Source organism: Festucalex cinctus, chromosome 3 (assembly GCF_051991245.1).
Source record: "Festucalex cinctus isolate MCC-2025b chromosome 3, RoL_Fcin_1.0, whole genome shotgun sequence".
Lineage (NCBI taxonomy): Eukaryota > Metazoa > Chordata > Actinopteri > Syngnathiformes > Syngnathidae > Festucalex > Festucalex cinctus.
In genome coordinates, this window is record NC_135413.1 from 16,082,782 (window position 1) to 16,154,870 (window position 72,089).

General features: G+C 39.3%; 4 protein-coding genes across 6 annotated transcripts in view; 3 read left to right on the forward strand and 1 right to left on the reverse strand.

The window, feature by feature from the left end:
- The first annotated feature begins 2,971 nt into the window (after nt 1-2,971).
- On the forward strand, nt 2,972-40,680 carry ano3 (anoctamin 3). 3 transcript variants are annotated; one of them, XM_077516086.1, is made up of 25 exons: nt 2,972-3,185; nt 18,010-18,216; nt 19,938-20,068; nt 20,192-20,347; nt 20,426-20,526; nt 20,614-20,658; nt 22,634-22,768; nt 23,011-23,117; nt 24,788-24,843; nt 24,911-25,032; nt 26,303-26,437; nt 26,527-26,623; nt 28,589-28,649; nt 30,863-30,945; nt 31,096-31,236; nt 32,738-32,902; nt 33,092-33,128; nt 33,220-33,331; nt 34,823-34,880; nt 35,150-35,247; nt 35,317-35,474; nt 37,033-37,185; nt 38,490-38,640; nt 38,712-38,901; nt 40,146-40,680. In XM_077516086.1, the coding sequence occupies exons 1-25, from the start codon at nt 3,140-3,142 to the stop codon at nt 40,326-40,328; spliced, it is 2,928 nt and encodes a 975-aa protein (XP_077372212.1). In that variant the 5' UTR covers nt 2,972-3,139; the 3' UTR covers nt 40,329-40,680. The 3 variants fall into 3 exon arrangements, with proteins under 3 accessions (XP_077372212.1, XP_077372210.1, XP_077372213.1); XM_077516084.1 differs by having other exon boundaries at nt 20,426-20,525; nt 20,610-20,658; XM_077516087.1 differs by having other exon boundaries at nt 19,941-20,068.
- Nucleotides 40,681-57,482: 16,802 nt separating this feature from the next.
- Nucleotides 57,483-59,206, forward strand: fibina (fin bud initiation factor a). The gene has a single exon (XM_077518029.1). It carries the CDS (start codon nt 57,498-57,500, stop codon nt 58,119-58,121), a length of 624 nt encoding a protein of 207 aa, XP_077374155.1. The 5' UTR covers nt 57,483-57,497; the 3' UTR covers nt 58,122-59,206.
- A 3,709-nt stretch (nt 59,207-62,915) lies between these two features.
- On the reverse strand, nt 62,916-67,121 carry tmem276a (transmembrane protein 276a). The gene is made up of 4 exons (XM_077518030.1): nt 66,534-67,121; nt 66,149-66,262; nt 65,922-66,059; nt 62,916-64,632 (listed from the first exon to the last, which is right to left on the reverse strand). The coding sequence occupies exons 1-4, from the start codon at nt 66,919-66,921 to the stop codon at nt 64,382-64,384; spliced, it is 891 nt and encodes a 296-aa protein (XP_077374156.1). The 5' UTR covers nt 66,922-67,121; the 3' UTR covers nt 62,916-64,381.
- A 2,378-nt stretch (nt 67,122-69,499) lies between these two features.
- The window catches only part of spi1a (Spi-1 proto-oncogene a), a 3,292-nt gene continuing 702 nt past the window's right edge, over nt 69,500-72,089 (forward strand). Inside the window, exons 1-4 of the mRNA XM_077516099.1 lie at nt 69,500-69,590; nt 69,812-69,905; nt 69,972-70,141; nt 71,954-72,089. The exon at nt 71,954-72,089 is cut by the window's right edge and continues 30 nt beyond it. Of these exons, the coding sequence (XP_077372225.1) occupies nt 69,567-69,590; nt 69,812-69,905; nt 69,972-70,141; nt 71,954-72,089 (424 nt within the window). The 5' untranslated portion in view covers nt 69,500-69,566. The remainder of the gene's footprint in view (nt 69,591-69,811; nt 69,906-69,971; nt 70,142-71,953) is intronic.

Here is a 72,089-nt window from a genome sequence, read left to right on the forward strand (position 1 = left end):
ACTAACGGAACTGCAACCCTGCATTTGATATTGATTCAATTGCGTATTAGTGTGTAGTATATACTTGTATGTAGACGTTTTAATCCGTTGTACATGAAGGTTGCAGCGACCACATTGACCACAAGGTGGCAGTGTTAAGCCATCCTGAAGCCTCGCTCCCCCTGCAGTGCTGTCATCTGACCTACATCTGAACATGCCGGGAAGGAACAGATGAAATTTTTAAATGGGGCTGACCCTATAAGAGCTGCTTGATTATTTATTAAGCTGCCCGACACAAGGAGTACTGGTCGTTTCGAGTTTTAAATGGCGGGTTGCAATACTCGCCATCCGCCCCGCCACAAGTCGCCATCCCTACATCTTAACAGTGGGGGAGGAGGACAGCAGATGGTGTTTGCATCGGTATGGCACCTGTCCGCCTCTCCTCCAAAATGTACATGTTCTTATTATGTTCCGCTGACGAGGTCGCAGCGTCTGCGTCTGTGGAGCCAGCAGGGTTCGGGTCTTAATGGAGCTCTTTGTGCTTGACTTTGAGATTGTGCGACCTTGCCAGGCTGAAGATTCAGTTGCCACTGAGGACAAGTGATACGATTAGAAAAAATAATAAAAAGGGTATTTTTTTCTGTGATGTAGACTTGGGTGTGAGAGTAAATCATAATCGTCCTATTCTGCATACTGCGGCATATTAGCACAGAAATAAAGTACACTCTTGTGTCATCTGTCTTCCCTACAGAGAAATAAGACAAAATTGAAACATCGGCTTTAATATCCGGTTAGCAGCTGCACTACAGGACATAAGTAGTAGTTTTTGTGACTAATGTGTAACAATTAGCCCCCAAGAAGGCTTGCCCCGCAGCAGTGTGCCTATTGTTTTTTTTTTTTTTTTTTTTTTTTGCCATCATGGTCTAAGATGCCAAAGCTTGTTCAGGCCAGAAAAAGCTGAGCACATGTGGTGTTTACTTGTAACTGCTATGTCACTGCTGGCCAGTCAATCCTCTGAAAGACTTGATAACATGTTTATTGTTTTAACCTTAACACATTCATTGCCAGACCAGCAAAAAAAAATGCTTTTTCCGTCAATGGCAGTGAATGAGTTAAGTATCAGTGGCTTATTGACCTATACCTGGCATCGTACTCGCCCATCCCTTAAAGAAACCACTGCAATTATCAGTAAAATAACTCGAAACTGACACAAGCGATTATTCATTGAAACGTACTGAGAATTAACCAATGAAATCAGTTATTGTTTTGTTATTGTGGCCCAACTGTGTTGTCTTTGAAACCAAAACATTGAAAACAGCCTGGAGAAAAACTGTGGTACCATTAAATTTATATGTTTGATTTAACTATTCACAGATTAATTTTCAATATTAAAAAAAATAAAATAATTTTTTTTCATGCAAGAATTACTGCAAGAATTTTCAAGAAAATTCCATACAAGCAACTTATAGACAACGTGCCACATCTCGACAATTATGATACAAGTTGGCTGGAGGAAGCTGATTGGTTGTCGCAAGGAATAGGGCTGACGAGAACAGGTGAAACACTAATGAGTTGACAAGCGGAAGGATAGACAAAGGAAAACGACATAAGATGAAATGAAGCTCAATCTAGTAAAGCAATGCAAAATTAGACAAAACGCATTAAATAAAATTTGGAAAGTGTTACGTGTTTATGTATGTTTTGTTTATTTTTATAAATAAAATAACCAAATTTAAAAGAGTTACATTTACACTTAAAAAAAAATTCCAGTATTTTACTGGCAGCAGTGATGCATTAAGGTTTAAGTAATACTATATATTTATGTCCAGTAAATTGATGTATTTTGTGTTTCTGATTCCAGTATTTTACTGGATCACTACTGATTTATGATGATACAGTAAAATATGGTAATTTCTTATTTTTAAATAAAAATATCTGTATTTTGACAATATGTTTACTATTATTATTATTATTATTATTATTATTATTATTATTATTATTATTATTATTATTATTATTATTATTATTATTATATTTTTTTTAAATCCACAAATAATTTTATTCAGAATTTCAAAATAAAAGCGAAAATTCTAATTTAATTTGTTTTTCTCTTCAAATTTCTACTTTTTTTTTTTTTTACCCCAAATTTTTGTCAACATTTCATAATAATCTCAAACCCAAGGCCACCTCCCTGTTCATCTTATCCGTACTGCATTTTTAAATTTCAAAACAAAAGACAAAATGTTATTTTTGTTTGTTTGTTTGTTTTTGCTATTTAATTTCTACGTTTTTCGACCTATTCAATTTGATCCAACTTTAAACTGTTCAGTATCCCTACCGCATTTTTTTTTCAAACTTTCACAATAAAAGTCACAATTTTTTTATTACCTTATGTAAAAAAAGGATGGTGTTTTTTTTTTGTTTTTTTTTTTAACATTTTTACAACAAACTACATGATTATTTCATTAGATAAATAAAATTTACAAAACAACGGCTAAATTAATGCATTTAAATTCTCAATATAGATGGGATGGGATATATTTTGCATGTGGTCTTAAGTCAGTTTTTGCTACTTGGTTGATTTCAAGAGATTGTGCAGGTGTACCTAATGTTTTTTGTATAGTTTATAATAAACTATAGCTCCATGTCGTTTTACTTTTCCTGCAGTATTTGTTCATATTAGGCTTTGAGTTGCGTGTTGGGGGTCAAGCCGCCTTCAGTCAGTGTGGCTAAAAGTCAACGATGGATCGATACGCGGATCAATACGCATAATTGTCGCTTCATTTGAGAACCGCAGGTGACTTTCCTGCGTCTTATTCGGAGTCCTTTAATCAGGGAGCGGAGGGGGCGACGTGTCAATCCCTGGATGCCCCCCCTTCCTTTCCCCATCACTTATCCTCCTCCCCTCTGCACGTCACCATGACAACAGCAGCGGATGGTTCGCCACGAGTATAGCGGAGGAGGGAGGGAGGGAGGGGGGGCATGCGGAGCTTAGACAGGTGTTGTTGCGCTTTGCGGATCGTACGAGCAAGGGGCTCTGTAGGAAGGATGGAACACGGGAGGACACCTCCACAGCCCCGTTGTAATTTGACACGCGCGCGGCCAGTTTGCGGCTCGACTTAAGGAATTTGGTTCGGCGGGAAAAGGCGAGATCGCCGCAATGGTGCACCACTCAGGCTCCATCCAGTCCTTCAAGCAGCAGAAAGGTGGGTTGCAAGTGTGGCCAATGCTGTGCGTCCTTTGCTGCTGGATTCTTCAGCTTTTGGAGACTTTTTTCCTTCTTGTTTACTACTTTTTAAATTCATATCAACTGTCAGACTTAAAGCTCTGGTGCTTGGAAGTGTTGTAGTCTATGAGGAACCTTTCCCAGCCACACTATAGTTTTAGTTATGGTCTATTATTGCATGTATGAGATACTGCAGGACAAGCTATTGAGAACATTTTGAACGCTGTACTCAGAAAACGACGCATGACCTTTATGCACAATCCAATCAGTGCAAACAAAAGCCCACAGAACAGAATAATCCTGAGCTCATCGCTGGAAATTACATTGGTACAGATGAGTTTGGTTTTTTTTAAAGGTATGACTTTAATCCTGTAAAAAATAATTTCTACAGAATGCTGTTCAATATATTGACTCGAAATCATCCACAAAGGTTAATTTTGCTCATTATTTTTCAATTTTAACCTAAATTTAATCAAATTTCTGTCTTACTCTAAACACATCATGATTTTAAAGTCTTCTAAGAAGTCAGTTTGTTCCAAATATCACAAATGCTTCATTGTGATCACGTAAGGGAGGTTTTACAGCAATAATTCAGTCTAGAGTGACCTAATGGGCTCAATCGGAGAGCTCAGTGCTTTGTTTGGAGTGAAAGAGTATCCTGACCACCCAAGAAAAACAAGAGAAAAGTTTGAACTCAAGTGCATTCTAAGGCATAATGTGCTTAAAGGTCAGCCACTTTTTTTTTCTTTCTCTCATATAAAAGCAGCAGTGTACTTCCAGTCACTGACTGGTTTTGACATTTAAAAGCTTTCGCAACAGGCTGTTAAAAGTCATGCAGTCAAATGGAATGGAAACTGCATTATTTTGTATAGACTGACTATACTGTTTTGTTTTTTTACACATCTTCATAGATACTGCCTGACTTTTTGTCATTTGGAACAACATGAGGAATTAAGTGAAACAGGAAAAATATAAACAAAATGATAAACTGATTCACACAAAAATTTTATTTATATTATTTATTATAAACGCAAGTTGTATTACAAATCTTCCAAACAAACACCTCCACGTTTGATTTAAAAGCGTGTTGCACAAATTATTTAGCAATTTGTCATTCTCCATAAGCAGCAGGGGGTCTTGACATGAATAGAAATTTGTCAAATTAGAAAGGCAGCAGTTGATGAGGAAAGCTGACTTGAACTTTCGCGTCCCACTCAATAGTTGAGTGAGTGCTAAGTGCCCGATTAAAATCGATGACAAAATAATTTTAGCTCACATCTAAGTAGCCATCAAATGGCATACCGTACTCTCATAGAGGCATAAACAACATCACACGAGGGCATTAAAAGGCTTCCAGATGGAAATTATTTTTTGCAGAGATGCCTTCTATTAGATCCCTATCATTACTTGGTCATTAAAATCTGAAGCTATCCAAGGGTGGAAAAACATCCAGCGAGTGAGTTAAATCTCTCTAGCTTTCTGTGAAAAAGTGACAAAGGCAGTCACGAGGTCCAACATTAAATACGAATATCCTGAAGTGATTATCGTCACTCATTTATGAATTACCTCCATTTTGAACCCCAACATGACGCACAGCCGTCTGCTTATTGCCTCTACATATTTGAGTGGATTTCAAGCGTTTGGCAAATGAATCACAAACTCATATTTAGTATCAAAGTCAGCATATACGCAAATGTTTGGTATCCTCTTGTTTATGACGAGTGGTACCGGTAGCAACAAACCTACACAACACCTGCAAGGCTGGACCGAATATCCATCATCTTCAGATCGCTAATTGTCCTTCATCAGGGCTCTAATCTCTGCTTATTTTTCACCTATTTGCTCGGAAAGCATATCGTCCTACACATATGCAGTTTATTTGGAATGATATTATTATGTAAGTATGATTGGTTAGCACGTATGCTTCACAATTTTGAGATTTGGGATTGGAGTTTTGGCTCCGGCCTTCCCGTGTGGTGTTTATAAGTTAATTCTCATGTTGTGTGGGATTTTTGTTTCATTTAAGAGTCTGAATTTTCCTTAGGTGTGAATATGAGTGTGAATGGTTGTTTTTGTCGATATTTGGCTGGCTAATGAGAATGGATGGATGCATATCCAGTACAAGATGACTCAAGTGGCAGATTTTTAGGCATATGTTCCTACAGTACAGTGCAAGAATCCTGTCGATCTATAAGCTGCAATTTATAAATTAATTAATTAATTAATTAATTAATTTTCCCCATGCTTTTTTGGTTGATAAGCTGTATTTGTTTATATTACTATAATATCCTGTGAATAACAACAACAAAAAATGTTTAAAAAAAATCCCAAATCAAGAGGGAGGGGTAATATGACACTAATATTTGTCACATTGTTTACTTTAGATGTTTACCAAAGGGGTTGTAAAAAAAAAAATTAGATCACTAATTCATAGCGCATTTCATACACGTTACTCATTATGCTTCATGTACTGTGATTAAAGGTACAATATTTAAAAGCAGTTACAAACAGAGTTAAAGAGATTTAAAAACAAAGAAAAAAATCAAAAATAGCTAAAATTACTAAAAGAGCATGCAGTGAAAGAACAAGATGATTAAAATAATTCAAATATAAATTGTAAGGACTTAATCATAAGTATGGGGAAAAGGTGTACTTTTTTAACCTTGATTTAAAAGTATTTACATATTTATTTATATGTTTTAAATCTTGCTATATTTATATTATTCACTCTGTTAATAAATTATACCAGAAAATCGAGTGACAATTACAGAGAAGAGCTCAAACTGCATTTTAAAGGAGTTTTTTTTTTTTTACTCACAACTGCCACCTCTGGTCTAAAGCATAACTGCAGCCTCTGTGTAATGCTCGTGCACGGCGCCCCCCACCCTTAATATACTATAAAACACAATTATATTATTTTTACCATCATTCAGCCTTATCTGCAAATGACTTCCACAAGATGTGCAAAGTAGTGGAGGTGAAAGGTCAGTTCAAATCATTACACGGTGCTGCGATTTCATCTTGAATTCATGGACATTTGGTGTTCGACAAAAGAATGGTTTATTTTGTTTATTTTTAATTTACTAGCTATGCAAATTCTTCCCTCAAGAGAGTTGTCATAGCTTCAGTAGCTCCTCAAGTAAGATATCGTGCAGTCATCTATTAATATATAAACATTAGTGCATGTGTGGGTGTGTTCTTGTGTGTGTGTGTGTAAACTTTGTTTGCAGTCTGCAACAGGCCACCTGTGCTGTTACGCAAGTAGCAGATGCTTTTGTATATGTCCACATTGGTTTAAGGACAGATTTAGGCCGAGGATGTGAGCTACTATTGCACATCAGACTCATTTGTGTTCATGTTAAATGAGCGGGTCCGTTTTTTGCACATCGCCAGGTAGTGACTCAACAACGTGCCTCTTTTATTCAGGGTTGGAATGAGGCCGTTATAACACACTTTGCAGCTTTAAATAGCCACAACTCACAAATGCTAAAAGTGAATCCCCTTTTATTTACGTCAACAAGCCATGTGACATCATAAAAATCACAATCAGCATTGGTTATAAAACGCTGATATGATGCTGAAGAGGATGTTTAATCAGCTTAAATGATGCAATCCAGACGGTTTTGCCAGGAAATGTCTAATAGGTTGTAGACGGCAGCTAAAAAGTGACATCTGCTCTGAGGTGCGCTCACGGTCACCCTGCACGCGGACAGCAGACGACATCTGCCGTCAGGGACATGAGCAAATTGCTTCTGTCCTCCAGGGAGGCTCTTGACTATTTCCTTTGTGACCCATCAGACTTCACCTTTGAGTAAGGTCGCCCATTGTTGTTACATTTGGGCCAACGTTAAACCAAATTCCAAGCCTTCTTGTCTCCATGTGCGATTGTATCCATTTTGGAGACAAATGGCTCTGTGGGCAGTTTAGTCAGCGTGGATGTGGACATGCTGTCTTGTTGCCATGTTAAATGTCCGCTTCAGAGTGAAAGCTTTCCTGAAGTAGGCACTTGATAAAGACCGCAAATAAGACGAGACTCTCATGACAAAGACGAGCTTAATACCCAGATTATCAATTATAATCGCTATGGACCAAGGGTGACCAAGTTCAGTCCTCGAGAACCCTTACCCCGGGTTTTCACTGGATGCGGTTGCGGTGCGGTTGCGGTGCGGTCCGGCGACGCAAGCAATTAGATTCCATTCATTCGAATGGTGCAGTTTACACCGCTTGCGGGTGCGTTGCGTGTCGACTGCGGAAGGCCTGCGGCGTGCCGCAAGCCTTCCGCAAGGATAGCCTATTTTCTATTTTTGCCGGACCCCGCAGCGGTAGGCCTCCGGCAAATGGCAAGCTAGCACAAAACACATCGAGCGGGACAGGAAGACCGAGGCAGTTTCAAAATAAATTTCCGGTTACCTTTCAGAATAAAATACTCGCCAGCTCCTATTTCGCAAGTTTTTCAGCAAAACGTGACGTAGGCGTCGCCGGGCCATGTGCTCATTCACGGTTTAGACACCAGCGAACATGGACGAGGAGAGGTTTATATTGGAGGTGGAAAACCACAAAATAATATATGACACGGCACATCCTTTTTATAAGGACTGTAATGTATTGTGAGTTTGATGTTCGCGATTGCTTGTTGTGCCCGTCTCCCTTGCCGTACTGAGCGGCAGCCGGACGGGGAAGACAGAAATAAAGAGTGGACCCGCACTGACCCGACTCTCGTTATTAATATACTTTACAAGGACAACCAAAAAAAGGATGCTGCATGGAATCTCATATCTTTCTGCTTCTCTGTTGAGCAGACTTTCTGTATGTTTGTCGTTGTGAAATGCCACATGATCGCGCGCGCGCGGTCCCGCGAGACACGTTGGGAAGTGGGCGGCGACGGAGCTGCCGGACCGCAGCTGTGCGGAGCCGGTGTGGATTGACAAAAAAATTGACCCGTCCGGAGCACGCAGTCAAGACGCACCGCACCGCAACCGCACCGCAACCGCATCCAGTGAAAACCCGGGGTTATCCAGCCTGTTTTCCATGTTTCGCTCCACCAACACACCTGATTCATGATCAAGATTGTTATCAGGTTTCTGCAAAGGTTGCTGATGAGCTGATCATTAGATTCAGCTGCGTTGAAGGAGGGAGACATGGAAAACAGGCTGGATTGTTTTTACGACAGGCCGTCACGCACCATGTTTGTGACCTCCTGCTCTAGGGCTGATTCTGGGATGAGAGCACATCCGATTGAGGAGACATTCAGATGTTAAGAGTTTCACATTTATTTTACTGCCATCGCATGCTAATGACGAGACCGGAATAAGAATTAAGGATGTCGTGTGTAGCGAGGGTGCTCTCCTTTTGCTTAACAAGATGTCCATGTTGTTCATGGGAATGACATTAAACCGGCAAATTCGCATTTTGTGCTCAAGTTGTACCTGTTGAACACTTCGTACTTTACAGCCACAAATTAGCATGTTTTGCCCACGTTTTAGCTATATAATGGTGTTTATTTGTGGCATGTACAATGCGCATTGTAGTTAACTCATTCACTCCCAGACATCTTCACTGAAGCAACCCCCTTCTCTCCCGGCTGTTTTACTGGATTTTGACTGATTTTGCAAGACCCCCAGAATATTGTGTTCTATATAAAAACATGTGTTCGCTATAAAAACATGGAAAACTACCAAAAGAAAGATGAGAGTCTCTTCTTTCATCAGGAAAAAAGTATATTTCTATCTCTTTCCGTTTTGCAACCATTTGCATTATAATATAGCTAAGTTTCATCATTATTCACAAATCTGTTTAAAACAGTGGAGAAAAGAGCATTTTGCAACATGGCCCTGGTTGATCTCTTATACTCTGCTGCCACCTGCTGGCCGTTTTTGTAATAACTACCATTGCTTCAAGCATTTTTATCAGTACAGATGCTGCATCAAAGACTTCTGTATGCTCTAGCATTTAAAAAAACAAAAATATATCAATTCCATCTTTGGGAGCATGGTAATATTTAAAATAGAACTTATTTATACGTTTTTGGGAGCTAATGAGTTAAGCTAAAACAAGCTAAGGATAATCTTTTTAGAGTTCTATCATAGTGACATTCACAGTACAGCAACAAAGAGGAGTCAGGATACCAACGAAGTGTTTGCTTTTCGATTCCTAGCAAATTAACAGTAATGTCATCAGAATATTAGTCGTAGTTATTGTTGTTATGACTTTCAGCTTGTCCCCTCAAGTCGCATTAGATAATATTTACTGTCAGTCATGTCCCTGGTAAGCTCGTAAATTGTGTTATGCTGATTGATGAGTAGACTGGAACGTGTCCAACTGTATTTCATATTTAAATTTCTACATTACTGCCTATGTGTGTTAGAACTCCCAGAGGAAAATGATGCAATTTACAGTCATTTGGGTTCGACTCGTGTCTGAAATATTCATTGTTTGATCAGTTTTGGTTGCACCTGTGTATTGCAAATCAGCCATCTCTGCCCCTTTACATTGTTCGCAAAATGAAGTGATTTGTGCTGAATATTCAAGACTATTCTCGGCTTCCGTTCTATTGATCTTCATGAATTCTCTTTTATCTGTTCTTTGATATGGAAGCAGACAAGAGGATGAAGCACACTCGCTCTCATAGCTTCGAAAAACATTTCTACACAAGAGCCCGCCTGGTGGCCTCACTTGAGCCTCGCTTCCAAACACACTGCTGCAGCTTTGGTCCACCTTTTCTGAGAGTGTGTGTGTCTTTTATCTTTTATTACCTGCTGTTTACAGCTGGGACCATGTTTATTCTTGTTTGATGTATTTATGATGGCAATAAGATGGTAATCACCTTGCTTGGTAGGTCGCCTTGGGATGTTTTAGCTCATGGTTTAGTAGGCGTCCAGCTGCAGCTTTAGTGTTCTGCCTCAAACTTTTAGTGTTGTTTTGCACAAGTTTGCTGCTTTCGGGGTATGCAGTGGATTGAAAAAGTCTACACACCCTTGTTCAAATTCCAGGTTTTTGTGATATAAAAAAAAATGTGACCGATAATTACCTGTACAATTGAATTGGAGGGGGGGAAAAAATCTTTCCAAGAGGGGAAGCAACTGACGTGTTGCATAAGTGTGCACACCCTCTTATCATTAATCCCTCTGTGCAAGAAGATTTCAGTTGACCTCACTTATTTACAAATGAAATGAAAACATGCATCCAAAATCAAGCATCAGAAGAATCGGTGGTAATATCTAATGCATCCCTTTTTTGACCTTTCATGCTGCCTACCACTCTGAGTCTCAATAATTTCAGGCTGGCAGTTTTTGTCGGATTCTGTTGGACAACAGGCATGAGTAAAGGATCCTTTTGGGGGCCATCTGAAATGCACTCAGGCAGGCAGAGCTGTCCGTCTAATGTTATATGATGCAGGCTTAGTTGAAAGCTGAGACACTAAAAGTGCTTTGAGCTCAACACAGATGAATAATTAAAGACATAGACACCAAGGCATGATGGGAAGCATCCCACTGACCCGAATTCTCCGTTTCGACTTTATCTGTGCAGATAATATCTTGATGCTTAATGTTTCAAATGGGAATGGTAGACCAATACGACTCCGTTTCAGAACCCTTGGTAGCTTTATTTAATTTTTAACAACATTGTTGTGCTTCTTTTTGCTTTATGATTGCTTACAATTTGACGGTAAAGTAGAGAAATTACTCAAATGATTTATTTTATTTTTTTTATGGCATAAATGATCAACGAGAACATAAAACAGATATTGTCTTCTGTTTGTTTGGTTGAATGGCTCCTAACAAAAACACTCAGCCAAGCATTATTCACAATGCTTATTCCTATATACATTGTCATCCCCCTGCCTAAAAATTAATCCTTTTAATCTCACATCACAAGACTGACATGCGCAGGCTGCATAGAGAAGATCCAAATCCCGGATCACGACCTTCGTCCAGCCCACTCGGATGAGTGTGAGTGGATGTTTTTTTTTTTTTTTTGTTTTTTTTCTTTTCCTCCTCGCAGTGTATAAACTTGTGTTGCCATATGTGGTTGTGAGGTGTTTATTCCCACATTAACTCACTTCCCTCTAATCTCTTTATTTTTGTTTTGTTTGAGTATTCCTGCATTTTCAGCTTGTTCTCCTTCTGGTACGGAAAAATCACTAAACACACACAGTCAAAGCACACAGGATTAATTTAGCCATCACACAGTGAGATTACTGTGGGCACACTGGATTTCACATTTCATGATCGTTTTAAAAATATTTTTCTCAATGTAGAGTGGTACCTCTTCTTAGGACTGACTGAGTTATCAGATATTTTTTCAGATACAAGCTGTTTATTGCCATTTGTTGTTGAAGTTTGAACCAAATTGCATAATTTACAAATATCTGCTATCCTCATGCTAACGCAGAATGCACGATGCTATAGATCATAGGTGTCAAACTGCAATCCTCGAGGGCCGCAGCCCTGCAGGTTTTCAAGGCACAGCTTGAAAACCAAACACAGCTGATTTTATATTTAAGATCATCAGGATCATCATCTGCAGGAACCTGATAATTATCCTGATCATTGAATCAGGTGCTTTGGAGTAGAGAAGCCTCAAAAACATGCAGTACTCCGGCCCTCGAGGACCGGATCTCGACACATGTGCTATAGATGGTTTGCGGAAACTAGCATCAATGTTGAAGCAGTTATAAACAATGGCTATTTGAACACAAATGCAGCAACACATGGATGGATGGATGGATGGATGGATGGATGGATGGATGGATGGATGGATGGAATGAAAACAGGTATTTCAGTTCAGCCATGCTGAAGATTATTGAATGTCAAATCCTCCACGATCCTGCTTTTTATGCCTACAGAAAGCGGCAGCATTTCGTTCATTTTATGTACATATTTGGCCATGATTATTGATGTATATTATGAGATGATAAGTAAAGTTTGTTAATTGGAAGAAAAAAAATACCTAATTTGTCTAGAGCCTTCCCTACTTGTAGTTCAGCATCCATAGATTTGTATATTTGCAGATTTTTATTTTTATTTTTTTATTTTATATTTTTGGATGTTGAGGGATTTTCTATTATTCTTTTATCCCAACGCACTCCACCGGTTTTAATTTTAATTTAAATTAATTACTTTTTAATTTGTTTGTTTGTTTGTTTGTTTGTTTGTTTGTTTGTTTGTTTGTTTGTTTGTTTGTTTGTTTGTTTTGGTGGGACTAGAATAGATTAATAGCATTTCCATTCAGTTCAAATGTATCACAGAATAATTTAAAGTTGGTGCTAAAGGCAGTTAAGTAGGTTTATGTTTGTATTTCTCCATTTTTATAACCTCAATAGCTGATGATATTTTTGTTATTTCCACAAGTTGTAGAATTTCCATGGAGTCAATTTCACACAACAACAAACTTGTCCAATTTGTGGACCTATTTTAGACTTTGAGGATCCTTTTGGGATCACTGAGCCTCGCCTCTGCAGGTCCATTAACTGGGCTCAGCTCTGATGTGTCATCTCAGACATGGACAGCCTTGCAGAATATTCCGGCACCTGGAGCACATTTCACTGCAGCCTTCTGGGAATATGTATGTGTTTATTGTGTGGGAGTTGCATGGAAATGAAGTAAGCACAATCCTTTATTGCAGAATCGTTTGTCTTACATGAATTGCGTTCATCCTCAGATTCTGAAGCACTTCATTTACAAAATGCATCTTTTTGTCTTCCATTCGGAGACACCAGGTGGTCATAAAGCGAGCTATTGCTGCATCCGTTGCTTTCTCACCAGATCATTGAACATGTACAGTAATTGCCAATATAATTGGTACAATATGACTCTTTATCAAATGGCAGATTAACAACCCGATGCTCAGTAGTGGTTTTTAATATTGCAGAGAATGAAAATGAAGACCCAATTAAAGCATTTGGAGCTGAACTGTGTTAATAAGATGTAATCTTTCCTCACAACATTTTTTCCACTCAATTGTAGAGCATTTTTCAAAATCTGGTCTTTCTTTAAGGAGAGGCCTTTAGTTGTAGTCATATTTGTGAATGGCTGCAGCTCTGTTGCTTGGTCCTAATGGAAATGTAACTTCCTTTGTTTGACTTTTTATTTTTGGTTTCTATAATGCAATTCAGTTTGAAGCAGCACTAATTCTCAAGTGTTAGTCATTATATTACTGTTTGAATAGTGTGGTTAAAACAGACAAAGTCTACTGCACTACGCTACTGTTTTGTCTTTGTTGTATTCACTGACTAGTAGTTGCACACTGTCGTGCAATGTGAAAAATGTCTGTAGGAAAAATAATTGGAGCTACAAGTTTGCAAATTTTTTCAGCCACGCATTTTTTTAGACTGCTTAAATCCTCAATAGGGTCACAGGTGAACTGTCACCAATGGGTTTTTAACACTCAATCAATCAATCAATCAAACTTTATTTATATAGCACCTTTTATACACCACTTGGGGCCCAAGTGATGCCAGTACCACTTTAAATGAGAATTAAAAGATGTTGGTTATCTGGTCAATATTAAATATTAAATAATAAATATATATTTTTTAAATTAAATATAAATATTTACATTAATCCACTTGTTCTAAAATTCTACCATCCTAGAAATTGTGGTAAAGGCAATAAATCTGGTCAAGTGCAAAACAACTTTGTGATTTCTTGTTTAAAAGAAGCTTATTATTAGAGAACAGTTATTGAATGATTGTTTTTTTTGTGTGTGTTTTTTTTTTTTTAATATCTGATCTAGAACAGTATTACACTGTGTCATGAATCTGACAGTCAAAACAAACTTTTGGAGTTCATTAACGAAAATGGAGAATAGAAGAGGACCTAAACATGATCCTTGTTGTACCCCTTTGTTAATAATCTTCAAGTCTTATTGGCTACCTTGAAAGGAAACACACTGACTTCTCTGATAAAGAAAAGAGTTGAAAAATAATGACTCAGTAGAAAGACCCCCAGCATATAACCATGTTAAATAGTTTAGCAAGATCAATGAATATAGTACCTATAGGCATATTGTAATCGGCTGCTGAAAGTAATTCTCCATTTTTTTCTTTTTCTTTTATGTTCGTCATGAATCTTTTATCAGAAGCTCCCAGTTTTCCTCATTCCACATCAGCGCGCTGCAGAGAAAATAATCAGCATGATCAGTGGGCCCCTGGGTCCTTGTGCTCAACAAGCTCAACCGACTCCTTTCTCATGCAACAGCACTGGGGAATCCCACTGAGATCAGTACCATGAGAATGAGTTATCATTCAGCTTGTGGCTGTGCGGCAACAGCCCTGGGGATGCAGAGTGTATCAATGCAGCTGTGCAAGGTCACGGAACAAACTCCTCGCCGGGGGTGAAAGAACATCGTGTTCCCATTATCCGCCTCATGAATATGTCAGGTGCAGTACTGCCTTAGTGCAGATGTTTTGGTTACAGTGAGCCGCTTCCAGTGCTGGACCTCCATTATGCTTGTTAGCCTTTGTACATTCTTGCTATACATCGCTGACCTTCAATCTCGTTTAACAATCGTCTCATATCACACTTTTCTAGCCACACTGACTTGAAAATAACCTTCCTGGTATTAATGGTGTTAAATTTTTGTTAAGCTGCTCTCACCGATATTAACGTACAGTATATGTATGGAGTTCATTTTTGTGGGCCACCTTTTTTTACTTGACTTATCGAGCAGAGTGATTTAATGCCAGAGGAGTGCTGACGCTTTTAATGCAACTCCTCCATGAATGACATCATCATCATCATCATCATCATCATCATCATCATCATAATCATGACAGTAACTCATAAATGGAAGGAGGGCATCTATCCAATCCCCTTCACTTAATTCCATTTTATACTGAAGGATGTCTTCCATGATTTTACTCTTTTTATGCTATATTTTGACCACCTAGTATTTCAGCCTGACCCTCGTTTGTTTTTAGGTTTTAATGAGGTGCAATAATCAATATCTAAATGTAATTATTGTAATTCAATCGGCCACTGTGATTAAAAAAAAATTGTCCAAAATACAATTATTTGTATTTATTGATGTTTTGTTCAATACCACTTTTTTTCAAACTGATACAGTATGAGTATTCAACTCTTGAGTAGCCACCAATACCAAGTACCAATACCACTTTTACTTTTGAGACATAGCATTGACAGATCATTTTGAAGAATGAACTATATATCCTAATATAGCATTTTTGCTTAAAATTGAATGAAATTAATTTGAATTTTCTATTGTTTTTTTCATTTATTCATAAAATACATGTTTGTATAGAACACACAATAAAATGAATTTTAATTAATTCATTATTAGAAACAAAGAATCTGGTGGCCAGAAAATGTCCCTAAAATGTCCGTCATTGCACGACTGGTGCAGTTAAATGTAATGAGCTGCTTTGATTGGCCGTGTTTGGAGTTGCCTGTGATCACTCCCACAACGGCACAGACCTTCCTCTGTCAAATCCATCATACTGTGGTCTTAAAAAAACAACAACAAAAAACCTCCATTCCAAGGTCTTCTGGGATAGACTCCAGCTCAGCCATGACCCTAATGAGGGAAAAAAAATTCAAGTAGATGGATGGATATTCACAACCAAACTTTATTGTAGAAGCTGCAATGAGAATATCACCTCTTTGCAAATTGTTCTTTTGGATCAGAGACGCTGACAGGGTCAAAAAATCTTAAATTAGACAGAATGTACGCCTTCATAGCAACTGCCCTGCTGCATTATGCATACGCTTGAGAAGTTTTATTCGTTGAGTAAGGAAGAAAATGGTGAACTCTATCACACAATTGGTTTCCTTCTCTGGCCCATACTCGGCCTTCTCTTTTGTGATTTATTTTATAATCAAACTGTTTTGACAACATAACCACTTTCGTCTAAAAAGCATTTCAGTATGTACTGCATTTGTTTACAATTGCCTGCATACATATGTAAATGTGTATTTAAGTGTTTGTATACTTGTCTGTATGACTATGTGGCACATAAGTCATGTTTGCATTTGCCGTTTAGAAGCCCTTTCATTCCTTCATGCATCGGACTTCTCAGCCGCAGTGGCCATTAGACATGCAGCCTATGTGTAATGTAACACAACCTCATATATTGGGTCAGCCTGAAATTCTCTTTTTATCACCCTTTAATTTTCAGCGCTTGTTAACACTGTCAGAAAATCGTAATTCTTGTTTGTTTACTACTCGGGTTGTAGTAGCTCGACTGAAAATGAATTACGTTGAAGAGCATTTTTTTTCAAATATTCTGTCAGACTTGTCTAAGTTAGAAGAGCGCCAAATTTATTACATGTCTCCAATGTAATGCAGTCAAACATCATTTCAGCCTAAGACCAAAGCTGACATTATTATTTTTAATAGAAGAAACTATAGCAGGGCAGACGGTTTAGATTGTACAAGTGGCATGAACAAAAGGGGCAAAAGGGAAAGAATCAAATGCAACATTAAGAGCACTCGAGTCGTCAAGCTACACGTGGCTCTATCAAGTCTTCATACTGACGTTTGGGCATTCTCATTTTTGATTTAGCAAAGATTTGCAGCCCACATTTGTTCATTGAGATGGATGAGCGCTCTTTAACATAATCCCCACTGAAATTGTTTGAGCACTCTCAAAAACTAGAGCCGTTTTCTTGCCCCATTTGCTATAAGAAGACATGAAAAATACTTGTCATAATGTTAAGTGTTCATCCCTATTTCACATACTGTGCATTCACACCTATTGATAATTTTATCTTCTACCATAAATATTTTTGGAGTATGGGAGGAGTCAGTAGATGAAGAAAACTTGATGGGAACTAGTTGAAATTGTCTTGTATTGTTTACATTCTTGTTTCTTCCATTAAAGGGGAAGCCAACCTTAAACATTTATTGACAATAATATGTTATATGTGACCTCAGTAGTCGAAACATGACTTACTGATCAACTACCGTAATTTCCTCCCAAAAACTTATAAATACGTTCTATTTTAAATGTTTTACGTTTCCCAAAGACATATTTATACGTTTTTTTATGTTTGTTTGTTTGTTTGTTTGTTTGTTTGTTTTTATGCTGGAGCTCACAGAAGGCTTTGATGTAGTCTCTCAACTGTTGAGAACGGGTGAAGGAACTGCAGTAATTACAAAAACGGCCAGCAGGTGGCAGCAGAGTATAAGAGAGCAACCAGCGCCATGTTAAAAAAAAAAGCTGTTTCCCCACAATTCTAAGCAGATTTATGAATAATGATGAAACATAGCTGTATTGTAATGCTAATTGCTGCAAAACGGAAACACATAGAAATACACTTTTTTTTTTCCTGATGAAAGAAGAGACTTTAATCTTTCTTTTGGCAGGTTCCATGATCTTATAGCAATAGAACACAATATTCTGTGGGACTTGCAAAATCAGTCCAAATCCAAGTGAAAGGGGTTGCTTCAGTGAAAATAGCTGGGAGTGAATGAGTTAATATTACATTTGTGGAATATGAGTATGAAGCAAAAACCAGGGGGGTGGCCATTTTGCCACTTGCTGTCGACACTTGCTCAGGCAACGACCAATCAGCTCACCTATTTTCTGAAGCTGAGCTGTGATTGGTTGTTACCTGAGACCTAACCAACTGTGATGTCATTTTCACTCGACAGGAAGTGGCAAAATGGCCGGCTTCTGATATGGATAAATACTGCTGGATTTTACTGCTTAACTCATATTCCACTAACGCAATGTTAACCAGAATGCCGTATTTAGACTAGTGGGGCTGCATAGAACATATTATTGTCAAGAAATGTTTTTGGGGTTGACTTCCCCTTTAAATCTCCTCAATCCACTTCTCCAGGCATGCACACCAGCATCAGCGAGATCCTGAAGGAGAAAAGCTTGAAGCCGTCCCGCCGCAGTCTGCCCTGCCTGGCCCAGAGTCAGACCCATCCCATCAACCTCAACCACTTCCTGTCTGTACCTCTGAGCCCGGAGCCCAAAGCCCAAGTGGAGGTTCTGAGTCAGAGCATCAGCACCTCCTGCAGCCTCCTGCCGCCACAGACAGGTCAGTAGCATCGCAGACAGGAGTTACATCACTCGTCTGCATCATTATGTGTGTAAACGCTTGCCTTAAGGGGTTGTCATACTCATACCAAAAGATGATGTTTACAGGATTATAACGAGATTATGTCGCAAGCTATTTAGCAGAATTTCCACCATCTATGATAATGTTGGCTAATCACATTCCGCTCACGTATTTCCCAGCCACTGATGGTATCCAAACACTTCATCCTTGAAAATGGGCCCTTGTTATAAGCATCTGTGAAGTGCAATTTTACAATTGTTGACTTCTACTACCCGCAATTAACCGCTACTCAGCCGCATCAGGTCCGTGACAAATATAATTAAAAGTTACCTGTTTTTATGTCTGTTGCATTGTTACGCCATCATGGCCATCATTTTCTCTACCCTTATCTTATGCAGACTATGCAATTGACAGTGCTGCAGAGAGCACGAGGGGGAAAAAAGAAAAAGACAAAATGTTCCAATGTAATGTGCAGTTTCAGGCGGATGAAGTAGTAGGCATACTGTATAGAAATGTTCCTTGCAGAAGGAATCTTTCATTTATCTCAGTGTATTGTGAATTCAACACAGGGTTGTGATAGTTAAGTTAAAAAAAAATAACTAAATAAAAACATACTAGGAGAAGATACATGCTGGTGTGCGCAAGGTTCATCAACATAAAATGTCTGCATTGCGCATTATATTTTCCTGTGTATGCACTATTTCTCTCCTTTAAAAAAAACAACTTTCCTGACACTGTTGTGTCAAATACTTCAAAACAGTATACAGTACTGTATAGCATAACGTAAAGTAATGTATGTTTGTATGGTATCGGTACTTATAAAAATGCTCCGATACTGCACTGATACCACATCCAGTCTGGCAAATACTGTGTGCATGTCCTGAATATGTGAGGAGTAAGGGGTTAAGAAAATGGATGGATGGATGGATGGATGGATGGATGGATGGATGGATGGATGGATGGATGGATGGATGGATGGATGGATGGATGAAATATCCTGAATATGCTCGAGCCAATTCCTAATTTCAAGGTATATGATAGTTTTAAAAAGTCACAGTTTCAAAACTGCTAAAATTTTTACATCAGCGACTTGAGCTGTTTTTGTTTCTGGTTTGTTTTTCAAACTGGCATCCCTTCCAGTTTTCTTGTTTGTGTGAACAGTGAGTCAGACGACTTTCCCCCTTGTGTAAAATTTTTGAGACTTTGAGAATCCTTCAGGTACTCAAGTGGAAATGAACCAAATAACTAAATTGAAAAAACATTTAGAAATAAAATAGAAATGAGATGTTTTTGAAACTAACTGCAAAAAAGATGTCCTTCATTTTCATCTATCAGTTAATTCCATCCATGAGCTTTCAGAGTTGATTTTAAATTTTAAATTTATTTCTTAATGAATTTTAATTATTTCAATAATCAATATTACTCTATGGAGTATCGAAGAAGAACTCAACAAATACTCCATATATATATATATATATATATATATATATATATATATATATATATATATATATATATATATATATATTTAAAAACGAAAAAACTAATACTAAAACTAAAAACTCAGCTAGATCAAAGCATTTTTGAAGTAATAACAACTCATAAAAAGTAACAAACCCGCCATAAAAACAAATTAAAACTAACTATCTTGCAAATACATCAGATATGCTTTATTGCACTTTGTTCATGTGTGTGTCCAGCAGAGGATGGCAAGGATGACTACACAGAGGAGTCAGAAGCAACTGCATGTGAAACCAGAATAGACGGGTCCCTTCTACCCCGAAAACCCAGCACACGGGCTAAACTTGAGGCCCGCACAGATTCCCTCAAGGTAACGTACCCCTCACTAATCCACCTTCGCGCTGATAAACCTTTCAAGATGTTACGCCACTGTCGCATCACTTTTGGCATTCCAAGCTCGTGTTTATCATCTCGCCCTTCATTGCTGCTGCAGGGCAGGAATCCATCAGATCCATCTGGGCTCTTTTTTCGCGATGGGAAAAAGCGCATCGACTACATCCTGGTTTATAAGAAGTCCAGTCCGCTGGTGGAGAAGAGGTGCACCTTTGAGAAGAATTTACGTGCTCAGGGCTTAATGCTGGAGAAGGAGGTGACAAATATTCTCAAAGATAAAAATATGAAGAAAAAAAAAATAATGTAAAACTCTTAACTTTTCTGATTCTAAAAGCCTTCCTTGACGAACAATGACATCATGTTCGTCAAAATCCACACTCCCTGGGACACACTTTGCAAATACGCAGAGCAGATGAACATCCGGATGCCTTTCAGGTAACAAAACAAGGGATTTAATTGCATCGCCTATTTTCGTTCACTGGCTGGAAGCTTCTTTAATGTGTGTCTCTTTTCCTGCGGAAGGAAAAAATCCCACTTTACAGACTGGAAAAGCAAAACCTTGGGCAGGTAAGTCTTTTCGGATTGTAATATTTGTTTGACTGAAAGCTGGATTGTTAAATGGCAATGAAAAAAAATAGGCAGGCCTTGAGGACACACCATAGATTGGGTTTTCTTTTCAGTATTGTAATAAAAACGTAAGAATACACAATGTTGAATAAGCCTTTCCAAAATGCATTTGAGAATCAGGGATGAAATGCATTGTAGTCATTGTTATTTTGTCTCAACAATGATAGTGAATTAAACTGTCCAACCATGTCAAACACTGCAGGAATGAACATGTCAAGGACTCTTTTCACAGAACAATACTGTCACTCACCCACTATGACGAGGGTTTTCCATTAAACTATCTATAATCTTTCAGTCAAACACCAACGAGTGGCACAGGCTTGTTATTTGCATACTATTTTTAGAAGGATGCAGTCATGGCTTTGAAGCGATGTTCAAGTGATGTCCAAGCTCCGCGCAGGACTCCAAATTTTTGCGTCTTTTCTCTGCAAGCAGACAGAAGCATTGCGGTGACAAATAAACAATTACCAACAAAGCCGCTTTGTTTTGTTTGGTTGGGTAAAGCATTCCTGTATGAAAAAAATTACATAACTTGAATATTTTCATGATAGTATCTGATATTATGGTGGAATTTAATTTGTAGTAATTCATTATTTTGGCGGGCCCATGTTGCTGGTAAATAGTCCAATTTGTACATAACTTTTTGTATCATTTTCCAAATACTTGTGAATGACTTTATGGCATGAGGATTGATGACCATTAGCTTTGGCTTTTCCAAAGCTGTTGTACTGAAATAAAACTCAGACGTAAATATGTCTCTCAGTGTTTACTGATGGTCTGAACAAATGGACCATGTGCAAGCGATGGCAGCTTGCTGCATCCATATCAATATTTGTCACTGAGTATACCTGCTTTCTTCATAGCAGACATAAACTCTGTGTTCACAGAGTCCCCGTTTATATTTGTCTAATCAATACCGGGATGGCAGCATCGTTAAGTCATTTTCCAGCGCCTCAAGTAGAATGTGTGGTGGCTCACAAGATTGCAATATGAGTCTGGACCCCAAATGAAATCAGTTTGAGTTATGGAGGGATGAATTTCAAAGTGCCAAGAGGATGATATAGCAGCCCTGATAGCCGCATGTATTGATAAGGACTGCCACAAGCAGCATCATGAAAACAAATGGCTCTATCAAATATTGTTTACAAATTTTCTTCTCATCGTCAGCTATAATAGGCCTACGAAGATGGCCAACCTGGCGTATAAGCCTAACATCTGCTAATTCAATCTGACAGAAACTGTAATGTAAGCTAGCTGCCCCAAAATCAACTATAGTTAAAAAAGAATGTAAAGAATTAAACATTGACCATCATAGCTGCGAATATTCTTGTATTCTACCACTGTGTTAAAAAATAAGTTGTTTAAAAATGTATAACGACTGCGACATCAATGCTAGTTTCATTAGCCTGTTCATAGCATTTAGCGTTTTGTGTTAGCATTTGGCTAGCAGATTTTCATAAGGCAAAAAGTGGTTTGGGTAAATAAACAATGTGTAATTCTCTTTGTTTTATGTTCCCTCGGCTGAATACGGTGTTAAAACTTGTTATTGAGATTAAGTTTAGTTTAAAATGAGTAATACCACAATTTTATAGGTGTATTAATATGCTAGTTTCAAGGCGTCAAGGGTTTTGGGACTATCTTGAGAAAAACTGTCAAATTTTCCTGCTCTATTGGCAGATCATTTTGCGTAAATTAAGTAAAATATTCCTCATTTCACTACTCTCATCTCCGTTTTTTTTTGTTTTTGTTTTTTTGTTTTTTTTTAATACCAGTTTTAATTGCAGTGTACCTGTAGTCTGGATTGAGATGTCGGTGCTGGAGTAAAAGTTAATGATCTACTTTATAATGTCAAATTAGACAGTCTTCATGTTAATCTGTGCCGTTAATCCCGTCCTGCTGTGCTCCATCTGCGCAGCCGCTTTCATCTGAGATGTCGTCAGATCAAGAGCTGGCTTCCCAGAAATCCCATGAAGCTTGACAAAGAGGCGCTGCCTGACCTGGAGGAGACCGACTGCTACACTGCCCCTTTTAGTCGAGCACGCATGCATCAGTAAGACATCGAGTCACTCCTATGTTAAATATGCAGACACTCAAGTACATCTGAATTGCTGCCTGTTTGCTTCACTTGTTTGTAACGGGTCATGGTTTGGGGTGTTAGTCATTTAAGGGCCCCAGACAAATTAGTTAATCAAACATCTTAAGCGTGAAATTAGTTGCTAATGGTCTTGGATAATACTGATATCTTCTGAAATGGACGGTAGCTAACGGATTGTGCCATTCATTCCCACCCAGCTTCACTATCAACAACAGAGAGACCTTCTTCTCCAACTCGACCAGAAGCAGAATCGTCCACCATGTCCTGCAGCGCACTAAGTATGAGGATGGAAAGTTAAAAATGGGTATGAGGCCAACATCAACTTTAGTATTCAGCATCTTAGAATCATCACCAAGCATACGTTGCTATAATAAAAAGGGCATAATAAATCTTGTTTTATTCTGTCTTAATGTTTTCTGTTTTTATTCTGCCTGCGTGTCACCGAAACCACACGGCAGCAACTTAAGTGTTGTTAACACTTAATGAAACCATGATCGTGGCGCACCCTGGTGAATTTTGCTACAGCCTTATTTACAACACCACTGAGTGTTCCCTCCACTAATATTTATTAGCCATTATGTTTTCTCATAAGCATGCTGATGTCCGCTACGATAAGAATGTATTGTCAGTTTTACGAGCCCAGTCCAGACCAATCAGCATTAACCGCCTTTTGGCAGATTTTCAGGGTCACTCAGCACTTATTAGATGTACTCACTGGGCACATTAGGTGATGTTCAGCCTTTGGATATTTAATTAACAATGCTGTTCAATAGGGATGTAACGATATCCAAACATCACGATACGATCTTATCATGATATGAAGCTCAGGATACGATAATTATCATGATATTGTGGAGAGGTTGGTGATATTTAAAAAAGGTCACAATATTTAAAAAAAAAAAAAAAAAGAGCTCATACTAAGAAAAAAAAAGCACAATATTGTGCTTTTGTACATAACAGCAATGCATATAAACCACCAATGATCTCTAATAATAATATTGAGGCGCTTACTTGTTAATGCACGCACACATTGAGTTCCTCCACATATTGACTTGGTTCACAGGCATATTACGTTCCCCTTCATCTGACCAATAGCGTGGATTTTAAACAAAGAAGGGCCAAATCATCCCTAATGAAAATTTATTTGCACTAAAAAATAGCCACCAGAGGGTGCTATAACTGCACAAATGGAAATCAACCTGACTTTTTTAACAGATGTGTTGCTTTTAAATGTTGTGAACATGACAACGACGATATTTTGGCAGTTTTAATATCACGATATTGCCCTTATCGTTACATACCTACTGTTCAATAATGTGGACCTATATGTCTTTAAAAAAAATAAATAAATAAAAAAAAATAAAAAATTAAAACACACTCCGATATTATCCTGGATTGGCTGGCAACCAGTTCAGGGTGTACCCCGCCTACTGCCCGGAGCCACCTGGGATAGGCTCCAGCACCCGCGCGACCCTAGTGAGGCAAAGCGGTTAGGAAAATGGATGGATGGATGGATGGATGGATGGATGGATGGATGGACTCCTATGTTATTATTGTCCTGTCACAAGCTTCTGTAATGAATTGATTAGCATTAGCTTAGCATTAGCATTAGCTTTGCTAATCTAAGCTTCAGCTGATGCCACATGAATATTTGAATAAAGTCCGCTTCATTTTGCTTGCTTTCCATCTAGGGCGTGACACTCACTGCATAAATGTGATTCACACAGTACAGTACAGCGTCGTGTTCATTTCTGGATTTTACAACGTGCATAAATGATGGCACGGGTTCAAATAAAAGCAGTGGCTAGTGGGTTATTTTCAAGTGTGGGCAGCTATTGAAAATTCATATTATATTAACGCCTTTCATGAGCTTAAGACTTGCATATGCTGATAAATTGTTAATGTAGAGGAGTAGCTTTGTTTAAATACACCTCAGAAGCTCACTTCTTGACTGATTGAAACTGTAATCTGCAGGTATCAATCGGTTATTGGGAAACAACACATATGAGGCTGCCTTTCCTCCACATGAGGTAAGAAGTGTGAAATTTGTGCTGAAAAAAAAAAGTTCCTTCTTATGTGTTCTGTTTTTCTCACCAGGGTGGATACAAGAGCAGACATCCCATCAAGACGCATGGTGCCCAAAATCACAGGCACCTGCTTTATGAGCGCTGGGCTCGCTGGGGGATCTGGTACAAGTACCAGCCTCTGGACCTCATCAGGTACTCGGCTTTTGGATGAGGTGACTCGTTAGTTTCCCTCGCATGAGATTGTGTGTCCTAATTATGATCCACAGCTTGGCTTTAAATACATTGAAGAAGTGAGAGACAATGAGTAACCTAGTTTTCCTGTCTACACTGCCTCGTAGGGTTTAATCAGTTGTGTGAACAGATTCATTTATCAAACACTGCAGGTTTTGAAAGCGCCTCCGTAAACCCCTGCAAAGTGGAATGAGAATGAGACCAACATTCTCGCCATCTGCATTATCTACACTAAACAGGAGTAGTTTCCTCTTCGCTTTCCTCCTCCGCAAAGTACTTCATGACTTGGGTTAGAACCGTAAGAGGAACAGTTGCCAAAAACAGAACAGTACCTCTTGATAGGCACCAAATTTGATCACTTGAAAAGAAAATGTGCATTTTTTAAGTGAATTGAAACATTATACGTCATAATTAGAATATTACAAATTTGTAAACCTTACTCAAATGCCATTTTTTTAACAAACCCTATAGATGCAAATATTTGAATTTCAAAGTATTTTAATGAGGTTATTAAAGTTTATCAGACAAGTCTGTTGATTGAAGATAGCTAACTAGCTAGCTATGGTTGCACCCCAAAAATGCTTCTCCCCTTTGGATAGTCTACTGGTGTTGCCGCTTTAGAGTGCCTCATTGTTGACAGTGAGTGCACGCATGTCACAAAAAGAAGACAGAGAAAGCAAGGGGGAAAAAAAAAAAAAAGTCACGTGACAACCAGTATGCAGAAACTGCATAAGAGTGCCTCGTTGTCACACTGTTGAAAAGCCACATGACCACTGGATATATTGCAGCCCCTGGAGACTTTTAGGGAATTATATTTTAGGTATAAGAAAGATGATAGGACAACTAGCATCCATTTTTCTAGGTTGCAGAAGTGGAATTTGATTGACAGCCGAGTGGGCAAGGTTTTGATGCATTCACTGGACACTCCCACAATGTTTGAGGGCTGAGAAAATGTTTTTTCACCATTTTGAAGCCTCATTTTACTGTACTTTACCTCTTTTTGTTTTTGCAAATTGGCAGGATTATCAGCATTATTACTCTTCTCTGTAGTATATGCATATGTTGCCGACACACACACACACTTTTTAGTGGTTTGTACACATCTGAAAACCGAATTAAAGAGCTCTGGTTCTCATCACTGCATCATATTGCACAACACATCTCAATAAACCTGCTTAATGAGACTCATTTGTAATAGCAGGCGCTGTCTTTTCTTGTCTGTGGCTGTCAGGCGCTACTTTGGAGAGAAAATCGGTCTTTACTTTGCATGGTTGGGTTGGTACACCGGCATGTTGATTCCCGCTGCTCTGGTTGGCGTCTTTGTCTTCCTCTACGGCCTCTTCACCATGGACTCCAGCCAAGTCAGGTCAGGTGGCACAGCCTGGGGTTACAACAGTGAGTGTGCATACAGTTCACATTATGTTTTCTAACTGAACTATCTGTTTGTCCTTCTAGTAAAGAAATTTGCGAAGCAACCACAATCACGATGTGTCCAATGTGTGAGGAGACCTGTAAGCCGTGGAATCTGAGTGACAGCTGTGTCTTTGCAAAGGTCTACTACAGTATTTGTTCAAAAATTACAATTTATTCATTAAAATACAGTTTGGTGCCACTAGATCCAGTTAGCAGTTAATCTGCAAAATATTCACATTGCTTTTTTTCCCGTTTTATTGCGTTATGGGCTTATTTCTAAATGTATTACATTTCTTTCCCCCCTCAAAATTCTACACTAAAAACCATATCACAAGTTTTTTGAGGGTAGATTTTTCAAATGCAGTCAAACCAAAAAGCTAAAATGTAGCTATTGGCAACTTGGCCACTGAATTGGTGCCAGGAAACCTGAAAGAAAAAATAAAGAAAAAACCTCTTCAACGTAGATCCATCCATCCATTTGTCTATACTGATTTGTTCTAACGATATTACACTAATTATACTATTTAAAGGCACGGTCTTCCATTTTCACTCAGGAAAATGCACTATATAAATACAGGATGTATACACATGAACTCCTTCTCCGTCTACACCTCTGGGCTTCTGTTAATGTGTGGTGGTGATTTTTTTTCATAAACCCCCACCACCCCAGCCTGTATTTTGCCATTTTGTTTGTTTTGTTAACAGCGGGACGTTTCTGTGGACAGACAGTTGTTTACCCCTCCAGCCAATCGTAGGGGGGGGGTATTTGTCGGCTGCATGACGTCACTCCCGCGGCAACTTGACAGCACGCACGGATTTTTTTTTCACTCACTCACTCACTCACTCACTCACTCACTCACTCACTCACTCACTCACTCACTCACTCACTCACTCACTCACTCACTCACTCACTCACACAAGCTACATGTGTGACAGAAACGTCCCGCTGTTGACAAAACAAACACAAAATGTCAAAATACAGACTGGGGTGGTGGGGGTTTAGGAAAAAATCACCACCACACATTAACAGAAGCCCAGAGGTGTAGACTGAGAAGGAGTTCATGTGTATACATCCTGTATTTACATAGTGCATTTTCCTGAGTGAAAACGGAATACCGTGCCTTTAAGAAGTCAACTAAAGAAAATTCTTTACAATAACATGTTCTATGCATGCCAACTAGTCTAGACACAACATTCATATGAATATTGCGCTTGTGGAATATGGCATATTGCTAAAGTCACCCCTTTTTATCCTTGTCAGGCGGCGGCCATTTTGTTACTTGCTGTCCAAAGAATATTACATCACGGTTGCTTAGTACTCAGATAACGACCAATCATAGCTTAGCTTGAAAATGTCACATGACCAAACTCAGAAAACAGTTGAGTTGTGATTGGTCCTTACCTTACTTGAAAAATTGTGATGTCATCTTCAGTTGACAGCAAAATGGCCGCCCCTAGATGGCTAAAAACGTGGATTTTGCTGTTTAACTCATATTCCGCAAACACAATATTAATCAGAATGCTGTGTTTAACTAAAGGGTGTGCTTAGTACATATTATTATTGTCAAGAAAAGTTTTAGGTTGACTACCCTTTGTGAACTTTGTGGAAGCATGTAAATCTGCATGACTGACTTAAGGCATGCGCTGTAGGTGTTGGTATGTCTCCAATCACCCACTTGGACAGACCAATTGTCTATCTGGGGTCATAGTTAATTGCTTTTCACTTAGGTTGTGAGCGTACAATGCCCTGCAAGAACTGACCCTCTTATTTACCTTAATTGAGACAAGAGAAAGGCAAAATAAATCAATATGATGCAGTGCGGTTCCGCACCACTGCAAACCATCGCACCATTTGGATCATTGGCAGGCCATTGCTCACAAAGAAACAAATGAAAACTAATACTACAGCACTTCACCTTGGTTATCAGTCTCGATAATAGAAATGAGCTGTATTATCAATGTAAATTTTTGTAGAATTGTTTAATTTTCTATGGATGTACTGGTAATTAAATGGCATGTGATTAATGTTGTGTCCGATGAGTGTGAATATTAATTTTGCTTGTCAAGACTGTGTGTTTGATGGAAACCTCTGTTGTGTGTCAAGGTGACCCATCTGTTTGACAACGGTGGCACTGTTTTCTTCGCTATCTTCATGGCTATTTGGGGTAGGTCCATGCTGTTTCTTACATTGTATGTATACAATCTGCTGTGTAAACTGTTATGTACTGTATACATATGATGATGATGATGATGAGGAGGAGGAGGATGGTATATTGCTGCTTTCCCAGCTACATCGTCATTGTGTTGTGGACTCTGACTGTTTCCACAGTTTCTGGCTGTCATCCATCTTTCTGCCAATGTGAAAAACAATAGCCTGAGACCAGAGGGAACACTTGGCACGTAGTGTTCTGTATGTTTGGGCTAAATGAAGGCAGTGGCGAGCTGGAGAGCCCAAAGAGGTTCCGGCTAGCTGACTGTGGCGGTAGCTCAGGATTCAGCATGAAGGCTTTTGGCAGAGTAGACCAAACTAGGCAGTACTGCAGTGCACTTGAGGTCTGATGTGTGTGTGTGTGTGTGTGTGTGTGTGTGTGTGCGTCTGTTAAGCATTGTTTCGCCCAGGGGAACCAATGTAGTGCGCTTTTGTGTCTCTTAAAAAAAAGTGGGTCAAGTTATATTAAACCTCAACATATTTAACAGCCATCAAAGTTGTTGCTTGCATGCTTTTAGTGCTTTTGAAGTCAAAATAGGTATGACACACGCTGGCCATGACCATAGGTAACCCTGTTCAATGTAGTATAAGAATTGCATCAAATCAAAACGTTATACAATGCTCCATTTTGACTATGAAACATTTTTGGATGGATGGATGGATGGATGGATGGATGGATGGATGGATGGATGGATGGATGGATGGATGGATGGATGGACGGACGGACGGACGGACGGACGGACGGACGGACGGACGGACGGACGGACGGATGGATGGATGGATGGACGGATGGACGGATGGATAATGATGGATGGATGGATATGCATGGATGATGGATGGACAGACGGACGGACAGATGGATGGGTGGGTGGATAATTTGGATATATAGATGGATGTTTAGATAATGGATATGTAGATGGATGGATGGATGGATAATGGATGGATGATGATGAGGATGGATGGATGGATGGATGGATGGATGGATGGATGGATGGATGGATGGATGGATGGATGGATGGATATATAGATGGATGTCTAGATAGATGATGGATATATAGATGGCTGGATGCATGGATGGATGGACGGATGGATGGATGGATGGACGGATGGATGGATGGATGGACGGATGGATGGATGGATGGATGGATGGATGGATGGACGGATGGATGGATGGATGGATGGATGGATGGATGGATGGACGGATGGATGGATGGATGGACGGATGGATGGATGGATGGACGGATGGATGGATGGATGGATGGATGGACAGATGGATGGATGGATGGATGGATGGATGGATGGATGGATGGATGATGGGGTTACTGTAAAAAAAGGGCTTGGTAACAAAAATCACTTGTTCTTTCTACATGTGACATTAAGACACTTTGGTTGTGATTTTAATAAGTATCATGCAAGTTGACGCATAAAGCTTGCTTCAGCAGGCCACACAAAATAAAGTGGAGGCTCGCATCTGGCCCCCGGGCCTTGGGTTTGGCACCTAGACTATTGGTATTAATGAAGGGAAAAGCTTTTTTATTTATTTATTTTTTCAATCATAAAAACCTGTCATTTGAAGAGGGGTGTGTAGACTTTTTATATCCCCTGTATTTAAGTAGGTACCTGTAAATATGATACATCTTTGGCAATTTCTGTCAAATGTTAACACTGCAATAACAAACGTTAAATGAAAACCTCTCTTAGAGTCATTTTTGTAATAGCAGACGTTTTCCAACAACTTTTGTTTTGGATGTTTTTAGGATGTGAAAGAAGAGGACCTCATATTGTGGCTGGTGTATGCACTGTATCATTTTTATTTTTTGCTATATCCTGACTTATCCAGAGTACACAACAGAAAAACCGACATCATCACTGTTTTGGTGCGCTCGTATCAACACAATCGAGCATCGAACAAAAGCAACATTGCGCTCCAGACAGCACAATTGTACCCATTGAATGCTTGAACGTAAAAATTGATCCTTTTCCATCAAAGGAGATTTAGGATGAAACAGTGGATGTTTTCTTTCACCAAGGACTGAACATATGCGAGCTAGAGGCTGTAATGCGCATCAGTAATGACTGCTTTGTATTTGGGGATGTTCCCTTTGATTCCACCCACAATTAGCAGTCCGACTTGTGTTGCTGATCAATAATGTGATGGATCCCCCGCAGCCACCGTCTTCCTGGAGTTCTGGAAGCGGAGGAGGGCCGAGCTGACTTACGACTGGGATCTCATTGACTGGGAGGAGGAGGAGGTAGGTCAGCAGGAGCCTCAACTAGAGATCTTTTATGATTTCCTCTCCATTTTTGCGCTGTGCCTCGTCTAAACATGACACCGTAATTGTGTTCTGCTAAAAGCATCTGCAGTTCAATAGTTCATAAGAGGAATGTGTGTCGTCCATCAGGAGGAGCTGCGGCCTCAGTTTGAAGCCAAATATTCCAGAGTGGAGCGAGTCAATCCCATATCTGGCAAGCCAGAACCTTTCCAGCCCCTGTCAGACAAACTCAGCCGGCTCATGGTGTCTGTGTCCGGAATATTCTTCATGGTAAACCCTTTGATCTCTCAATAATCTGCCCATTGGGGTCTTTTCCACTCACAGTGACTGTGTTATTCTGTGTGCTGCCACTCGAGCGATCTGATGTGCCAGCTGTGGCATCACATCACCCCCTGCTGGACAAAATGTCATGGCACAAAAGAAAAATAAGCTTGTACTGTATAGTAATTCTCGGAAGTTTTATTTCTGAACAATTTTAATAAGAGATAGGCCGCTTTGACACATATCGACAACAGATTTTTTTCTTTCTTTTTTTCTTTCTTTTTTTTTTTTTTTTACGGCTGATGATTTAATTTGAAAACTGTAAATTTGAAGGAACTGCAGGGGAAAATACACTTGAAATTGATGAACATTAGAAATGCATTGCGAAATGTTGGTTTGTATTTTTTAATTGAACAAAAAAAATAATAATCTTCAAAAATACACACGCAAAAAAAAAAAAAAAAAAAAAAAAACAGGGATATCCCCACAAAAAATGTTGTTTTAAAATATACTGTGTGTAATATTTCAAAAATATGTTTTTAATATTTAAAAAAAAATCTTCAAAAAAGTGCAAACCAAATACTTGCAAACCGCAAGTATGGGGGCCCATGTTATTTATTTATTTATGTATTTATTTATTTATGTATTTATTTATTCATTTACATTTTCATTAACTTAATATGACCCTAGGAACTTTTTTTTTTTTTTTTTTTTTTTTACGGCTGATGAGGGTTTAATTGAAAACTTTGTAAATTTGAAGGAACTATAGGGCCACTTGTAATTGATGAACATTAGAAATGCATTGGGAAATGTTTGTTTTTAATTATTTTTTAATTGAACCCAAAAAAAATCTTCAAAAAAACACACGCAAACAAAAAAAACAAAAAAACAACCCGGGATGTCACCACAAAAAAAAACCCAAAATGTTGTTTTAAAAATATACTGTATGTAATCTCTCAACATTAAAAAAAAAATCCGCAAAAAGGTGCAAACCACATACGCGTTATTTATTTATTTATTTATTTAAATTTTCCATTAGATGAGATGTTGCAGACCCTTGGACCTTCCTGCACTTTTTGTTTTCGTTTGAACTTAGAACAAAGTAATTTAAAAGTTTTTAACATTTCAATTACATAGAAGTTTTGTTTTATATATATATATATATATATATATATATATTGTAATTTAAAAAAAAAAGATGTTGCAAATCTGAGACTAATCAGCAACTAATCGACTATAAAATTACTCAATAATTGTTTTTATTTTTGATCAAATGTTGGGAAACCTTGTTTACATTAAATTGTCTATATCCTCAAAATTTCCGCCTCCCAACATTAAATATTTTGACATTTCTGTCGTCCTCCATCCATTAAAACAGACTGATTATTTTGTCTTGAATCAAAATAAAACATTTGTTTCATCTGGTTTTACTTTGGAAAACAATGATCAACCTTTTTGCCCATTATCTGTTTACTGTCTGTCTCATTTTTTTCAAATGTTCTCTACTTAGATTTCGCTGGTCCTGACAGCCGTGTTTGCCGTGGTGGTTTTCCGTCTCATCGCCATGGAGAAGTTTGCCTCTTTCAACTGGCATTTTGTCAAGAAGAACTGGCAGTTTGCCACCTCTGGCACTGGCGTCTGCATCAACTTCATGATCATCATGTCGCTCAACGTGGTGGGTGTCTGGACAGGCGCATCATCATCATCATCATCATCATCATCATCATCCGCCGTGTTTACATATTGAAGGCCAGAGAATGTTCTGTGAGATTATTCCGGGAATGTCACATCCACGGACAGTCAGATTTTTCTCCTGCTTCTTATCATTGTCACTGATTCTCTCTTTACTGACGTTGTTTGCCAGGTGTATGAAAAAGTGGCCTATTTGCTAACAAATTTAGGTAAGCACAGTCCACTTTGTAGCATTGTTATCCCAGATGGTTGCCAAGCCTTTATTTTTATTTTTTTTTTCCCTGCCTCATCCCCCTGCAGAGCATCCAAGGACAGAGTCTGAATGGGAGAACAGTTTTGCTCTCAAGATGTTCCTCTTCCAGTTTGTAAACTTGAACAGTTCCACGTTCTACATTGCATTCTTCTTGGGAAGGTAGGCCAGTTGCCATGAATCACATTTCCTGTTTTTACGGCGCATGGAGAAATGTTGGATCATGCAAAGTGTTTACTTTCCAAATCCTGTGTCAGTAGATCTGCCAAAACGACCTTCCTTTCCCTTCTCAATGTATAGCTATTTGAACAAAAATATTCAAGAACTCACGCTAGGTTTGCATGTGGCGGCATATTTCCAGTGGAAAGTCCAAAAAAACGTTTCCATTAGATGGATAATTGTGTAACTCTTCTGCACTTGACGATTCATAGGAATGAATGCTAATATAATATAAATGGATTCATAAAAACAATATTAGGTTATGTTTGAACTGGTGTCATGACTGGGGAGAAAAAAAAAAAAAAAACTTTTTACGGGAAAAAAACTGACAGTTTAAAATACAGTGCAAATGTAAACAACTTTACATAACAACTTGCACGTTTGACTGGTATTTAATGTACAATAAACAGTACATTTTTTTTTTTTTTATCAATGTGCTGGTGCTTCATTTGTATAGCGCTTTCCTACCTTACAAGGCCCAAAAAAGTGCTTTGCATTTTGACTACTCATTGATTACACAGCAACAGTAACAACTGGAGTGTCATTATCTTGCACATGGATCTTCGACACATTCATACTTACTGCACTGGGATTGAACCAACAACCTCAGGGTTGCAAGATGACCATTCTACCACTGAGCCATGCCACCCTGTTCTTGTTATCAGTAAAGAACTATTGAATTTGCAAGTAATAATTAGGTCTACAGTATATCAACTTTAAGTGAACATAATACAGTTAAGTTGTTGTTGTTGTTTTTTTTAACCTTAGTTTAACCTTTATATTTGCATGGTTTCAACTGTATATCGAATTATTCTTATCTGTAATATGACTTTGTAAAATGCATGTTTCTTTTGGTATAACAAAATGTGCCAAAGCACCTAATGACAAAAAAAGTTGTTCTAACACTGCTATGATGTAATTTTAACTGTGTCCCAATGTTTTTTTTTGTTTTACAGCATATCTGTGTTTAAAATACTATAATTCGTGAATTTAAAAAATATATATATTTTTTTTTTATTTTATTACTGTCAGTTCAACAGTCGTGTTTGGAGTTTTACAACATGAATGTAAATTACACAGTGCTACATTGTTTTGTTTTTACATTTTTTTAACATGACGATTTTTTTGACAGAAATTCACTGTTAATTCTACAGACATTTTTTACAGTGTAGGTGTGAGGTTGGGGGTTTGAATCGAGTCAAAGCTCCTTTTGTAGCTCAATTAATATGACCCATATTTCACACTAATCAAATTCTTAGCATTCACGTACATTTCTGTAGAAAATGAAATTTCATATTCACAATCTTCTCGCAGATTTTAAAACCCATGTTTTGATTTGACCCTAATTGAGTGTCGTTCTCTCCCACTCAAGAGTTAATTAGTTTTCCTCTAATTGAATTTCTCGCCTAATGTTGCCGGTCTCAATCTGTTTAGGTTTGCTGGCAGACCTGGAAAATACAATAAACTCTTTAATCGGTGGCGACTGGAGGAGGTGAGTGCGAGCGAGCGAGCATCATCTTAAATTAAGTGGGTGATTATTCCAGCTTGCGATTCAAATTCTGTTTTTTCAAGATATCCTTGCGATGAAAGTCTCATTTGCGTTGACTCAACAGATCATCCATCCATTAAATAAGACCCTCATTAAAATGATGAGTTTTTTCTCACCCGGGATTTTAAATGATTTTGAATACAAGGCAGGAAATAGTAATACAAGTTTAATCATATTCCTTTTAATTAATTTGATTATTATCTTTATTCAAGTGTCATCCGAGTGGCTGCTTGATTGATCTGTGCCTGCAAATGGGCGTCATCATGTTTTTCAAGCAAATCTGGAATAACTTCATGGAGCTTGGTTACCCGTAAGTATTCGATTGTTTTTATTTTGATTGTACTCCTCCGGCCGCCTTGCATACGTGTCGTTATCTCAGTTTGCTGCAGAACTGGTGGTCCCGGAGGAAGATGAAAAAAAGTGGTGGCGGTGCAGGGCAGAACGTGGAGAACAAAAGTCAGCTACCTCAGTGGGATCGAGACTGGAACCTGCAGCCCATGAACGCGCACGGCCTCGTGGACGAGTACCTTGAAATGGGTGATTCATTGCATTACATTCATTGTACAGTGTTGTTGTCAGTATTGATCGTGATCTCCAAGGCCATCCAGACTCAATGCGTTAGTTAACGGATATCAATGGGAAGTCCTCTTCTTTAATACGTTTGTATGGAAAACATGTGCTTAATTATGCTGTTCATATACACTGAAAAAAAAGCCATACTACAAATAAGCAAAAATGTCCTCAAATTTAGACTTTTTTTTTTTTTTAAGCAAAAAATCTGCCAGTTGGGTAAGCAAAATTTGCTTGGCAAAAATTCTTAACATTAATTTATAAATCTAGCCCCTTTAAAACAGTGACTGGTCTTAAAATTAGAAAAAGATTGAATAAAAATTGTTGATTATAAGCAAGAAATTCTGTTATGTAAGAAATGTTTACTTAAAGGGATACTTCACTTCTATCTATCCATCCATTTTCTTGACCGCTTATTCCTCACAAGGGTCACAGGGGTGCTGGAGCCTATCCCAGCTGGCTATGGGCACTAGGCGGGGTACACCCTGAACTGGTCGCCAGCCAATCGCAGGGCATACAGAGCCCAACGACCATCCATGCTCACACTCACACCTATAGGGACAATTAACACCCAATTAACCTGCCATGCATGTCTTTGGAATGTGGGAGGAGACCGAAATACCCGAAGAAGACCCACGCAGACACGGGGAGGACATGCAAACTCCACCCAGGAAGGCCGGAGCTTGGACTCGAACCCAAGTCCTCAGAAGTGGGAGGTGGACGTGCTAACCACTCAACCACCGTGCCGCCCCGGATACTTCCCTTATTTAGCAGAGTATAGCAAAAAATAAAAAGTTAATATTTTGTCTATAATTATTTGGATACTTTCATTATTTTCACATACATTACCGGTAATACTTTAAAAAAAAACAATTTTGTCACTTGTTGTCGACTGAAAATGACATCACATGTGCTCAGGGCTCAGGTAATGCCCATTCACAGCTCACCTGTTTTCTAGGTTTGATCATGTGACATTCACAAGCTGAACTGTGATTGGTTACCTGAGTCCTGAGCACATGGTGATGTCATTTTCAGTTGACTGCAAGTTGCAAAATGTGTTTTTGAAGGTACTAATTGTACATGAAAAATAATGAAAATATCACATTTATTCTAGACAAAATGTTAACGTTTGACTGCCAAAAATGGCTAAATAAGTAAAGTATCCCTTTAAAATAAGTGGTACCTTTTTATTAGTAAAGTTTTTTTTCCTTAATTTAATAATTGACAATTGATTGAAATTTTTACATAATATAAAACTTACTTTAGGGCATATTTGAGCTTGTTATTAACATTTTTTTCTTAGCTGGAAGAGTTTTGCACTGACCAACCAATCGGAGGATGTTATTGTGGGCATGTTAGCTGGCCCTTGGCGGTGAATTTGAAGTCTGAAAGTCTTTTTGCCAATATAGTTGAAGTTAAGCTCCATTAAATAAAATGCAAAATGGCTGCTGGATCTGACTGCGTACTGTCCTGCCTGTCTGAAAAATGTCAACGCATAATTGAGCAAACTATCGTTTCCTCTCAGTCCTCCAGTTTGGCTTCACCACCATCTTCGTAGCCGCGTTCCCGCTGGCGCCGCTCCTGGCTCTGCTCAACAACATCATCGAGATCCGCCTGGACGCCTACAAGTTCGTCACCCAGTGGAGGAGACCCATGCCTGCCCGGGCCACAGATATCGGTGAGACGGATCTCTCTGACACTTCCTTCACGCTTCTTTTATTTGACATTTAGAACATTTCTCTTAACATAGCTCGACATGTAGCCAGCTCCATTTCCTCTGTTTTCTAATACTTTGTTTGAAAAGCAGTCATTAAAGTGGGAGTCAACTTTAAACATTTCTTGACAACAATATGTTCTAAACATGACAATCTGATTAATATTATATTTTGGGAATATGAGTTATGAAGCAAAATCCAGCCGTTTATTCATCTCAGTGGGCGGCCATTTTGACACTTGCTGTCGACTGAAGATGACATCAATGTTGCTCAGGCAACAACCAATCAGAGCTCACCTCTTTTCTGCAGCTGCGCTGTGATTGGTGATTGGTGTGGTGGTGTGATTGGAAATGGCTCATAACATATTATTTTAAAAAACAAAACAAAAAAAACTTCCCCTTCAAGAACATACACAGCTGAAAATCTTTCTGACGTGCCTAAAATGTTCTGTTCATGCTCAGTCTGGCATGTTTATATTAAAGAGATGGAAGCAATTTAGGAATGTGAATATGTACACATATCTAAAGTGTATTTTGAAGACTGTTAAACATTGTAAATATAAACGTGTCATTATATTACAAACATAGGGATGGGGCCAATATCGCTATGTATGTTTCAGTCATCCGTTATGGTCTCTCTATTTGAAAAAATAAAATAAAATAAACTATTTTGGAAGTTTGACTTCACTTCAATATTGACTGCTTTTGACCGCTTTATTCATTTAAATGTTACTCTATGTAACTGTGAATAAATTAAATGTCATTAGAATCAGTAGGGCCTGACTGATGTGGATTTTTTTAGGCAGACGCCAATTCCGATATTTGGGAGAGAAAACTCAGATAACCGCCAATTAATAATAATTAAAAAAAAAAAAAAAAGTATATAATAAAATATATATAAGTATATAGGTATAAGTATATAAGTATATAGTATAAGTATAAGTATATAATTCCAAAATGGTTACAACTTACAACAATACATATTTGTATTTGTTTAATTTTACAACAAACAGAAAAATCAGCCAATTTTTTTATTTTTTATTTTATGTCATTATCTTTGCCTTATGTTGTTATGAATGTGTTTTGAAAAAATTGCCAAAAATCTGCTAATATTAGCAGACATTTTTCCACAAGCTGTAGTGGACACCATTTTTTTTAAAGCATTAAAACATATCAAATGATACATGTACAGTAATGATTCTTAAATATGCAACTTATGCACAACCAATATTGTTTTTCAAATAAACACTGCTGGGAATATCTTTCAGGTATCTGGCACGGGATCCTTGAAGGCATCGGCGTGCTCGCGGTCATCACCAACGCCTTTGTCATCGCCATCACCTCAGACTACATCCCTCGCTTTGTATATGCCTTCAAATATGGCCCCTGCGTGGACAGGGCGTACCGCCACGACGATGAGTATGATTTTTTATTTTATTAAAGATGTGACTTCACTTCCGGTGTGCTAAACATCTGCTTCGGCTCCGCAGGTGTTTGCGAGGCTACATGAACAGCAGCCTGTCCGTGTTCGACATGAGCGTGCTGAAGAACAGCAGTGATCCGGAATATTGCAGGTACCGCGACTACAGAGCCCCGCCCTGGAGCAAGGTGCCGTACGAGTTCACTCTTCAGTTCTGGCACGTCCTGGCTGCCAGACTGGCCTTCATCATCGTCTTTGAGGTATGTCGATTGTTGTCAATGTTGTCAACTTTCAAATACCATAGATCTACTTGACAACGAGGCACTCTAAAGTGGCCACACCAGCCCCGGTCCCCACCTTTCTGTCGACTCAGACTTGTTTTTTTCCCCAACGCCACTCTACCTTTCTCTGCGTGCACTCACAGCGAACAACGATGCACTCTATATCAGTCACACCAGTGGACTATCCAAAGAGAAGATGCAGTTTTGGGATGTAGGCATATCTTAACTGTATGTCATAATTGCATTGGATAACCTCTGATGTGAACAAAAGGCGCTCAAGCTCTTATTTAGTGGAGGAAAGGCAACTCTTGCCGCTTAGCCACGCCCAACAAATACAGTAAAACTGAAATAGTGAAGAAATTGTTCCTGTACACAGAAATTACAGCAGAACCTTGATTTAACAGACTGGAGGGGTTTAAAATGGTTGTCTGTTAAAGGGATACTTTACTTATTTAGCCATTTTTGGCAGTCAAACATTAATATTTTGTCAAAATAAATTTGATATTTTCATTATTTTTCATGTACAATTAGTACCTTTAAAAACACATTTTGCAACTTGCTGTCAACTGAAAATGACATCACAAGGGTAACCAATCACAGCTGAGCTGTTTTCTAGGTTTGGTCATGTGACATTCACAAGCTGAGCTGTGATTGGTTACCCTTGTGATGTCATTTCCAGTCGACGGCAAGTTGCAAAATGTGTTTTTAAAGGTACTAATTGTACATGAAAAATAATGAAAGTGTCAAATTAATTATAGACAAAATATTAATGTTTGACTGCCAAAAATGGCGAAATAAGTAAAGTATCCCTTTAATGATTGTTGTGAAACTTTCGACAAAGTAGGCATTGCCGGAAGTGTGTTTTCGTCCGACAACGTCATCATCAATAACCGGTTCAGTACTGACGGTCAATGACGGAATGGCCATTTTGCTGATGAATAACGGAAACATTGACGGACGCCCATGTCACTGACGAATGATAAATTGATGATTACAGTTTGTTTCGTCTTGAAATAGTGACGGATTGACGATGACGGGAAGGGTGACGGATGCTCAAGATTTATCGATGCGCCTACCTCTGCTATTTTCTGGCCGTTAAAATCCAAAGTCTGTTAGTTCTAGGTTCGTTAAATGGAGGTGCCACTGTTGATCGAAGGGAATGTGGCGTGTTGACTTTTCTACTACAATAAGCGTAATCTGACACTGGTGAATCCTTTCCTCAGCACCTGGTTTTTGGCATCAAATCCTTCATCGCGTACCTCATTCCGGACATGCCCAAGGACCTTTGTGACCGAATGCGCAGGGAGAAGTACCTCATGCAGGAGATGATGTACGAGGCGGAGCTGGAGCACCTGCAGAAGGAGCGCAAGAAGAACGGACTGCGTTATCACCACGAGTGGCCTTAACTTTTGAACCCCTCAACGTGTCCGCCCAACGCCGCGCAGCCCTCCACGCCCGCCTGTTTAACGTTCGGCAGATTCACCAAAGACTTCACACGTGACGCCCCCCCACTCCCCTACCACTTTAAAGCTGCTTCACCGTGAACACTCCTTCCCTCGCTGCCATCTGTCGCAAAGTTGGCGCCACCCTCCTCCATCCATCGGCCACCTCCCCTTTCCCCCTTCTGCTGTGTGTCATGGCCTCGCTATATGGAGGACCAAAACTGCCAAAATTAAAAATAAATAAATTACTAAATAAATAAATAAATGACTAAAAGTACAAATAAAAATGGATATAAAAATATATCTCAGAAATTAAACAACTATATATATATATATATATATATATATATATATATATATATATATATATATATATATATATATATATATATATATATATATATATATTCTTAAATAAATATATAAATAGATTTAAATATCAATCAAGAGCAGTGAGTAAATTTGAGAGCAGAGCATTTTTATGTATTGATTCATATTTTATTCTATTTATATATTTAATTTTTGTATTTATTCCGACACTTATTTTTATATTTATTTGTATTTTTTTTTTTTTTGTGTTTATTTTTACTTTTATTGTTGTTTTTATTTCAATTTATATTATGTTTTTGTATGTAATGTTTGAATGATATTTTTTATATCCGTTTTTTGTTTTGTTTTTTCCACTTGTAGTCATTTATTTATTTTTAATTTTGGCAGTTTTGGTCCTCTATACACTACCACTGTAATGTTTACTATGCAGATGAAGGGCTGCAGCGGTTCACTTGGTCAGCCATCTTGCACTCTCTTTCTGTGTGGCAGCTAGCACCTCGTTAGCTTTGGACTCGCCAGTCTCGCGCGGTCCTCTGCATGTCTTTCGTTTGAGCGCGGCGGTTCAGCGCTCATTTCCAAATAGAAACGGGCGACGTTCCTGCGACTGTATATCGGCCCTCCAAAGCATGCTGAATACTCTTTTTGTGGCAAGATGTAAAGCAACAGCACTCATCATGGAGAATCGTCTACGGCAGCCTCGAAAGTGCATGGTAGCGTTGTTGTCGTGTCCCTTCTTTGGTGCCTGGTTTGTGTGAGCCGCGTGCGCGCGTGTGTTTGTTTGTTGTGCTACTGCTGAGCTTGACTGCCTTGAGTTCGCAGGATGTGAACTTTTCGCGATATGATTGTGCCTACAGTTGTTGTGCGCCGACATCACGTGTGCCTGTTTGTGCTTGCACGTGCGCTTTTCAAGTGCAACAAGTCCTCTCTCCTCTCGCAACTCTTTTGGCTGAAGAACCTTTGAGACGCTCCCGAGTGGGTTTGTTTTGGACGTGAGTCACACACAAAGGTACCCACTGTGGTCTAATAAAAAAAACAACAACGTCTGTCGAAACGTAAGCCCCCCATTATGAGCGCCGTATGCACGCAGGAGCCGCAAATCTGCTTTTCCCCCTTTCTACGCTCATGGCCTGTTTTTCATTTGTTATTGGAAGGGCTGGAGCTTGGTTGAAACTTGGATCATTTGGACATACCTGTGGCTTGGATGTTCACTGCACAAAGAACATCGAGCCACCGTTAATCGCTCACAAAAAAAGAAAAGAAAAAAGCACTTACACAATTATTCTCAAGAGAAGAGTCAGCCAGCTGTGGTTTTTAGCTCCGCTGTGATGCTAATCGTTCTGAAGGTTTTCGAAATTTGGGCGCATCAAAGGAAAGCCGCCTGTCATTGTCTTTGCCGACCACTACGACTTGGAAAATAGGAGTGACACATTTTGAGGCAAAACCACTGGCACTCCAAATTACAAAGAAAAATATATTGTCTAACTTCCAGTCATTAGCCTACTCATACAAGTGAAACAGTCATCAGAAACTTGGTCACTAGGTTGATTGCGTTGCTGCTCAAATTTTTACAAAAAGTACCATTCTCAATTCATACATGCTTTCTGTGTTACGCAATCTTAGTTCTAGCGTTCATTTTGCGACAGTGATGAAATAAGGATGTCGATTATTAAAAGAAAGAAAGAAAGAAAGATTTAATGTTATCACAGATGCAAGAACTAACACCAGGCCGGTCCAACAACATTATTGTTGCTTGAAACGCTTTTCTATCCTGTTGTTATCTTTTATCTTTTATTTTGACATGTATACATGTTCGTGTTTTGACTTTTACCTCAAAGTGTGTCATGACAGCTGCATTGGAACGCTTCCATGTAGATGAGATATTTTTAAAACAAATAAACCACAATTTTGCATAATAAATTTTACATTTACACAAAGCAAACGAGTGATAAAAATGCTAAATACTACAACACAACAAACATTTCTTACTGTTTTTTTTTCCTATTATGTAATCCAATTATGTTGCCGTTTGATGTGTCTATATGGATCATGATGTATTTATTAATTTTCCTGTTATTTTGTTTTTTGCTTTTTGTACTCACCCTCAGATGTCCTGTCTGCATTTCTCAGGTGTCCTCTGAATGTTTGCTGATGATCAACTTCTCAAACATATTTTCTACAATACAATCAAGAGGTGCATCTGCAATGATGCGCCCACCTAAAGCTTTTTATTTATTTATTTTTATTAAGGTAATTCTTTCTAGTTAGTGGCCACTCTAAAAAACAACGGCAAGATTTTAATTCAATTTCCTTTTAAGTAAAAATAAAAAGTTCACTAGAGAGAGACTACTCGTTAGGAAGCTAGTCCAGGTTCCCTGCTATGTGAAGATTGAAAATCTATGCATGTTGTAATCCTTGTACAGTCCAGTTTGCATGATTTAGTGCCTCCTTTTGGGCAGCGCTAACATCAGTAAGTTTGTCTTAAACATATCACAAACACATTTGTTTTTCAGTACTGAGGATTTTAGAAAGCCAGACAAGATGCATGTTTGGTGGAGGGAGAGAATTTTATTCATAGATTTCAAAACAAACACATGAACAATTGTTAAATCTGTTGATCAGCTTGGAATAGTTGCTTAAATTGGAGTTCTGTTACCCCCAAACTGTCATGGATGAGCTCCTTCACACAAGTATGAAGTGTCTGCAGTGAAAAGAACGGTGTCCCGAATGCCTCCCACTGCTGTTGGCAATAGCACAATGTGAGTATTGTAATGATTAGTAATAACAGCTTGACGTTGCGCTCGCTGAAAACTTTGAGTCGAATTTACTTGAGAAGTGGATGACAGACACAGAAGTGTTAGGCCATACATTTTGATCAGCGGTAGGATGTGACATGAGTGTATTAGGCACATGGTTTACTTTGTTCTTGTTTACATGTTTAAAAAAAAAAAAAAACATAATGAAATGTATAAAAACAATGTAACATAAGATAATTTGGATATCACTCTTCTGTAATAAACCATGGATTGTATCTTTTCAATTGAAATCTGCTGTTTATTGCTGTATTAGTGTGTCCACGATATGAGGGGCTATAATTCAGAAGTACTTATCAGTTCTCACACACACTGCTGAAATGCTCTCATATACACCACTGAAACGCACTGAGTACTGCCTCAGCGGATGTGTGTGTTTCAGTAGTATGTGTGAGGGGGGGGAAATCCAGTAGTGTTTTTTTATTTTAAGTACTCACACACCCTCAGGATCTCCCAGGTGGGGAAACGAAGCCATGCCAACCTGCACCGACGGCAAGAGACGGTACCACTCTGCACGCTCAGAGCCCAACTATCCAGTAGTGTGCGAAAGCATTTCATTAGTGTCTTAATTGTATTAGTAGTGTTTAAGTGGGGAAGAAACAATAGTGTACATGTTTCAGCTGTGTGTGAGAGCATTTCAGTTGTTCATATGAGTTTAAAAACAAAAAAAAACAGGGGAGTGGGTGTTTCAGTGCAGTGTGAAAGTGTTTAAGTAATGCTTGAGTCGAAAAAAATAAATAGTGTGACTGTTTCAGTAGTGTGTGAAAGTGTTTCATAGGTGTGTCTCAAGGTGTTTCAGTGGTGACTGAGAACATTTTAGTGTGTAGAACACCCCAGTAACGTGCGTGTTTCAGTAGTGTTTGAGAGCTTTTTAGTAGTGTGTATCAAATGTGTGTGTTTCAGTAGTGTTTGAGAGCTTTTTAGTAGTGTGTATGAAACTTGTGTGTTTCAGTAGTGTTTGAGAGCTTTTTAGTAGTGTGTATGAAAGTGTTTCACAGGTGTGTCTAAAGGTGTGTTCAGTGGTGACTGAGAGCATTCTTATTATGTTATATATTAGATTATAGAAATGTGTGTGTTTCAGTAGTGTTTGAGGGCTATTCAGTAGTGTGTATGAAAGTGTTTCACAGGTGTGTTTCAGTGGTGAATGAGAGCATTTCAGTAGTGGTGTCAGTGTTTCGGTAGGATTTGAGAGCATTTCACTAGTATGACACTGTTTCAGAATTGTGTGAGTGCTTCATTAATGTGCATGAGTGCTTCAGTGGTATATGATAATGAAAGCATTTTAGTAGTGTGTATGAGATTGTTTCAGTAGTGTGTAAGTGTTTCATTAGCGTGCATGAGTGTTTCAGTGGTGTTTGAGAACATTTCAATAGTGTGATAAAAGTATTTCACTGGTTTGTATGAGAGCGTTTCAGTAGTGTGTGAGTGTTTTATTAATGTGCATGAGCGTTTCAGTGGTGTTTGAGAGCATTTCAGTAGTGGCATGAGAGCATTTTAGTTAAAAGTGAGAGCTTTTGTGCTATTGAGTGTTTTTCACCAATGTGTATCATTGTGAAAAAATAGTAGTATGTAGTAGTAGTAGTATGTGCGCAAAAAAATTCAATAATGTGTGTGAGAGCATTTGACTAATGTGTGTATGAGAGGTAATCCTTAATGAAGTTCCTTACTTACTCTGCAAAATGTAAACTTTTTAATGTGACGTGAGCGTCACTATTCTCCTTTTGATTTACTGAAGATGCACAAGAATGAAGCTGTTTAATAACAAAACTGAAACCTAATAATGCAAGAGGATGGAAGTGTCTATCAGAACGATGGGGTCTTGGCTGAGGTCGTTGCCCTACCGAGGGAATTTCAAGTAAGCACAAAAGTTTTTTAGATTCTGTTTATGGAGCAAAGTGATTTATTTCTTTGCTCCCTCTGCAATTACAAACCAAGATTCCACTTTCCCCCGTACGTACGACCTTGTTGAAATAATGTTTTTCTATGGCAAACAACTAGTTGAGAAGGAATAACAGCTTTTACACACTTGTAGGAAATCTGTTGACATTTCTTTCAGCTTGGAACAACACAGTTAGTTATTCTTTTATTTACTTGCAAAGTTGCTGCTTGTTGGTTGTTGTTGTTGGTTGTTGGTTGTTGCAGAGCAAAATCAGCTTACCTGCTGGCACATCAGAGTCGTTAATGAAATCTTATCCTCCCACTCATCCAGAGCAGCAAAAGTTGTGAGCTACGGGGAAACTTTAATACGTTAAAGCCTTTTTCCATATGAAAATGACAACTTGGGCTAAAAGAAGCAAGGAAATGAAGACAGATATTAAGCACTTAAGTCCTTAGTGTTAGTGCAAAATCCAAAGTAATCTCCTACATGTCCATTAGACTCAAGCAAAATTACAAGTTGATGGAAAATGCTTTACGATGCGTCTGCAAGTGTGAATGATGCCTCTTTTCACAGAAAGCAATTTCCAACTGATCATTTGAATCGTTTTACATGGATAAAAAACATCTGCAAAATACAGTTCAGTGTTAGCTTTTTGATTAACACATATATTTACCTAATCTTTGTATATACTGTATTCTTTTCAAAGTTATAAAATACTGTCAAAAGACACTTGTTTATATTGTTCATGAGACTGAGAATGTTTGAGCATGAGCACATTTTTTTTTTCTACAAAAACAGAGCAGTATTGCATTTTATTGGTGATGTTGAATTCATTTTCCACCAGGTTGGAATTTACTACACTGCTAAAAACACACTTCACATGTGGACCTTGTTTTACCCGCTAACTCTATTGTACATTGTCAGAATTTTTCTCATTTTTCAGAGCTGTAACCCCAATGTCACACAACACTTTCCCTTTCATGCACCGACAAGTTATCATAGGTCATGGTCGCTGTAAGCGAGGCTACATGATTGATACTACAGTACGCACATGGCACACATAAAGCGAGCGCGGGAATAATGACGCCCATAGCGGTCGCGGCTATAAATCCAGCTCAACATGCCAAGATGGTAGGAATGACCAAAGAGTCATAACGCTCAAGTCATCAGAGGGCGATATTCCAGGGAGTGCGTTTATTGCTCGGCAATGCTGCGATATGTTTCACATTAACACGCCCAATGTGTTCACCAACAACTGAAACTCAGTGAAATTGAATTAACAGATTCAAATAACATCACTCCTGGAACGATTTCTTGAATTAGGCATGCTGATTTTGTCAACAGAGCAGAATGAAGACCCTGAGGTTGAGGTTGAAGTATATGCTGAGAAAGGGAAACTACAAACCAACCAAAAACAACTTGCTTGTAAATGTTGACAAGGTGCTATTACCAGGCCAACATGCCAAAGAAAATCGTTGAGGACTATAACTCTACTTAATAAATACTGTTTTTTTTTGCTACATTTATTCCCAAAGACAGACGGAGAAGCCTCCAAAATGGAAAGAGAAGAGATAGCTGGAGGCAAAGTCAAGTTCAATGCAGCGAGACTCCTGCGGTGTCCCAGTATTTGTCCAGTTTTATTAGAACTGGATATTGGTGATTGTTCAGGGCCAACAAGGCTTTCTCAGGAACACTGACCTACATTTACAAGGATGTCTAATATTTGTTCTATGAAATTGTATTCAGGGGCAGTATCATACAGTCATGCAGTCACAAACAGAAAAGAGTTTCTCTCAACTACCGTGATTCAGTAATCTGAAGTAGTATTAGTCGTTCTTCATGGGGGGTGCCTGACTGCCTGTGACTATTGTTTTGTCTGTCTCGTGTTTTGATGAACCGTTTGTGTTTAAATATCTGTTTATAGTGTTTTAACACTGTCATTTAGATGCTAGTTGTTAGCCCTTGTGTGAGCATTAAGCTAGCTGTCCTTAAAGTAGGGTAACCAGATTTTCACATTTAATACTCGGACGTTAATTATAAATGCCAAATAGAATCACTAGTCAATCATCGCTAATGCAAAATGCTATCTTGTTCAACTTTATTATCCAACTTATCCAACTTTTTTGCTCTGTCTCAGCAGCTGTTTGGAAGCTGGCAGAGTAGTTTATCTCGGACCGGTTCCAGAAAAGCTCAGCTTGCGTTGGCTAGTCTGTCAACTTGGGACCGCAGCAGTAGGACTCCATTTCCCATGATTCTTACTCGCAGAGGAAGGAAGTAGGGTAGGAAGTGGGTTTTTGTTATACCAGAACTAGCACGTTCTGGTATAACAAAAACCCACCTTCTACCAAGAAATGGCGAATGAGAACACAAACATGAATTTGGATGCTAATAACAGTTAAATTTTAATGGGTTTACCGTGTCGCTATGACAACTGTGTGATTGACAAATGCATAACAAAAAAACGGGACACCAGGATAGGGTTGCCAACTTTCTCATCCCGAAATAAGGGACAGGTGCACTGCACGGTGCCATGGTGGTGTGAGCATGATGTGTGAAATCAGTGTACATTCTGATTAGATTCGAAATGCACAAAGTTTGTACATTCCCTTTAATCCTTACTGCAGGCCATCATTATGTAACCTCATACAAAACCTCAAAGAAACCACAATTTGCCTCTATACCTAAAAAAAAAAAAAAAAAAAACAGGTGCAGAAAAAATGAAATGCAAAAGAGGAGCGTGACTCACCAAATTTACTTTTTCCATTGAGACTTTTCTTTCTTACAGGTTTATCCATTCTTTCTTCCTAACCGACCGGACAACACTACACATTATTATTATTATCATTATTATTATTTTCTAGCCATTTACGCAGTATAAACCGCTACAACAAATGTATGTGACGATGCCTGATGCCTGTGATTGGCTGACAGGTGCCGTGCTTCATGACATTTCCATTTTAGCTGCTCTAGGATCTGTAGAGTGAGATTTGCTGTGTTAACCGCTGATTGCGAAACTTGCCAGCAAGCTAAATTCTCGCAGTATTTATTCATAAATAGTATGAGAATACATCTTGTATTGCTCCCGTTGATACATTCGCAGTCGACGTATTAAGATCAGCGATTAGAGTGTATGTGGCATGAAGCTGTGATGAAACCAGGAAGTCTCTCTCTCTCTCTCTCTCTCTCTCTCTCTCTCTCTCTCTCTCTCTCTCTCTCTCTCTCTCTCTCTCTCTCTCTCTCTCTCTCTCTCTCGTTGCCTCTCTTACCTTACAAGATCTCCACATAACGTCACACCCAGCGACTCATTTTATTGGCTATGAGCAACTTCCTTGTCACTTGTCAACCTACAGGAGCAGCAGTGGTCCAAAAACGGCAAAGATGCCATTTGCTGCATTCCGTGTAAGAATTGAGGATTATTTTACGGGACTTTTGAGGTCCTGTACGGGACATAACAATTTAGCCCAAAATACAAGGCGTCCCGGATAATACGGGACGCGTTGGCATGGCAACCCTAATCTTGGTTGACAGTTCACCAACGCTAAAAAAAAGTAGATGCACTCACAAATATCCAACTTTTTTGCTCTGTCTCGGCAACTGTTTGGAGGGTGGCTGTGTAGTTTATCTCGTGCCAGTTCCACATTAGAAACCTGCCGCCAGAAAAGCTCAGCTTGCGTTGGCTAGTCTGACAACCTGGGACTGCAGCAGTGGGGCTACATTTCCCATAATTCTTATAAGCAGAAGAAGGAAGTAGTGCTAGTTCCGGTACAACAAAAAGACAGCTACCAAGTAGATGCGAATGAGAACGCAAACGTGATTTGGGAAGTTAATAACAGTAAAATTTTGATGGCTTTATTGTGTCGCTATGACAACTGTGTGATTGACAAACAGATGGGAAAAGAATGGGATGAGACTTGGCTAATGTCGGGACAAAACAATGAGGTTGGTGAAATCCACCGAGACGCGGGACCCAAGGCTCAAAACGAGACTGTCCCGATCAAAACCGGACGTCTGGTCACTCTAACTTAGATGCTAGTCATTAGCCCATTTATGTTGTTTCCCGTTGTAATAGCATTAAGCTAGCGGTCCTTAAAGCAAAAGTTATGTTTGTTTGAAACACACATGTACTGTTACATTTTTGAAGATTTGTTGACTGGCAAACTGCAACTCTTTGTGAAGTTCTGCTTGAAGTGCTACTTGATTTTGAACTCCTCTGATGCTTATACAGCTTTTTGTATACTGTAGTATTGATGGTGTCTGTAATTGCAATGTGAGTCATAGTGTTAAGAGGTGGATTAAGGCCCAGGTACCAAATGCAGTGCCTGCCACTGAAACTGGGCAATGTTTCTTCATTCAAACCAAAGCAAAGAACAGCACTGCAGGCTTTTCTTGATGGAGAGCATGCACCGAGCGCTTATTAGGTCATGGTCTCCGTAAGCACCTCGGCAGGATTGATGTTGCTCACACGGCACAGAAATAAAGCGCAGCTTAGCGAGGTAATCATGGAGCCCACTGTGGTGGTAGCTATAAATCCAGCTGAAGTACAGAGGGCGAAGAAGTCACAATTCAAGTCTACAAATCATCGCAGGGTTCAGCTTGTGGGGTTGTGGGGGGGGGGCATATTTTTTGGACCAATACTGTTGTGTTTGGCCCCAAAAAATGTCAGTCTGCAATTGTACTTTAAAGATGCAGAGTCCTGCTCTAATAGCTAGTTTAGATTCGAACTAAGCTTGAAAACAATGTCAGCCCGAAGTCGACCAGTGTGGATGAAAAGCATTGCAAACGCAGTTTTATCTGACCGCGTCAACACCACAAGGACTTTTGTGGGTGGAAAGGATCTCCTCACTCTTCTCGTGACTGGCTTCTGTTTACTTTATTTGAAAGTGCCTGCCCTTTCCCCAAATAGTTTCTATTTGCCTTTTCCCAGACACATTTGTGAAGCAAGCCATCTGGCAGCTTCAGGTAAGAAAAATAATAAACATTTGGTGAGATTTTTCACACCAGTGACACATAACTGCGCAAACCATAAACTACTGTACATTTTCACATCATTATTTTTGCACTGCAGCCCTGTGGTTTATAAGCTTGATGGGAAAATGTTGAGCTGAGTAAAAAAGAAGTGACTTACTGTATGTTGCGAGGACCCAAGGATGACGAAATGTCAATTGCCGTGTGTGTGGGAGTGATTTATTAAATACTGTATAGATCTGCTTTTGCAGTTCCATCAAATAACTTTGCACATTTTTGCACTTATTGTTTATAACTGTGTACGTAGGCGGAAAAAGAAGTTTTAATAGCCAGCTAAAATGAAGGCAGTGTGAGAAAGGTACAGAAAGATGAGTGTGAAATCACAACATGGGAGAGACGACAGTATAATAATCTCTTTTTGAGAAATGTGCACCCTTTTCTTCAGTGGACTGCGCATTAGCAAATCTGTCTAGAATTTCACTTGACCATTTACAATTTCTGCTCTACAAAAAAAAATGTTTATTTTAATATGGATATATTTACAGCTGTCATAGGCACTGACCATGTCTAAATATTGGCACAGCTTGTCAAATGTGATTTTGGTTAATATGATTGGGGCACTGGTAAACAGATTCTGATCTCTGTGGACGTGTGGTGGATGCCAAATGTGCTTCATTCATAAATATATCATTGTACTACTTTTTTCTTTTTTTTTTTAATCATCCTATTCGTTGGAAAATTTATTGGGGATGGGGATGCTCTCCAAGTGCCCGTTTCTCAATGTCGATGTGCTTCCGCCATTTTGTGGATCTAGTGAGTGACTAGACGAGCGTACTCAGTGGCCATGATTGAACTCGACCGTGACCACTCCCACAGCGGCGTAGTCCGAGCAATCACGGACCTGTCAGACTATGCTCATCTGTGAAATTACCAACATCCCACGCAGGATTTACATTTAGGCATACATCATGGCAGTGTAAGTGCTTGAAAAACAAAACATTTACTTACAGACTCAATGTGGAAGATGCATCTACTGCAAAAGTTCTGAGGCACATTGATCACTAAATGAAACAATGGCCAACCAAGACTGTATCAGTGTTTACTTGCTGTTTGAGAGGGCGCATGTAGATTGTTTTGGATTTACAGTAACCCCACTAACATAAAACCGGTGTCACTTGCAACCCAATAAGCAGTTTTAGATCTAAATTGGAACTGGCATTGCAGTGCAAATCCAGCCAACTACTCTGTATAAACACAGCATGGACAGTAAGCAGACTGTGTGGTAAGATATTTTGTATTCCGTCCAAATCAAATCGCTGTTGACATCTAACAAGCGTTAGGTCATCATTATGAGTCAGCGGCATGGCTCCCACATTGCCTTGCAGCCTCTCAGCCCTTCACCTCCCACGGATCGACACGGTGAGGGAAAACCCTCCGCCGCCAGGCTGAAAGGTATTTGTCCGACTACACTGTAAATACACGTACACGCAATATTAGTCATCAGATGGTCAACAAAAGCATCCCCCACAACTTTACTGTTAAAGTTGGCTACTACTTGTCAGTGCTCGTGCAGAAAGACACCTTATTTCATATTTCACATTCATACTGCAATCATACATTCATACTTTGGAGAATTTAGATTTAGAGCAGGGGTGTCCAAACTTTTTCCTTTGAGGGCCGCATACAGTATAATCGAAGGATGCTTAGGGCCATTTTGAAATTGTCTGACTTTATTAAACACGCTAAAACTAATAAGTCCATTAATAATGTACTATAGTTTAGCTAGTTGTTTTTAAACAGTTTGGATTTTTTTTCTTGATTTTGGGGTGACCCACACCCCTGTATCCCACAAGAATAGATCCGCCCCATCTCTGAACCAATCTCCACATTCAGAATCAAAGGAAGAGTAGTCAGTAATAAAACAACAAATTTTAAATCACTTGAGGATCTTAGTTAATCATTAATGTGATGTGTTCACAAATTAGACCTTGACACAGACAGCGGAACGTGGAGGAAAACAGTTTTGCTTCTGGAACTGAAATCACTGACTTAATTAATTAAATTACAAAAATAAATATTTCTGTTTCAGATTTGAAAAGTTTCTTTCTATATCTAGAAAAACAGGCTGCGTCAAAAGTATTTTTTGTATATGCTGAGGGCCGCTAAAAAATAGATGGCGGGCCGCAAACGGCCCCCGGGCCGTAGTTTGGACACCACTGATTTAGAGCCTTACTCTACGACTCTAAAGCATTGTCAACTTGAGCCTGGACGCGGACCTGGAACTGTACCTGGACTTGAATTTGGTTGACCTGACGCCTTCGTTTGCAACCTGACTGGATTTAAAGTCCCTTCCTGCCTTGTTTCATGACATTGTAAAGTGTTGGGTTGGGATTTTTGGATCTTTGACTGATGATGTTGGCAATAAATATCTGATTACTTTGGACCCGGCTTGGAAGTTGGATTTGGATTATGGACTGCTAGTATTCCAGCCTGGCAAATCGCCAAGCACCATGATACACCATACTTCCTGCTGCCCTCTCATGTCTCTTGCCATCCACCTGTTCTCCACAGCTTGAGCGCCTCATCGCACTATGCCTCGCTTAAACTGTTTCAAAGACTTTTCCTCCAACAAACACCTGTTATGTTCTGAGGTTGGATCCAAAAGGCGCAGACACAATTAAGATTTTAACTCTATATTCGCATAACAGCGAGAGGCGTAGAACAAACTTGACTAGAGGAGAAATCATGAGAATGCATCGGGAATCACGTGACGCCAAGCCCCCTTGGGCTGCGGAGATGCACAGAGGAACATTGGAAATAATCCGACCAACACAACTTCTCAGTTTGGCTTAAATAGACCGTGAATTGATCGGCTTGGCTGCGGCTAGACATGTGGGTAACAGGACTGACATGGAATTATCTGATTGGCTGTTGACCAAGTAAAGCGATTAAAGGTTCTTGACACATAACTCCTGACATCACATAGCGTTTTTCCAATTGAAACCAGATCATGGTTACATCATTTCAAAACAGACACGGTCATGACCCAAACATAACCCCTGCATGACCCAAACTTAACCCTGGCATGACCCAGTCATGATAACACCTGAGAGTATACCTTCTGACCTTCATTTTGTTGTTACATCGGATTCACCTGTGCTGTCCTCAAGTAAGTCTGTTTTGACAAAGGAGTAGAAAGAGGTTATTGGTTTTTAAATGTAAGGATTAAAAGTTAAACAAAAAGCCACCAGGGAAAAAAATGCTACGGGAAAGTACAGATACTTTTGTACTTGAACTTAATGCAATAATCTTTCGTAGTCAACTGGTTCAAATTCAGGAAAGAATCTTTAACACGAAAAAAACACTCCTAAAAAGCAAAATCGGTCAAAACATTTCACACAGTTCATGCAGTTTCACAGTTATATTTCAAAGTTATGACAAGCTCAAGACTTGTTAGCCAAAATCTCCTCTCTGCTCTACTAAACTTTATTTTTCGAGCTTATTGCTTTTGAACTTCAGCCGCCGACGTTGCTGTTTTTGCTGCTCACTTGGGCGCCTTCGCTGGCGGCTGTTTTCAGACCCAAAGAAAACAAGCCCCGCAGACAGAACTATCTGCTTAAAGACTACAGTTAACGGAGGGTTGTTGTCACCCTCGCTTTTACGACCTGTGTCTTTTACACACGGTGACTAAAGGGCAAAAAACAAAAAACATGGCCGTGTTCCATGACGTAATTGAACACATGTGGACCAATGACTCGGCCTACTGACACGCTGACATGAAACACTCTCACTCTCCACTTCCTGCCCCTGACAAGTTCAAACGCTGTTCAAACCAAGTATCTGCAAGTTCATCAGCTGCACTATGTCAAATAATTGCCTGTTTAGCCTTTGTTTCCTGGCCGGCTCGTTCTTTTCATCCACTTCCTGTTTGAGTCTTTAATCCTGGCTTTGCCATTCTCATGGGTGTTTTCATGTCTTCCTTCTAATTAAGTCATCCTCTTGCATTCTGACCTATTTATTTGTTATTGTCACGCATGGAAATAACAAGAGAAGCTGCCCTCCCTGGCCGCTCAAGATCTCCAAGTCTTGTCAGTGAGAAATGTGTTTGACATTATGGAGGCCCGGGAAGAAGTAAATGGAGGAAAAGAATTACATTTCATGGAGTAAAGCGTGATATTATTTTTCCTCGGGAGTAAGCAGTGTTTCAGCTCCAGAGGTAAAGTCTTGAATGTTCATTTCCCTGTGGGTGGTCGCTTTTATAATTTTTCCCATTATTTTTTTCTTCCCTCGCTCATTGTTCCTGTCAGCAGTAAGTTATGAATATGCCAACAAAACTTGTAGCAAATGTATCTATTTTAATTGATATTTATGTTAGCGTTAAAGCTACTTTCATTCTGTGAGGACTAACTCTGCGCATGTTTTGTTTTGTTTTTTTCCGTTGGGTTTGCTCCACTGATCTTACTCAGTTAATTTAGCTAAAATCCTTTTCATCCATCCCCTTCCCAGTCACTTCAGGTGTGCCCCAGGGCTCCGTCCTGAGGCCCCTGCTGTTCATCATCTACCTCTTCCCCCCGGTAACATTTTCCTAAATTCAGCAAGCATAACAAATTAACGCTGTGGTTGTTATTGAGGGGTTTTTTTTTTTTTGCTTGTTTTTGCCAATGTTAGCATAAAAAAATGGTGGATAAGAAGACATCTACATTTTTAGTTTTCAGATCCAGTGTTCAAATCTGTTTGTGTGAAGTTTGCGTTTCCTCTCCATACTTTCCGAGGTTTTCTCCAATTCTCCCTTCCTCCACATTACATAAACAAGAATGTTATGTTCATTGAATATTCTAAATTGTATGTGACTGTGAGTGAAAATGATACATACTATTTCAATTCCAGTATTATTTCCTATGGGGAAAATTGGTTATAAATCCCAACAATAAGTGTGTCGGATCTTTCAGGTTCAACAGTCAAACGTTGCACGCAAGACTGATAGCAGCACAAAGCCAACAACGTGGACGATTATTACCAGCTTTGTGTTCATAGCTGACCATATGTTTCCACTTGCTGCTGACATGTATAGAGACCACCCTGCGATGATGTAATTATCCAGGCCAAGATATGCAGCAGATTGGATCCTCACCTCGGGGTGTGTCTATGATATGGTCACGTGACAGAGTCACTGGGGTGCTACTTTTGTGGCCGCCCTGTGGCGGTGATCCGCTGTAATTAAAGCCATCTTCAACACCATTCAAAAAACTGCTCCTGTGTGAACATAACCCGGCAGAGTTTCTTATGAATGTGTTGATTCTGAATGAACGTCTGGAGAGTGAAACTAATATGTTTCAAGCCCTTACTTTTCTTCACCGCATTTTAGACATTAAGTCATAAAGTTGTGTGGCACTGAAGAGGGGATTTAAAACGATTTGGCCTCATGCTTCTTTTTAAGCCCATGCACTAGTCAATAAGTGAGTATTGTGCATTTAGCCAATTTTAAAATAAATGTAGTCATTTTACAATATTGACTACATATTGTGACCATAGTTTGTCATTCGGTATTGCCAACATTATTCGTACATTTAAAAAAAAAAAAAAAAAAAGTAGTAGATGTACATGGGTATTAAATTCATTAACATAACACAGTCAAACCTATTTATAGAGGTGGTGAAGGTGTGGATATTAAGTTTACTCAAATTGTGCGGACTTATCTGCACTTTTGGATCAGTAAGCACTCCATTATTATGTCCCAACTCCCAATATTACACAAGTCCCGTCCCGGCGTCCCAAATTTATTTGCCATGTGTATGTCAATTACACAGTTGTCATAGCGATTCATATAATATACCCATAAAATGAAACAAACTCACAACTCTTCCTTTAAATCATTCACTCGCAGCCATTTTCACTGAAGCAAACCTCTTCGCTCCCGGCTTGTTTACTGGATTTTGACAGATTTTGCAAGACCCACAGAATATTGTGTTCTATTGCTATAAAAACATGGAACCTACCAAAAGAAAGATTAGTCTCTTTTTTTCATCAGGAAAGAAGTATATTTGTATCTGTTTCCGTTTTGCAGCAACTAGCATTAGAATATAGCTGTTTCAGAAAACAGCTTTGTTGCAACATGGCCGTGGTTGATTTCTTATACTCTTCTGCCACTGTTGGCTGTTTTTTGTAATAACTACCATTGCTTTAAGTGACCAGGTCAGAGGTCATCAAAGCCTTCTGTATGCTCAAGCACAAAAAAGAAACATTTAAAAAAAAAATTATAAATACGTTTTTGGGACCATAGCAATATTTAAAGGTAGCATGAGTTGTTAAGGACCGCAGGCTTAATGCTAACACAATAGGAAACAACAAACGAACTAACAATTAGCATCTGTGACCAGGTGAGCGGGACAGTTGCATTTTGAGCCTTGGGTGTCACGTCTCACTGGAGAGAGCCAACCCTATATTTTTTGTCCCGCATTTAGGCAGGTGCCATCCTGGCGTCCCAGATTTTCGCTATGTCAATCACACAGTTGCCATAGCGACACGATAAACCCATTAAAAGGGACTCTAACTGTTAAATTTACCTCCAAATTCATGTTTGCGTTCTCATTAGCATACTGTAGCGAGCGCTAACCAGAACTACAACTCCTTCCTGCTTTGGCGTCTAAGAATCATGGGAAATGTAGGCCACTCGCCGTCAGACAACAGAAACTGAGCTTTCTAGCAGTATATTTCCAATGTTTGTTTTTTTTTGTAATTCTTAGTATGAACATTTGGTCATTCATCATACTTTTTGGGGGGAATTGATGATATTACTATATTTTATTTATCAATTTTATTTCCAAATATTGATGAGTAAACCGGGAGGACGTGTTGCAAAACACCCTTTCCGAAAATCAAAACTGATCATTATTACCTTTGTGGAAAGTCTTATTTTAGTTATGTCAGTCTATCATGTTTATATTGAGCGTGCCATTGTATGAATGAGTAGTAGCTTTGTGTGGTCACCATGATGATGGGGGCCCCAGCTCATGCAGTTTTACCACGCCGTGCATTTCGGGGGGCAGGATGGGGGACTAGGGGGAGGCCGTGTAACCTGACCCTGGATGAAAACCGTGCGCCTGATCCGACTCCCAGCGCACATGCTGTGTTGTGGAGAGCAGGCGCACGATGAATCCTCTGTTGCTCATCGTGCTCACATGTCTGCCCCTCGGCTCGGCAGTCTACAACGGGCCCCTGCAAGCCGAGATTTCCAACGGCACTTTCCATCACTTCTACGTCCCGGACGGCGACTACGAGGACACGGAAGACCCGGAAAAGTGCCAGATGGTCTTCAGATTCTCGGACGGCTCCCCGTGTTCGGTTGCCGAGGAGGAGAATGACGCGCTGGTGCGGGAGGAGCTGATCCTCGCCCGGCTTCAGGCGGAGGATTCTGCGCGGCTTCTGGAGAGCATCGGACGAGCGGTCGCCAACGACCTGGATGGAGAGGACACCTACGGCCGCTTCCTCCTGAGGGAGATATCCCAAATCGCGGAGGCTTTCTCCGGCGTGGACAAGTCTCTGGAGGAGTTGGAGGTGAAGTTCAAGCAGAGCCAAGACAGCGAGCTGAGAGAGGAACAACAACTGAGCGGCTTTGTGCTCAAGCAAGTGGGGGACGTCAGAGACAGCCTGAGGGACACCAAGGACATCTCGGTGGGGCTGAGGGACAAACAGGAGCTGCTGTCTCTCATCGTTCGCAGCCACGGAAGTAGACTGAGTCGCCTTAAAACTCAATATCTCAATACGGGCTCATAGTACATTCATGTTATTGGGACACATCTGTAACATTTTTGGAGATGTCATTCAATGGGACCAACACACATGACTCTGAGTCAAGAGGCAGACTAAGGAAATGTTTTCCACAGTGTTGTAAGGTGGTCACAAAATTGTTTGTATTATAACAAAGCTTTATTAAGTCCTAATTCAAATAAGATTGCTAGGCTTTAATATTAACTACACTTAAGCACAATCTGAGGGTTCTTTTTGTCATCAATTTCTTGACAAGCTTCTCGTATGAATGTACATGGTTGTCATCAACAGTGCATGGTTTTCTTGAATGTACTTTTATGTCTTTGACAACATCCCAAAAGAAGAAATCCATTAGGGTGAGATCTTGTGATGGTGATGGAAGCCAGCAACGGGGTAATAAAAGATGGTCAATGCCGGCAATAAAGACCTCTACCCTTTACCCTTTAACCTACTTTTGCACACCCACTGTATAGTAAGAAAGCAAATTAATGTTAATCTAATTTTAATATAATTACTCAATTTTTTTTGCATGAACTCATAAAACCTTATGTTGTGTTATTTCTTTTTTTCAAATTCAGTGGCAGACTTGTGGCCTTTAATTGGTGTCTGGGTCCTGTCACTGCCTCCCAGTTCCATCTGGAAGCATTTTACTTTGACTATAAAATATGTTTATTCAAAGGATTTGGAGTCAATTTATAACAATTTGGCTTTTGTTTCCAATGGTCAATGTTGATTTTGGTGTGTATTTTTTTTTTTTTTAAGTGTCTTAAAATACATAAGAAATAACTTCCAAAAGCTCAAATGTCTTCTTCTGCGGTATTATGCAGTATATTCTTATTTATTTTTATTTAGTCCCTATAGGGTGTTAGGAAAGTAATTTGCACCATTTGTATTATACTGTAGATACAGATTTTCCTCCTCTATATTGAAATATATTTGTTACGTTCTCAGTGACTTTCCCTGATGTATTTCCTGGAAAACATGAATATATGTGCTTAAACCCATTACTGTAATTGGCCATATATTTTCTATCCCATATGTTCCTGTTCCTGTCTGCAATAAGCACATTGCAATAAAGGTGCCAGAAATGATGCCTGTGCATGTTTTTCGGGCGCCAGATGTGCTGCCTGCCAATGGGCTCAACTGGGTGTGATTTCCTCTGTCTGGTTTCCCTCACACTCCAGCTTCCCCTCTGGGACCCCTTTTTCAAAACAGCTCTGTTTAATACAGCAGCACACCGATGTAGGCAAGGAGCGCTGTCCGAAGAAGCAGGAACTCGGCGTGCACAGAAGAAACCTTATATGTCTACAACACAAGGCTTCGGAAACTTCAGGGGAGCAGCCGATGGCTCTGTTTTGACTAGATTGTAGGGGAAAAAATCTGCTGTGTATTTTAAACCTATAGAGGCTCACAAAGGCACACAGCAAGACAGTTTTTTTTTTTTTATGGGGGCACTAATTCCTCAGACAAATATACATTTTTGTTGAGATGGTTTGGAGCGAGGATGCCTACTTTTCGAAAGATGCTTTCTCCTCCTCGTCGACATATTGAAAGTACAAACAAAGACAGGTAGGTCTAACCTTGCTCTCACAAGATTAATTCTCGCGGTATTTGTGAGTTGACAAACTCCAGAGAATACATCTTGTACCGCTCCCGCAGATAACCGCGGTTCCAGTGGTTCGGACCAATCACAGAGCGAGATTGTGTTTGCGGGGCGGGATATGCAACTGTGACGAATCCAGGAAGCCAATGCCAGAGCTAACATGGATGAACGGACGCTACAATTAATTCTGTTCTCGCAGATTTACTCACCGTTTCCTTGTTGAATGTTGAACAGCGAGAGGCGCTTCGTGCATTTGTAGCTGGTAAGATGTTCGTGCTTTCTACCCTTCGACATGAACTAACATGAAATTTTCACCCGAGGCCGTGATTGGTTAAAACAAACGTGTAGAATGTCGCATCGTCCAATCAGCTCAAATTATTGTACTTAATGTTCCGCCTTTTCCCGACCAAATTACTGTGGAGAGGAACCAGATGGATATGTAAATGGCTATTGCCAGGTTAAGGTAGGTCAGTATGGAGGTCCAAAATTGCCAAAAATTTAAAATAAATAAATAAATAAATAAATAAATAAATTACTAAAAGTGAAAATAAAAACGGATATAAAAAAATTAATTCGAAAATTATATTAAAAAAATAAATATAACTGTAAATAAAAAAACAATATATATAAATATATATATATACATACACATTTGTATTAAATTTTTGAAATATATTTTTTACATCCATTTATTTATTTATTTATTTATGTGGTCTTTTATTTATGAATTTTGCCAGTTTAGGTCCTCCATAGGTCAGGAATGTGATTGAGAGCCAACCCGAAGCCTCTCAAATGTGTACACACCAACATGTATTAAACAACCCATACTCCAAAAACAGTTGGGTCAAAAATAACCCAATTTGTGTAATAAAAATTAAAAAAATTAAAATAAATCTTGTACAAGATGACCCAATTTTTGCCTTATTTTATACAAAATTACCCAACTTTGAGGATTGTTTTAATACAAAATTACTTAAAGGGATCGTTCGGCTTTTTTTAACATGAATCTCAATTTGATCCTCACCTCCCGTGTGTGCGATCAGCACTGACTTACCCCCGACAGCGTTCGGTGACACGCGTTCTGGTTCGGCGTTGGACGAGAGGAAAATAGTCCAGCAAGCTGGCTGGGGTCTCGGAAATAAAGCGTTTTTCTTCTAAAAACTATTTGTTTTCAAAAGCGTGATACATTTCCATCACAATACTCTTTCCTGAATAAAGTCAGACGCCATTACCGCCAGCCACTACTTTTCTGTTCGTTCGTATTACTGCGCGGCGCCCTGTAGACAGCGAATTGACGCACTGCAGCCAGCTAGCTGATCCTTCCGCCTGAAGTTGTTTGCCTTTTCGGCGGAAGTATCAGCTCGCTGGCTGCAGTGCGTCGGTTAGCGCTCTAGAGGGCGCCGCGCAGTGATACGAACGAACAGAAAAGTAGTGGCTGGCGGTAATGGCGTCTGACTTCATTCAGAAAAGAGTATTGTGATGGAAATGTATCACGCTTTTGAAAACAAATAGTTTTTAGAAGAAAAACGCTTTATTTCCGAGACCCCAGCCAGCTTGCTGGACTATTTTCCTCTCGTCCAACGCCGAACCAGAACGCGTGTCACAGAACGCTGTCGGGGGTAAGTCAGTGCTGATCGCACACACGGGAGGTGAGGATCAAATTGAGATTCATGTTAAAAAAGCCGAACGATCCCTTTAATATTATGTGTCGTTTTGTGCGAAACAAAAATTGAGTCAAATTGACCCAATTGACATTTTCACTTACTGAGTGCGTCTGCTCTAGTGCATGGCTACGAAATTACCAATATCAGGTCTAACCTACCTCCACAGGTTGTGACGCCTAGCGAGTTTGCATTAAGCGCAACAGTGAATACAGTAGATGCATGTCTAAATACAGTATTTGTATTTTATTTTATTTTACAAAGGCAAACCTTTTAATGAGCATAGAGCAGTAAAGTAATGGTTCAAATAGCTGACTCGCTTGCTACTGGTGTGTATGTCCACCTTTTGCCCTTGAGTCAGCCAAGATAGGTTCCAGTACTTGAATAGGGTGTCAATAGATTAGTTGAATCTGATGACCTCCTCTGACTTAAACATAAAAGAGTGCTTCAACATGCCTATTTTTAAGGTATTTTCATACCAGCACGGTTATCTGCCAGCTGCAGTTAGCACTTTGCACTTTTATGTGCAAAGAGCCAATAAAATTAGCCCAATGAAAGCAAGGTGTAAATGAAGTGATTAGACTGCAGACAGAACTTACGACCTGATAATGATCTGTCTGATAATGATTTGTATCTGAGGAGAGTTCAGTTTAATGCAATAACAATGAATGAATCATTCATTTGGTACAATCTTTTGGTATTATTAAATAATGCTATACGAAACAAAGTACTTTTAAGGATTCGGGATAAACCATTTTGGCTTTCAACCATCCATCTGCTTTTTATTGTCCTAATTAGGGTCCCGCGGGATGAACTGGAGCCAAAATTTAATATAATTAAGCTGCATAGGAAATACAAATATTGCATGCTCAAAATGACTGGATTGTTTTCGTAACCATTGGGTTACTTTTACCCAAGGTTGGGTTCATTATTTTTGGCCCAGCAGATATGGTTGAAGGTTGGATCATTTTGGGCAGGCTAAAGAGCTTTTTTGTGCACTGACGTTGAAGTACATTTAATGAAACGTTCTTGGAAAATGGCGGTGGTGGATGATGACTCAGTGGATAACACCACTGCCAACGGATACAAGAATTAGGATTCCACTCCCACTCAACTTTAAGTTACCTTTATGGATAGTTTTTACCCCTTGTTGGATCACATACATGACTTTTAAGAGTGTTCAGTTATTTCTGAGCATGATGCTGTGCAGTTGTGCACCACCAAAATCCCTGAGGCGACATGTGACTTGGCCCTTTTGTTATGCTTTGTTCTTGCGCTGCCTCAGATTTACTGCTACAAACAAGAATGTTCGCTGCCAACTGTTGTAGCGTAATCTCAGAACAACACAAAACAGATCAAGTATCCTTCAAACGTAATTTATACTGGCATTTTATTAACAGCATGACTGCGCTATTAATGTGAATGTGGTTTCAATGTACACGTGGTTGCAGCTGCAAATAATCACTTAAATCTGCTTTAAGCAAGATTGTTGTGAGGAGGAGGAGCCTGGGGGCCAAAGAAACCTCAGGAAATGAGTAAAGTCAGCATTTGGATTTAATGTCACTTCGATTTAAACTTCTGGTAAACATTGTGGCCAAGTCGTTACAGCTTTGTGTGCACATCGTCACTTATATACATACATACAAGTGTAAGAAATGTGGACTGTAGTCACTTTGTCTGGTATGTGTTATACTTGGTTCCATGTTTTCAACTAGCCTGCCAATTACTACATAAAACAACTGAAGAGAACCAGAAGAACATTGTGTCGTTTTGCTAACTCCACCTAGTGAGGTTGTTTACGCCAGTTGTTTTGGGGTGAAAATAGAAGTAATTGTGTCATTTCTTAAAAGCTTTGTCACACAAGGCACAGACACAATTCTTTAAACCAAATAAATTAAAATGGGAAGTCAACCCTAAAATTATCTTGACAGGAACATTTTCTCTGCACCCCCACTAGTCTAAGCAGTATTCTGATTAATGTTGTGTTTGTGGAATGTGAGTTAAGCAGCAAGATCCACCCGTTTTTATCCGTCTTGGGGCAGCCATTTTGTCACTGACTGTCGACTGAATATGACATCACAGTTGCTCAGGCCTCAATGACCAATCATGGGTCAGCTTCAGAATACAGGTGAGCTGCGATTAGTCGTTAACCTGACTTTGGCATTGTGATGTCATTGTCAGTTGTCAGAGAGTGACAAAATGGCCGCCCTTTGTGATGGACAAACGTGTGTGGATTTTGCTGCTTTATTCCTATTCCACACATGGAATATTAATCAGAATGCTATTTTTAGACTATATATGGGGTTGCGTAGAACATATTACTGTATTGTAAAATAAATCTTTGGGTTGAATTCCCCTTTTTTAAGGGCAATTATGCTGCATAAGGAGTTACTATGAAACACTCACTGGACAACCACAACAATAAACATATTGTTCAAGGAATACATATCAGATAGTATTGAAACTGCGGGATACTTGACACATTTCAAAAGATTGTGCAGGTGCGTCAGTATGTTTTGCATGGCTGTTTTATTTTTCAAAAATATTCCGATGGGGTAGACGACCTCAAGAACAACAAAAAACACTTCAGTCGAACACAGTTTGGACTTAATGTGCCATCTTTTCCCCTTGAATAAACACAAATACATCTGCATACATACGGTTCAAAAGGTACATGTACATAACTTGTGCTGAATGATACATAATGATACACAGTTGCCCTTTCAAATGTGACAGTACACATCCATATGGTTTCATATTTATTACAGTTTCAAGGTTGTGCTATTTTCTTTAGTCAGATGATTGGGGGTTGTTTACAAATGTGCTGAACTACATACGGTCCCTTTTGAGAGCAAGCAATAACACAGATTCAACCATGAGAGGGGTCATCTTCAGTCATATATCCCCCTCCCCCTCACGAGTTCTTGTGCTTTCTTTGTGTCACTCTGCACGCTGCGGAATTCCCACAAACTGAACCTTGATGCGGGTCGCCGCCTTGTCCATCACACGCAGCCGTTCTCCTGCCTCGGCTTGTGCGTGGCCACGGGGGTGTGAGGCGGGTAGAGGGAGGGGGCGAGCGTGCACAGGAAACCGGCCAGCAGAGTCAGTCCCAGTCCGCCCCAGGCGCAGAACATGGACCAGCCGTAGCCGTGACTGATGTCCTCCGGTATTCCAAACATGTAGCGGGGGTAGCGCGACAGTTCAAAGTTGATTCCCGCCACGCACGTGCACAGAGAAATGATGCAGCACGTTCCTGTCCGGAGGAAGTGGAACACGTGACGGACTTTAAAGCGGTGTAAAAATGAATGGAGAATGAAACAACAGCACTCATGTAACATATTTGCTACATCTGGCAAACTGGTGACGGAAAGTAAACTACAATTTAGACCAGCTAAAACAGGTCTATGTTGTGGTGCGGGTGTATTTGATCAAGTTACTAGCAGACAGATTCAGATTGATGTTACATTGGCGCACAACAATGCAAATGCACCTTTTTGTCTGCACCCAACTACTAAAATATCGTTAGACTTACACTGGGCTTGAATATAGGAAAGTAAGACTAAATGTAGCTGCGAAAACAACCCTGTCTATAACAATTTATATGATAAAATTATATTGGAAAGTAACAAATTAAGTACAAAATGTATCTAACTATAGGAGAAAATGTGATTAAATCACAGTTGCTTTTGTAAACTTTGACAAATATAATTTTACTTGCATTTGAAAAATCGCCACAAAAACTTGGATTATTTAATAGTGACACTTATTTAATTTTCAACAGGTGTCATTTTAAACAATCCAATTACCAAAGTATTCTCCCCAACAGTGATAATACTATAACTAGGGATGGGTGAGTATCAGCATCAGTCCGATACGGCCTTATTTCAATGCAACAAATACTTGTGGAGGCCGTCGATACTAGCCACCGATACTTGACAGCTGTGGCTGTTCGAAGCGCTATATAAATATTGACTTGACTCATTGCCCCCAAAAAATTGACCCTTAATAAATCCTTCTTGCTAGTATAGTTGTGACTATAATAATAATAATAATAATAATAATAATAATAATAATATATTATTTTGTCTTTCTCTTTGCTAATGGGCAACAGAGTATTAGAATATCTCACAATACAATAAGGTGCCACTTAAAAATAACTGCAATCTAATTAAGGACAATTATGCAATTAATAACTAAATTTCTCATGGAATACACTTCATTGTTTACATTTGCCCAATCAAGCACACACTAGAAAACGATGCCTTTACATGACACCACTTCACCATTATAATGAACATATTGATTTCTAGCTGTCAAGTTAAAAAAAAAACAACAAAAAAAACTGAGCACTGTTTTGTAATTTCTGGATTCCTCTCTTGTATTTAATTTAATTATGACTGGTTAGCTTGTTTTCTAACGTAAATACGCCCCTAAAATGGCCGGGTTTGTGTCTTTTTTGGGGGGGGGGTATATGCTCTCGCTTGGTTCCCTTTGAGAAGGAGCTTACCGCCCTCGCGTGGTGTCTCGGCGTACTGCGCTTACCTCCCATGAGGAAGAGCAGTCCAGCAACATACTGCATGAGGTCATGTGCCTTCCAACAGCCCAGCACGCCAATGGTCCAACCGAACAGGATGATGGATATGGCCATCCCGATGAAACTGACCGTCATCCTCTGCAAATCTACAAAAGAAGACGAAAATGTGTTGTTTTTCCTCGTGATAGTTCAATTTCCAGCATATTCAATGCCAAAAAAAACCCAAAAGACTCACGTAGTGCATGCCACTCATCCTGCCTGATCGTCTTCGTCAAGTTGATGGGCACGTTTCTGGGCAATGCCGATGAAGAGTAGTAGTATTTTATTGGCGTGCAGCGTGCGACCAATCCTGTGGAGGCAAACGCGGTACAAAGAGAGAGGGGGTGTCACATAAACCCTGACAGGATAAGAAGAGGATGCCCCCCGCCCCCATCCCTGAAAAAAAAAACAACCTTCCATCACTAACCCGTATGCATCCATCCACCCACACCAAAATGGAGAAACGTATTGTTAAACACACCGATGCTTCTGTTTACACGTTTTGTATGTATTGGATTGCGCAAGGTGTTTATACGCATTGACACGCACGCGCGCACACACAAATGACCACAGCAGCTAACCTTTAAAGATTAAATCTTCCGTCTCCAAATCAAATCCCATCCGGTGACACTTCCTCCACAGTCCGGTGACGGTGGAGTTAAAATGCCGATTGCACAGCGACTCCATCGCGGAGGCTGGAGTCGCAAGGTGCCGTCGAGCCCGCATCCTCGGCATCCTCGCCTCCGACTCGGCGCCCCCCTTGGGCAGCATGCGCAGCGGGAGGTTGTTGTTGGAGATGTAGATGTAGCCCGGGTCGGTCCTCTTGTTCGAGTAATTCTTGCAGCGCTCTCGGTGCCTCCTGGCGTCCGTCTCGTACCAGTTGTCGGTGCCGATGGCCACCGCGATCAGGCCGAGGGCGCACAAGGCTAGGACGAGACCCGCCGCGGTTAAAGTCCTCATCGCAGCCATGTTCCTTCCATGCGGGTGCCGTGTTGAGAAATCCCCTCCGTGAGACAGGGGGACCCCCGCCCCCTCAGGGAGTCATGGTCGGGTTGGCAGCGGGCATCGCCGCACCGAGGATGGAGACGTGCAGGCCTGGGATGCGATGTTTTGGTTGTCTGCTTCTGCCAGTCAGCTCGATCTCGCCCGGATACTGGATTGCTCCCTGTAAAAAACACATTGCGCCACTAGATGGCGCCATATGTCGATAAGAGACGACAGTGCAGTGGATAAAATGATTTCCATTGTTGAAACAAAACTAGGCATGTTTTTTACGTTCAAAAACGTTTTTTACGTTCAATATAGTCATAAATGTACTGACTGACTCAGCCATGCATTTTTGCAATTAAATGATTTAATTTGTTAATTGTTGGCAGAGACCCACGAAATAAATGGGAATTTTTAGACACTTTTGTGATCAAGCTGCAGCCCTGTTTTGTTTTTTTCCTCAAATGGACAGGCAGGCTACGTCATTAGTAGATTATCTTAAAATGTGTATTTAAAATTTGCAAATTAAATAATAATTTATCAAAATATTTACATGTAATTTCTGGAATAGAATTTATAAAATAATACATTATATAAGTAAATAAAATAATGTTTGTTTGCTTTTTCAAATAAACAGGCAGGACACGTCATTAGTAGATTCGGTTAAAACGTGTATTTAAAATTTGCAAATTAAATAATATTCATCCATTTTCTGAACCGCTTACTCCTCACAAGGGTCGCGGGGGGTGCTGGAGCCTATCTCAGATGGCTATGGGCAGTAGGCGGGGTACACCCTGAACTGGGTTGACATCGCAAAAATTAAATAATAATTTATCAAAATATTTAGATATAATTTCTGTAATAAACTACATTATATAAGTAAATAAAATAATTATTTTTTCTATTTAATTTTGTACAACTAACACGTGTTACATACAATAAATGTAAGTGTAAAATTGTTGCTTTTTTTCATTTTTATTCTGTTACAACAAATAAGTTGTTCATAAGCAAACAAACATTAATACACACATTTTATTTAATCAAGAAAAAATCAATTGGACTCTATCTAAAGGCTCAGTAGGTTGGATTAAAGTGGAAGTCAACCTTAAACATTTTACTATGTGACCTTACTATACTCTAAACATCACATTTTGATTAATATTACATTTGTGGGGCTTGAGTTATGAAGCAAAATCCAGCCGTTTTTATCCATCTCAGGGGGCAGCCATTTTGCCACTTGCTGTTGAGTGAAGATGACATCACAGTTGCTCCAATCACATCTCAGCTTCATAAAACAAGTGAGCTGTGATTGGTCGTTGCCTGAGCCCTGAGCAACTGTGATGTCATCTTCAGTCGACAGCAAGTGGAAAAATGACTGCCCCCTGAGATGGAATAAAAACTGCTGGATTTTGCTGCTTAACTCATATTCCATTAACACAACATTAACCAGAATACCGTATTTAGACTAGTGGGGCTGCTTAGAACATATTATTGTCAAGAAAAAAAATTGGGGTTGACTTCCCATTTAATGAATAAATAAATGAATCTCTGGGCTCATGTGTTGTCTGTTTCCCTGTAGTTTCTGCTAGGTGTAAAAACGTACTATAAATGGACATTTTATTATACTGTATGGCCCCTACAAAAAATAAATAAATAAATAAATGTTAGGATGATGGAAGAGTGTGTTTGTCTTTATGTGTCAGCTCTGTGATTGACAGGCAATCCGTCCAGGTTGTCCCCCAAAGTAAACTGAGATAGACTCCAGGCTACGGATGAATTGTTTTGGATCATGACAGTGGATAGAGCAATCCTTCATTCTTCAAGGGCTAATCCATTCATCATCTTTACTCTTCTTCTGTTCGGGGTCATAGCATCAGAAGGGAATGCACAGGAGCACAAGGAGAACATACAAAAGCCACTCAGGAAGAGACAACCCGACAATCGATTCAAACACAGCACAAAGAGAGACCTGTTGGGACTCGAGTGCCTAAAGCCATCACTTGCATCAACCAGTTCCAGTTTCCGTATTTTGGTGTGTAACCAAGTTCCTTCTATGAATATGAATATTTTCAGGGTGTACTATAAAAGTGGAGCTACATTTCAATATGGTCACACATACGAATATTAAAGTAAAAGTAAGGATTTTTGTTCCGCCATTGAATGTGTTGATACAATGGAAAATCAAACCAAAGCAACGAGTTTCATTCTCATGTTCGAAACTTCCTCAACTAAAACCATAATTCCAAACTAAAAGAGGAACAAAGATAATTCCAAACTTCGCTTTTGGTTTCAGTGTCTGTCAGTGCGCAAATAATACATCCCAACATACACCTTGATGGTATTGATGGAAGTGATGTATACAGTACTTGAATATGATGAATCATAGATCAACTGGACATATAGAGTAGATGTAAAAACAAACGTGAGCTGGTTTGCAAAATGAACTTTGAGGGAAGTGGAGGTGGACATTTAAATTCGACAATTGGCTGTTGGGACTGTGGGCATGTCAGGTCACTCTCAGTTCCTGTTTGTCGGCGCAAGTCACTGCGTGTTTGTCACATTGTCACCCAGGCAGTAGAAGGCAAAGTTATCATTTATGATCTGCTTCAATATTCGAATATTACGCAATGGAAGGCTTTGTCATACCACCTGTAAGTGTTCATTCCTTTGTCATTTTCTCTCCACATACATACAGGAAAGAAAAGCTTTTTCAGCTTTTAATTGACATATAATGCACAAGGACTTCGACTTTTTTTCAGATAACATTTAAAACTGTTATATGTTACATTATGAAACGTTTTGTTAAGAACCACTGCACTAATACATTGAAGATTGTTGCACAATTGCAAACAAATGCTTCCTCCCACCACAGGCCTCTGAGGAAATTCTTCAAAGTGAGCCAGAGAGTTATCGAGCCCCGGCGGAGCTGTACCCGTACCTCACTAACGCGGGGGACGTTTATGAAGGTAAGACGACGATTTGATGCATACGACCGCCGCGCGGCTGCGAGACAAACGTGTACCGATTCTCAGACTACAGATGGAGCTACCACACGGAGCACGCCCAGCCGGCAGACTTTGACCATTTTCCATCGAGTCATTTAACGGAGCTTCAGTGTGTGGCTCCTCAGCAAATTCAACCTTACCGCTACAGCGCTGATGGTCATCTTCATCTGGAGGCGCCGCTCTCGGTGCTGCCACAAGTGAGGCCTTTATCATTGTCTTTTTTTTATTTTATTTTCCAATTATCAGATGTGGACTGGAGATTTTACTTTTCATGGCGAAGATTTTAAATGTCAAATTTGTCACCCTGCTTTTCTAAGGTTAGATGGTGGTAGCCAAAAAGCTTTGCAATTTAGCCTATATATCTTATTAATGTTTCACAACCTTTATTGTACAAAGGCGGCCATTTTACATAAGCAAAATCTCACAGAAAACCACCAAACAAAATACTAAAATAATGATGTCATCTCAATTTAATCACAGATTGACTTCAACATTGAACAAAGCCCTTTTCACACTGCACTCAGTATAAAAGACCCGGTTGCCAGCATGCCCATATTTGGATGTAGCAGGCCACCAGGAAGTAAAGGTTTATGATACCTTCTGCCATCTAGTTTAAGAGCATTTAGTTATTCCGCCTGTCACTTTAAGTTGTTGGCATAGATAGATGAACAAGTTGTCATTAATGAATAAAACATTTTGGATGAATTAAGTGAAACTGGATCATTTCTCATGGCACTTTATAGTGTACACCCTGGTTGGGAATGGCTTCTCTAGTGTTATCCTCCTGACTGGAGCACATTTGGGTGATATGCCTAATTGTATACCATCTCTTGAATTCACCCCAAATGTTTGCTTCAAACCAGAATGGAGAAAAAAAAATCTGTTCAGTCTTGTGCACAGGCCCTTGAGGAATTTGCATAAATCCTGTTATGATAGCTCCACAGTATTCTGTGTGGATTTGAGGCTTTCTTTCTTTCTTTCTTTCTTTCTTTCTTTCTTTCTTTCTTTCTTTCTTTCTTTCTTTCTTTCTGAGTCCCCCAAAATGACGATCCAGAATAACAATAAAAAGTAGGGGCCGGCTATTCCAATTCCAACTAATTACCAATTATTTGGCAGGTTGATCTAAGCGTAGTACTAATTAACTTAGTACTTTTAAATGGCAAAAAATCAGCAGATTTTTTATTTTTTTTTATTTTTTTACACAATAGAACAACAATCAGAGGGGGGTTTTTTTTGCAGATTTTTCTCTCTGTTATAAAGTTTAAAAAAATACTAAAAAACAAAATATTTTTAAAATGGTCTGCCTGTAAATTGTATCTATTGTTGTAAGCAATTAGGGACCAAAACTGTAAAAAAAAAAAAAAAAGAAAAAAAAAAGAAAAAAAAAAGAAAAAAAAAAGAAAAAAAAAGTTATTTTATTCATTAAACATTTTTGCCCATTATCAGAATCAGCGTCAGCTTTAAAAAAAAATAATAATAATATTTTTATTTTTTATTTTTTTTATCCATATCAGTCGGGCCCTAATAAAGACATTGACCCTAAGAGGGCCATCCCACTGGCCCTAAAGAGAGAAAGAAGAAAATAAAGCGTTTAAGTTTTAACATTAGCATAGTTGAAGATGTGATTCATGCAGTGTGGGTGAGTGTAGCTGATGACAGACCACTGCGTCAACATAATATTGTTGCTATTTTTAAGTTCGGACGCATTTACCCTATGAAATCTTCATGAGGTGAAAGCACTCACACACACACACACACACACACACAAATAATAATAAGTTGGACTAAAGGGGAAAAATCATCTCACAGAGATTGCTGATTACATTAAATATTTTTAAATATTTTGAAAAAAAATATATATATAAATGTAAAATTTTATAATAAAAAAAAAAACTGTCATTTGTGTCAAATGAGATGTCACTTACTTACATCCTCTTTTAGCATGACTAAACAAAGTCACAACCAGCCTATTTGTATGAACCACAACATGTTTATGTTTTGTCTTGAAGATCCCAAATTACACCTCGTCACTGTACTATCAGTACCAAAGCCCAGTCTCATCCGTCCAGTACTATTCGGAAGAGGAACAGAGAGGTATCAGCCCCCCGCTGGAAGTATCAGAAGGCGAGGATGCATCTGAATACC

Bases quoted from the DNA above. Each gene is read 5' to 3' on its own strand.
- ano3 (XM_077516084.1), top strand. From the start codon at position 3,140: ATGGTGCACCACTCAGGCTCCATCCAGTCCTTCAAGCAGCAGAAAG. The intron at 20,069-20,191 runs GTAACGTACCCC...TTGCTGCTGCAG, and splicing joins CCCGCACAGATTCCCTCAAG to GGCAGGAATCCATCAGATCC. The intron at 35,248-35,316 runs GTAAGTATTCGA...TCGTTATCTCAG, and splicing joins TTCATGGAGCTTGGTTACCC to TTTGCTGCAGAACTGGTGGT.
- fibina (XM_077518029.1), top strand. From the start codon at position 57,498: ATGAATCCTCTGTTGCTCATCGTGCTCACATGTCTGCCCCTCGGCTCG.
- tmem276a (XM_077518030.1), bottom strand. From the start codon at position 66,921: ATGGCTGCGATGAGGACTTTAACCGCGGCGGGTCTCGTCCTAGCCTTG. The intron at 66,060-66,148 runs GTGAGTCTTTTG...CTTCTTTTGTAG, and splicing joins GGATGAGTGGCATGCACTAC to ATTTGCAGAGGATGACGGTC. The intron at 64,633-65,921 runs GTAAGCGCAGTA...TCCTCCGGACAG, and splicing joins ACTGCTCTTCCTCATGGGAG to GAACGTGCTGCATCATTTCT.